The sequence below is a fragment of the Zea mays genome, chromosome 1 (assembly GCF_902167145.1).
Source record: "Zea mays cultivar B73 chromosome 1, Zm-B73-REFERENCE-NAM-5.0, whole genome shotgun sequence".
NCBI classification, from domain to species: domain Eukaryota; kingdom Viridiplantae; phylum Streptophyta; class Magnoliopsida; order Poales; family Poaceae; genus Zea; species Zea mays.
In genome coordinates this window covers 112,498,042-112,570,130 of record NC_050096.1, presented here as the reverse complement: position 1 = coordinate 112,570,130, position 72,089 = coordinate 112,498,042, and the positions used below count along the sequence as shown (strand labels likewise).

General features: G+C 44.1%; 2 protein-coding genes across 4 annotated transcripts; both read right to left on the bottom strand.

The window, feature by feature from the left end:
• Positions 1–1,930: 1,930 nt before the first annotated feature.
• On the bottom strand, positions 1,931–5,458 carry LOC100281435 (protein kinase). 2 transcript variants are annotated; one of them, XM_008676485.4, is made up of 8 exons: positions 4,684–5,458; positions 4,539–4,605; positions 4,361–4,471; positions 3,839–4,020; positions 3,369–3,579; positions 2,988–3,228; positions 2,758–2,908; positions 1,931–2,359 (listed from the first exon to the last, which is right to left on the bottom strand). In XM_008676485.4, exons 1-8 carry the CDS (start codon positions 5,359–5,361, stop codon positions 2,054–2,056), a joined length of 1,947 nt encoding a protein of 648 aa, XP_008674707.1. In that variant the 5' UTR covers positions 5,362–5,458; the 3' UTR covers positions 1,931–2,053. The 2 variants fall into 2 exon arrangements, with proteins under 2 accessions (XP_008674707.1, NP_001147825.1); NM_001154353.1 differs by having other exon boundaries at positions 1,972–2,359; positions 4,539–5,395.
• Positions 5,459–37,803: 32,345 nt separating this feature from the next.
• Positions 37,804–40,772, bottom strand: LOC103644856 (cysteine-rich receptor-like protein kinase 10). 2 transcript variants are annotated; one of them, XM_020546460.2, is made up of 7 exons: positions 39,879–40,772; positions 39,667–39,774; positions 39,348–39,532; positions 39,030–39,240; positions 38,618–38,858; positions 38,367–38,517; positions 37,804–38,273 (listed from the first exon to the last, which is right to left on the bottom strand). In XM_020546460.2, exons 1-7 carry the CDS (start codon positions 40,678–40,680, stop codon positions 37,965–37,967), a joined length of 2,007 nt encoding a protein of 668 aa, XP_020402049.1. In that variant the 5' UTR covers positions 40,681–40,772; the 3' UTR covers positions 37,804–37,964. The 2 variants fall into 2 exon arrangements, with proteins under 2 accessions (XP_020402049.1, XP_020402050.1); XM_020546461.1 differs by lacking the exon at positions 39,667–39,774.
• Between the last annotated feature and the right edge of the window lie 31,317 nt (positions 40,773–72,089).

The following is a 72,089-nucleotide window of genomic DNA, read 5'->3' as shown; positions in this document are numbered from 1 at the left end:
TCTTAATAGATCTGATCTGATAGATCTAATCTTTCGTCCTCAGTGGAGTCACCAAAAAGGTGTGTTGGCGCCGATTTGGTCACTAAACACTAGAATGAATCCTCTGGTGGTACTTGACACCTTTAGATGATGTAGGGTCAAATAAAGATGAAGATCTTTAGAGCATTGAGTCACCTCTATGATGTTCACCACCTATTGGGGGCCAAACAATAATGAAACCTAGGGCCTTCTCGTGATGAGCATTACCTTGGGTTTGGCTCTGTGATGTGGACGACGACGGGCCACCAGGTCAACTAGTGGTGCGCCTTGTGGTGGCGCGGACAGTCTGCGACACAGGGCAGAAGCGGCTTCTTCCCTGCTTCGAACCGGACGGTCCGTGCTCTGGGCCGGACGATCCACGATGGCGCATGGTCGTCTTCTTCCTCGCGGGAACCTTGATCCCGCCCCTGGAGAGAGATCTTATGGTGTTCCGGGTCGATAGGTGACCCGGGGCGTCTCTAAACGATGTAGAGTCGATCTTGCCCTTAGGAAGGGTAAGATCCTAGGGTCATCTTGGGGTCGGCAGGCCACCCAAGACGGATCTAGATGATGTAGAGTCGAATATGGGTGGAGGTGGATATGTGGAAAGCTACAACTAAAGCTACATTACATCTACTCCTAGGGCAGGAAAGATAAATAAAATAGATTTGTTCGATTGAAATGTGTTCGAGGGTTCTCAATCGACCGTACTCCTTCATATATATATAGGGGAATGTGTGGTCCCATTTCTAGGCGATAGCCAATAGATCCCACGTGATTAGATAGATAACCACGCACGAGATAAGGATAATTGCCGAGTCAATCTAATCGCGGGGTGTGGAGCCCCCGGGCTCTAGGGTCGGACCGTCCGCCACTTTTGGTGTTCAATAAAAAGGATCTCTTTTTTCATATCTAGCTACAAGTATGTAACCATGGCACCAACTCGAAAAATTGATCTCTTGTTTCATATCTACTGGAACCCGGGCAGGTGCCGAGGGTCATCGGACTCTGGGACTGCCACGCCTATATTATATCTAGGAGAGGCTCTTTGCCCTACAAAACCATGTGGTCCTATATAATTATATAAACATCACAAGGTTAAACATCAATTTGCCAATATTTGCAGTATTTCATACTCTTGCAACATTATTATTTGTAAATCACATAAGAATATATCTCTACTACTATGTGGTGTTTGAAAGTTGAGACCACTACAGGTTCCAGCTTCAGTGCGAAGCTATTGTTTATAATATAAACTTAAATACTTAAAAAAAATTTTATCTAAATAATAAATAAAACAACTTCTCTAAATGTATTTTAAAGGTTCATAAATTTAACTGCACGATTTTTTTTAGAGTATCTAATGTCTAATCCACCAACTGCACCGAATTTTCCGGAGATAGAGCAGACCTAAATAGAGCCTATAAACTACAAGTTTCCACTGTTCCACGGTTGTCGTGCGTCACGCACAAAGCATGTAGGTTGTGCGTTTACTCCCTTTCCCACACGTAATGGGCCAATATAATTGCTCCGAGCAGCCCACACATCATACCTCCCTCCCCTGATGGCCTTGCAGCCGCCGCCCATCATCTCCTCGCCGCTACTTCTCCTCGTTCGCTTCTAGTATCCCCGCCGCCGCTGGCTCCTCCCCTCCCTCGTGCTCGCCCCCTCGCCTCTCCGCCCCACCCCTACTAAAATTAGTAAGACAATATGAATTATGCAAATACTTGTGACAAAAAATAGCATCTGCATCAATGGTTATATATCCCACATGAATATCGTTTTCATGTAATCGTTATTCTCTAACATTTAATCGAATAATTTGTGTGCAGTTGCAACACACAGACATTGCACTAGTTTATCATATTACGACGGGTGACCATACTCTTTACTCAAGAAAAGAAAAGAAAGCTGCACAAAATAGAGTAATTAAATAAACATATACCCCATATAATGAAATATGTCTGCATTGCACATTATCAAAAGGATAATTATATATATAAGCTCAACAGTAACCACTTTGTACAAACAAAAATTATCTACCAGTTGTGACAGATACGGTCATCTCATTGATACTGCCTGACGCCGTAGCAGCAGTGGACTCCTCTTCGTTTCCTACCCGTACATTGAAATACGCTGGGTGGTTCGGCTGAGCCAGGGTCTTAGCCTTGTTGCTTAGCATCGCAACAACATCCAACATGGCTGGTCGATCAGCGGCATTCTCTTGTACACACAGCAATGCAATGTTCATGCACCTCATGATTTCAGATGAGTGATCCATTGGTACCAATGAGGCATCAACGAGATCCATCCATCTTGCCTCTTCATACAATTGCCATGCCTGTTTGCCATTTCATATTTTCATTACAAAATAATCAATATAGATATGACACAACATGGTTATGATAAGGTTCATTGGCTCAGACTCTGGAGATTATTGCAGAAACAAGAAGCTCACCAAGAGATTCTTGTGGTATGTCAATCCTTAGAGATGGTGGCAAAGGAGATCCTTGCAAAACATGGTTGGAGTTCTAATGCCAGATTAAAGGACGCTTGATTCGAGAACAAGTTCTTGTCAAGGATGTTATTTTTTAATGATGCATGTTTTATTAATTTTCAATATGTAATGCCGTATGTAGGAAACTACAAAAGGCTGGAACATTTTTTGTTTTCATTATAAAAAAAATATGACACAACAAAAAATGATTTTACATGATACATGTAGACGGATAAACTTACATATCCGAGAATATTGATGAAATCTCCATAATCGTGGTTGCCGGAATTCCTTTTTCCGCTAAGGATCTCAAGAATGAGAACGCCAAAGCTGAATACGTCAGATTTGATAGAGAAGATGCCCTCAGAGGCATACTCGGGAGCCATATAACCACTGAAACAATAAGTAAGTCTCAAATTATGTGATGATCATCGGTTGATTTTCAAACTAGACCAAATTATATGATACTTACTATGTACCAACCACTCTCCTTGTAGTGCTTCCTTCGATGTTATTTGAGCTAAATATTTTTGCTAACCCAAAGTCTGAAATTTTAGGATTCATTTCGCTGTCCAGGAGAATGTTACTTGGTTTAAGATCTCGATGAATGACACGCAAACGGGAGTGCTTATGCAGGTAGAGAAGTCCTTCTGCTATTCCTTCAATTATCGCTAGACGCTTTTTCCAATCCAGTAACGATTTCCTGTTTTCATCTGTAAATCAATTGAATGACATTATATTAACAGGAAATAACTCAACAAACAATAAACTAGAAACCATATATATGTAGGGAGGGGAGGAGAATATTCAGCTTGAAATCTGCGTTTTTACAAAAATATTAAAATACACATACCAAAGATAAAGAAGTCCAAGCTTTTGTTTGGCAAGTATTCATAGACCAAAATTTTCTCCTCTCCCTGAGAGCAACATCCCAAGAGCCTAACCAAATTTGTGTGTTGGAGTTTCGCTATGAGTTGTACTTCATTCTTGAACTCTACAAAACCTTGCCCTGAATGTGAAGCAAGTCTCTTAACAGCTATCTCAGTTCCATCAGGAAACTGACCCTGTGTGAAGAAAGTATTCATCAAGAGTTGTTCAGCGGCTCTTGCCACAAGCAGGATGTTTATGATTCAATTCATGTTCATTATAGACGCAGCTATCTGCATTTAGAAACAGACAACTAGCTAGCGTATCCAAACATGCAACCTTCACATAAATACGATTATGAGGCTATATCGTATGGCATGCTTAGTTTCATATATAATTAAGGACTATTTTTTATCATCACATAGTTAGAAGTATACACATGTGTTGCTTATTTACCTTATAAACGGGGCCAAACCCACCTTCCCCAAGTTTATTTTCTTCAGAGAAGTTATCTGTAGCCTCCAATATCTGATGGAAGTCAAAAACAGAAAACTCTGAGAGCTCTGTTTCCATTTCCCAATCTAGTTCGTCTCCTTTCAAGTTGTTGCGAGGATGCTTTTGTCGTAGTTTAGATCTACCTGTATAATAGTCGAGAATTTGATTACTTCGAGAACTAGTTTGAAAACTTAAATCTCCTTAGGATCCTGTCTTTTTCTAGTATAGGATAAACAATCGAACTGTAATTAGTTATTTATGGGAGATTTTCCCTTTAATTTCCCCTTTCTGTGGTTAGTTTGTAAACTCAAATTCTCCTCCAGAATTGGAGAGAATCGAAGGGAAAACTAGTTTATTTTCTCTTCAATCCTCTTTAATGATGAATGGGATTTAAGTTTCCAAATTAGGTCTAAATGTATAATATAATTGTAAAATAACCATATGAGTGAGTGAGAGAGATGTCGGTAACAAACGACAACTCACCTCTTCTGAACCTTCTCCTTTGCCTACGGTTGTAAAGGATGAAGCAGAATGCTACTACCGCCACAGGAGGTGCTACAGACACCGCAATTACCCAAGGCTTCACCCCAGATCCTAGACAAACAAGGGTGCATCAACAATTAGTTCATGATGAAAATAGCTCGAACTTGACCGCACATACCTTTATTTGTCGTCGGAGACGGTGGTGGTGGCGCCGGAGCGCCGGACGACGGCCTGATCTGCGTCATCTGTGCGCCGTCGAAGAACATGTTATTCTCGAACCTGAAGTTGCACCGCAGCAGGAGGACCCGCCCTCCAAGGCTCACCGACGTCGTGGCGTTGAGCAAGCCGAGGATCCGCTGGAGGCAGGCCAGGCAGTCGCCGGCTGACAGGTCGGGCGTGCACTGCGCCAGGGAGTAGAGCGTCGGGATGACGGCGTTGCTGGAGCCGTCCATGTAGGCCGTGACGAACCTCCTCGGGCTGGAGGCAGCCTGCTGGGCAGTCTGCGTCAGCAGGTCGTCGACGTGGGCGGCCACCAGTGTGCCGTTGCCGGCGATGGTCATGCTGTTCCAGTAGTCGAAGAGCGTGCTCGTGTCCCGGGTGGCGTTATAGGCCGGGACGAGGATGTTGGCGCTGGAGTAGCCGATGAGGCAGTTGTCGTCGTAGACGCTGGCGGCCTTGGCGTAGGGGCACGCCCTCCGCGCGTACTGCAACGAGCCGTTCACGCAGGCGCTGCACCCGGTGAGGTTGCCGGTCAGGTCGCCGCGGCAGAGCGCGAGCGCGTACACGGCGTCGGGGGCCTGGCCGGCGGTGGCGTTGGCGAAGAGCTGAGGGGACGAGGACGTGTTGGCTGGGAGGGCCGCGGCGAGGGAGTCGAGGTTGGACCGGTACCTGCCGTTGGCCGTGTAGTTGCCGGCGTTGCCGCAGACCTTGCCTATTGCCGTCGCTGACGGCAGCGCGAGGAGGAAGCTAGTGACGATGACGATGAGCGCATCGCCCGCCATGGCATGACTACGCTAAGGACAGGCAGGCTAGATTATTGTTGTTACTGCTTATTCTTGTTGTTTTGCTGAGATCTCCTCCATCACCATCACGTACATGGATTGGAGTGGAGAAGGCAAAGAAATTTCTTTTAGCGAATCAGTCAACATATTTTCAGTATTTTGAACTACTCTTATTACACCCTATTTTGAATTACTCTTCCACGGATCGGGACGGCCGGCCGGCCGGCTACGTCATACAGTCAAGAGTGTGAGTTCGGTCACATATCGTTTTCGCTGCAGCTTGATTAAAATTGTTTGTACTGTTGCGGCTGAAATTAATAAAGACAAAATACTATAGAAAAAACAGAAATCAGAGGACTAAAGCCATAGCGAAGAGGATTTATTTGAACCGAATAATACTTAAATAGACTAAACGGCTAATTAAATGGACACCGCAAAACCTATGTAGCATTTTACACTGTATACATGGACTAAATGATCGTGCACGTGCATTAGGGAAAAAACAACAAAAATCTTCATATATCTTCGTATCTTTGCTCAGGAGAAAAGAAAGAATAGGACAAACAAACTGATCAGTCTCACACTTCTATCTTTGATCTAGTCTCCAAGTTTGACAAATTCTGTCTTCATCATCTTTTCCTGCCAACCAACCCTACTTGATCAAACCCGAGATACTACTACGTACCTCCAAAATAGGAGCGGACTTCTGATGCACGCTCATGCATTGGCCGGCACGGCGCAAAAATGTTATTCAAAGCAAAAAAATATTAGTATTGCTGTTTTACTCCAAGTAATGACCGGTCATCTGCAACAACAATATATATATATATATATATATATATATATATATATATATATATATATATGATCCTCAACATGTCCCGGCCGGCAAGAATATACCAAACATGGCGTAAACGACGTTGCCTTTTCATAAATTATTGCTTCATTCAACTTGTTGGCCGTGGCACCCAAGATACACGCGATAATGTTGGATTAATATAGGTTTGGTTCAAATTAATATTCAATAATAGTCAACATAAATGGCCCACTTTAATGCTATAGTCTACTAATAATTTAGTAACATATTGTAAGTTAAAAGAACAAATCAATCAACTTAAATAGGTGGACCACTGATGCATCTATTGAGAAGTTGAGAAAAGGAAGCGCGCGCGCGCCACCGCCGAGGTCGTGGCCGTGGTTTATGGTACATCGGACCTTGGTCCGAATATTCCTTCCAAACAGTTGTGCATTTTGCCTGGAGTGATGACAATATGTTTCTTGTCTTATGGCTAGTAACAGATGTCGGTTTCTGGCTCTAATGGCACGTCGGTTTCTGGCTCCAATGGCTCGACAGATTCTGGCTCTAATGGCGCGACCGTTACTGTTTGTTGCCCTTCTCCCCTCCCTTTGTCTGTGTATGTATGGACGAGAAGGACGCTTTTCCGGTGACGCGAACAGTCTATCAGACACGTTGCAATCAACACATTCTTGTCCCACCTTCTGCGAGCATAGAGAGAGTGGGAGAGAAGACCTCCGAAATCGCCGTCTGCAGATGTACACTTGCATGAGTGTCCGGGTGATTAGGTTTTTAGGAGCTGTTAGCACCAAAATGAGTGGCCGGACGGTCCGGCCCTGGGGACGGACGGTCCGCGGTCCCGACAGTCCGCGTCTGTGGGCCGGACGGTCCACGCAAGAGCAGAACAGATTAGAGTTTCGAGTTTCTTGCTATGTTTGTTGGCGAGAATCTCGGGATATGCTCGGAAATTAGATTGTAAAGGGTTCAGCCCCCTCCTCTATAAATAGAGAGGTATATGACCGATTTGAGATAATCAATCGAACCTTCAATCAATACAATTTACATTTTATCTTAGGAATAGTTCTAGTCTAGTCTAGGTTTAGTCTTCCAATCCCCAAATCTTCCGCTTCTCTTCGACTCTACGTCGATTAGAGGAGTCTAAGTCGGTCTACCCGAGCCTAGACATCACCTAGGATCTCTACTCCCCGACGGGGTCCCTCCCGGGAGCGAGATCCAAGCGCCGCCGGCGATCCTCCGCCGCCCCTGCACACGCGCGGACCGTCCGGCCCTAGGGCGCGGACCGTCCGGCCGTCAGGCAGGGAACTCTAGCCTCGCGCCAGGTCGCGGACCGTCCGGCCCTGTGACGCGGACCGTCCGCACCTGACCAGAGAGCACCGCCGCTAGTTCTTGTTGAGTAATTGGCGCTCAATGGCCGGTTCAAGGGATAGTTCTGAAGTCTCCCCCAGCAACATTATAGAGCCGACTTTGGAAACCTTGTCGGCTGACGAACAACTCCAGTTCGAGGAGCATAAGGAGCAGCTGATCCAGGAGGCAAAAGCAAAGTACTTGGCCAACTTCAAAGTGGACAGAAACAACAAGGTCGTCCGACAACGGGCGACAGATTCGACTTCACTTCAACCCACACCAGATATCCCCAATGTAAGTAATACAAACGAGCTGCAATCTCTTAAGAATTATGTAGATGAACAGCGAGAACAAATGCAAAATATCATAGGGGGTATGCAAAATGACTATAGGAGACTAGTACGTACATTTGATAAATCTAGTATTGCAAATTTTCCTTCGCACGAGGTTGAATTAGGAGGTAACACGTGTAATGCATCGGCTATAGGTTGTCATGACCAGTCACAACCCCTTTATGGGATGCCGATGGACACATACCCTGAGCAACCGCAAATAGGTAGTAAATCAGTCGATCTGCACATGCCTGGACCGTCCGCCCGTGAGTGCGGACCGTCTGGGCTAGCAACAGTCGGACCACAACATATGGCGCATAATCTAAACTACCCAGTCGGATGGTCCGCATACAACAACGGACGATCTGCATATAATCACGGACGGTCCGGGCCAATGTCCGGACAGTCCGCGCATGACCTTTTTGAGGAGGATTGTTACCTGAATCCTCACCCGTCCCAGCAACACTTCCCAACACACTATGCTATGCATCAGCCCATTAATTCAAAATCCAGAGCCTAGGAAAGCTTTCCGGCCCCACCTAGAAGGCTAGAAAGGAACGATCAATCCTATGAGCCATATAGGGCAAATGGCAATGCACCGCATAGCTCAAACCCATGGGGGGAAAGACAACATGCTAATATCCAGCCAACCCCACTTATGTTTGACCAGAGAGCCGGTGGTCTCGCACCGGCTGCCATTGATTTAGTGAGGGAGGAAATAGCCGGGGCGTTCCGAGATAAGCTCGGAGTAAGCATGGTCCCTGGGGGGCAATCATATCGGAAACCTTATGACAGCCGATTTGATCACCACCCATACCCACAGGGAACCAGGATACCCGAATTCGCAAAATTTTCGGGTGACCAAGGAAAAACACGCGTGAACACATAGGCCAGTTTTTAGCACAATTAGGAGAATTGGCCGACACAGAAGCATTTCACGTCCGTTTATTTTCATTATCTTTAACAGGAACCGTGTTTGCATGGGGGGATTTACCTCCTAATTCTATTTTGTCAAGGGGGGATTTAGAACAAAAATTCCATGATCACTTTTTCTCCGGTGACTATGAATTAGATCTGGTAGACCTAGTGGCCCTTCGACAGGGAAAGGACGAATCGGTTAATGAATACATCCGGAGATTCCGAGATACAAGAAACCGATGCTTCCAAATTCATTTAGCAGAAAAACAGCTATCAGGATTAGCCTTTAATGGTCTGTGATATTACTTAAAAGAAAGATTAGAAAGCATCCAATTTTTTACACTAGCACAGTTACACCAGAGAGCTTTGTCCTGTGAAAGCCGAAGCAAAGAAACTGCTAAAACAATTAGTCACAACGTGCACATAGTAGAGTGCGACCAAAATAGCTTAGATGACGAATCAACAGAAGTGTATGCTGCTGAAATGGTTTGGCCAAAGCAGGCCAAATCTTTGGCTTGTTCCTCCTTACAGCCGATTCAAAAGAAACAGCAAGAGGAGGTTAAATTTACATTTAATGTTGGCAAATGTGACAAGATATTCGATGAATTACTCAAAAATGGCAACATTAAAATAAATCATATTGTTCCATCCGTCGACGAACTAAAACGTCGTGCATACTGCAAGTGGCATAACTCATTTTCTCATGCCACTAATGATTGTAATGTATTTCGTCGACAGATTCAATCGGCCATTAACGAAGGACGATTAAAATTTTAGGAAATGCAGATAGACACAGAGCCTTTTCCAATGAACATGATCGACTTCGAAGGCAAGAAAGTCCTGGTTCGGCCAAACACAGTCGATAAAGGCAAAGGCAAAGAGATAGTCATCGGCAATGCAAGAGAGGCCGATGAGAATCATAAAATTTCTTGCAGGAAAGTAGTGGCCGAGAAGACTCCCGATGGAGGGGAAACTCTTAAAGTGATCATCACGACCTCCGACACTGGGGGGCAAGTACTGGCCAAGGAACAGGAACCCGTGCTACGCATCCCGGACGGTCCGACATACAGGCGCGAACGGTCTAGGACCACGCCGGACGGTCCGGATAATTCCAGCGGACGGTCCGGCCCTACTCAAGACTCGCAACGACCACGTACCTTCAAACCACGATGACCAGAGATAGGTACATGAAAAATAAATACATTCAAGGCAGTTGGTCGGTTGGTCAAAACGGCCCAATTTTCGATCAATTATTGTCTAAATACATGAAAAAGAAGGCCGGCCCCAGTGACCGGCAAGCAAAGCGACCCCGCTCACCCATTCATGAGCAACGTCAGGTCAGGCCGATTGGACCACCCCACCAATCGGAATAAATGAAAGGTCATACTGTACAATTGAGACCTAACATACCTACATGGACACCTCCACCCCCTTATCCGCCTATGCTATATCCATACACATATTTACCTCCACCATATGTCCCAAATCAAGTGTGGGGCATGCCACCATATCCATTTGGGATGCCACAGTACCCCGCTTGGGGGGCACCCCAAACATTTGTATTCGACAGGTTGGCACCTCCAGTACAAGACCGATTGAGCGCCGCTCAATACGGTTATCAGGCACAGGCCCAACAAGAGTGCCGGAGTACTCGGCCTCAAAGGCCGACCAATCCGGCAGGGGGGCATATACCTGCAGCGACCGAAAGAACAACAAAAAAGGACATCATCAAAATAGGTATTGCAGATGTTGTCATACATGAAGATAATAAAGGGCCGATGATTTTTGGTGAATCGGCCAACACAACCAAAAGAAGATACATCTACCATCAAAACAGCTGATCCAAAATACTCCATGCCTCGATGGTGCCCAGCGGGATTGACACGGTCCCAAAAGCGGAAATTACAGCGCCTAAGAGCGAAGGAGAGCCAGGAGAAAGAGGCAGAAAAGATATTCAATGACACACATCTACAGTATCCGCCACCATAAAAGAAATGGAGACCGAAGGCCGTTGAGGAAAAAAACGGCCACAAAAATAGAAAATAAAACAGCACTAGTGCAGCACCCTGCAGGTATGGCAGATAGCCTGGCCAACAAGGCCGGACAATCTTCACCAGGCACGGACCGTCTGCCCCCGGAGTCCGGACCGTCCGCACCACACCAGGAAGCCTCCAACGACATGCCAACATCAATGGAAGAGGACGACCTACTGGGAGAAGACCTGGTCGACTACGAAGCTTCTCCAGAGCGCCCAGGTATGGATGTAAATGTTATTACATTTTCCGCCGACTGTACTATTGTCGGTGATGATGAACCTATTGTTGCCCAGTTTGATTTTGGTCCTAAAAAGCCGTCTTTACTAAACCAAAGGAATCGGTAAATCATTTAAAGCCGCTCTTTGTGCGCGGTCACATTGATGGGATGCCGATTGCTAAAATGTTGGTAGATGGAGGGGCAGCTGTAAATCTAATGCCTTATTCATTATACAGAAAATTAGTTAAACAAGATGACGAACTTGTCAAGACCAACCTGACCCTTAGCGGTGTTGGAACTGATAGTTCGATCAAAGCCAGGGGAGTCACATCCGTTGAATTAACCATCGGGACTAAGACCCTTGCTGCTGCATTCTTCGTCGCTGATGTAGAAGGAAATTACAGTCTAATCCTAGGCAGAGATTGGATTCATGCCAATCAATGTATACCTTCTACATTACATCAAATGTTAATACAATGGGTAAGCGATGATGTAGAACAAGTACATGCTGATGTATCAGCCTGTATCGCTGTGGCCGATGCCCCTGTACTCTAGACTTATGAGACTGCTACATATCTCACAGGAGTAGATTTTTCTGATTATCAGTTCATAAGTATAGATAAGAAGGGTTTCATTCCTGTAATGCTAGAGCCGATGGAGAATCGGCTAAATCCAAAATAAAGTTTAAATGATGAGTACACACAAAGTTCATGAGTCTTTGGTCACGGACAGTTCGGCTTCTAAGGCTGGATGGTCTGGTCTTTCACAAAACAGTTCGGACTTTAAGACCGAACATCTACCGCAGCGTAAAGACAGTGTTACGGATGATCCGGTCCCCAGACCGGAAAGCCCGCCATCACACAAAGATCATCTGATTCCTCTGTGGGGGATATGATAGAGGAATTCAGAGATCTTGATAAACTAGGACAGGGGTTTACATCGGCTGATCCTTTGGAGGAGATTGACATAGGAGATGGTAAAACTCCAAGGCCGACTTTTGTAAACAAGACCCTGGAGACCGATCCTAGAAATGAGATGATCGATCTATTGAAGGAATATTCAGATTGCTTTGCTTGGAATTACACTGAGATGCCTGGATTAAGCCGAGAGATCGTAGAGCATCAGCTGCCTATTAAGTCCGGTTTCAGACCTTTTCAAGCAGAAAGCTAGAACATTTCGTCTAGATCTTCTCCCACGAATCAAGGACGAAATCCACCGGCTGCTAGAAGCTAATTTTATTAGACCTTGCAGATACGCAGAATGGGTCTCCAATATTGTGCCAGTGGAGAAGGAGTCAGGTAAGCTTAGAGTATGCATTGATTTTCGCAATTTAAATAGAGCAACTCCTAAAGATGAGTATCCCATGCCCATAGCTGACACATTAATCAATAATGCATCAGGGAATAGAATTATTAGCTTTCTTGATGGTAATGCCGGATATAATCAGATTTTTATGGCCGAAGAAGATGCGTCTAAAACGGCCTTTATATGTCCAGGCTTCATTGGTTTATTTGAATGGGTTGTCATGACATTTGGTCTGAAAAATGCTGGTGCTACTTATCAGAGGGTTATGAATTTGATCTTCCATGAGTTGTTGGGAAACACTGTGGAAGTCTACATTGATGATATTGTAGTCAAATTGGCTGAATTTAGTTCTCATGTAGCTGATTTGCGCAAAGCCTTTGATAAAATGCGTCGGTATGGTTTGAAAATGAACCCACGTAAATGTGCTTTTGAAGTGTCGGCTGGTAAGTTTTTAGGATTTGTCATCCATGAACATGGTATAGAGATAGACCCTGACCGCATCAAGTCTATTCAGAATGTGGGACCTCCGACTTGTAAGGTCAAAGTGCAGAAGTTTCTCGGCAAGGTGAATTATTTACGAAGGTTTATTTCTAACCTAGCCGGGAAGATTGATGCCTTCACCCCTATCCTTCGGCTTAAGAATGATGCCGAATTCGCTTGGGGGGCAGAACAATAGGAAGCATTTGATCTCATTAAAAAATATCTGTCTTCGGCTCCCATATTAAAAGCACCACAAGCAGGAGTACCATTCCGATTATACATTGCAGCAGAAGAAATGGTCATTGGGGCTGTTCTAACACAAGAAACTGAAGGAAAGGAGCATGTGGTGACATATCTAAGTCGAAGGTTGGTGGATGCTGAAACAAGATACACTTTTATTGAGAAGTTATGATTATGCTTGTTTTATGCATGCACCAAGTGTAGATGTTATTTACTGTCTAGTCATTGCACTATTTCTTGTCAAGCCGATGTGATCAAGTACATGCTGCATAACCCAATTATGAGTGGTAGAATTGGTAAGTGGGCTTATGCACTCATAGAGTAGGACTTGGCCTATGAACCATTGAAAGCTATGAGAGGCCAGGTCATAGCAGATTTTATTGTAAAACGTCGGATTAATGATACTCAAAAACTTGACATATCATACCTCACTATTACTCCTTGGACTTTATATTTTGATGGATCGGTTTGCAATGAAGGGCAAGGAATTGGTGAAAGTCGCCTAGAGGGGGGGTGAATAGGGCGAAACTGAAATTTACAAAGTTAATCACAACTACAAGCCGGGTTAGCGTTAGAAATATAATCGAGTCCGCGAGAGGGTGCAAAACAAATCGCAAGCGAATAAAGAAGTGAGACACAAGGATTTGTTTTACCGAGGTTCGGTTCTTGCAAACCTACTCCCCGTTGAGGAGGCCACAAAGGCCGGATCTTTTTCAACCCCTTCCCTCTCTCAAACGGTCCCTCAGACCGAGTGAGCTTTCTCTTTTCAAATTAACCGGGAACAAAACTTCCCCGCAAGGACCACCACACAATTGGTGTCTCTTGCCTTGGTTACAATTGAGTATTGATCACAAGAAAGAATGAGAAAGAAGAAAGTGATCCAAGCGCAAGAGCTCAAAAGAACACAACAAATCACTCTCACTTAACACTAAAGCTTTTGTGGAATTGGAAGAGGATTTGATCACTTGGGTGTGTCTTGTATTGAATGCCTAGCTCTTGTAAGTGGTTGGAAGGTTGAAAACTTGGATGACTTGAATGTGGGGTGGTTAGGGGTATTTATAACCCCAACCACCAAACTAGCCGTTTGGTGGAGGCTGTCTGTCGCATGGTGCACCGGACAGTCCGGTGCACACCGGACAGTGTCCGGTGCGCCAGCCACGTCACCTGACAGTTGGGTTCCGACCGTTGGAGCTCTGACTGCTGGGCCCGCCTGGATGTCCGGTGGCACACCGGGCATGCACTGTAGAGTGTCCGGTGCGCCACTTCGCGCGTGCCTGACTTCTGCGCGCTCTGGCGCGCATTTAATGCTTCTGCAGGTGACCGTTGGCGCGAAGTAGTCGTTGCTGTGCTGGTTCACCGGACAGTCCGGTGTACACCGGACATGTCCGGTGAATTATAGCGGAGCGAATTCCCGAAGCTGGCGAGTTCCAGAGTCGCTCTCCTCTGGGGCACCGGACACTGTCCGGTGTACACCGGACAGTCCGGTGAATTATCGCGGAGCGCCTCTGGATTTTCCCGAAGGTGAAGAGTTCAGCGTGAAGTCCCCTAGTGCACCGGACACTGTCCGGTGCGCCAGACCAGGGCTGCCTTCGGTTATCCCTTGCTCTCTTTGTTGAACCCAATTCTTGGTCTTTTTATTGGCTAAGTGTGAACCTTTGGCACCTGTATAACTTATACACTAGAGCAAACTAGTTAGTCCAATTATTTGTGTTGGGCAATTCAACCACCAAAATCAATTAGGAACTAGGTGTAAGCCTAATTCCCTTTCAATCTCCCCCTTTTTGGTGATTGATGACAACACAAACCAAAGCAAGTATAGAAGTGCATAATTGAACTAGTTTGCATGATGTAAGTGCAAAGGTTGCTTGGAATTGAGCCAATATAAATACTTATAAGATACGCATGGATTGTTTCTTTTATTTTTAACATTTTGGACCATGCTTGCACCACTTGTTTTTGTTTTTGCAAATTCTTTTGTAAATCCTTTTCAAGGTTCTTTTGCAAATAATCAAGGGTAAATGAATAAGATTTTGCGAAGCATTTTCAAGATTTGTAATTTTCTCCCCCTGTTTCAAATGCTTTTCCTTTGACTAAACAAAACTCCCCCTAGATGAAATCCTCCTCTTAGTGTTCAAGAGGGTTTTGATATATCAATTTTGAAATACTACTTTCTCCCTCTTTTTGAATATAACAAGATACCAATTTGAAATTTCCAATTGAAAATCATTTTTTAAAATTAGGGTGGTGGTGCGGTCCTTTTGCTTTGGGCTAATACTTTCTCCCCCTTTGGCATGAATCGCCAAAAACGGATACTTGAGTGAGATATAAGCCCTCCCCTTTGGTCATAAATAAATGAGTGTAGATTATACCAAAGACGGAGTCCTTTTGCTTTGGACTCATGCTCTCTCCCTTAAAGATGGAGAGTGGCTCGGAGCGACGGCGAAGGATGAGTTACGGAGTGGAAGCCTTTGTCTTCGCCGAAGACTCCAATTTCCTTTCAATATACCTATGACTTGATTTGAAATTCACTTGAAAACACATTAGTCATAGCACATGAAAGAGATATCATCCAAGGTATATGAATGAGCTATGTGTGCAAATCAACAAAAGAAATTCCTAGAATCAAGGATATTTAGCTCATGCCTAAGTTTGTTAAAAGTTTGTTCATCAAGAGGCTTGGTAAAGATATCGGCTAATTGATCTTTAGTATTAATGTACGCAATCTCGATATCTCCCTTTTGTTGGTGATCCCTCAAAAAGTGATACCAAATGGCTATGTGTTTAGTGCGGCTATCCTCAACGGGATTATCCGCCATGCGGATTGCACTCTCATTATCACATAGAAGAGGGACTTTGGTTAATTTGTAACCGTAGTCCCTAAGGGTTTGCCTCATCCAAAGTAGTTGCACGCAACAATGTCCTGCGGCAATGTACTCGGCCTCGGCGGTAGAAAGAGCTACGGAATTTTGCTTCTTTGAAGCCCAAGACACCAAGGATCTTCCCAAGAACTGGCAAGTCCCCGATGTGCTCTTTCTATTAATTTTACACCCTGCCCAATCGGCATCCGAATAACCAATTAAATCAAAAGTGGATCCCCTAGGATACCAAAGCCCAAACTTAGGAGTATAAACTAAATATCTCAAGATTCGTTTTACGGCCGTAAGGTGAGCTTCCTTAGGGTCGGCTTGGAATCTTGCACACATGCATACGGAAAGCATAATATCCGGTCGAGATGCACATAAATATAGCAAAGAGCCTATCATCGACCGGTATACCTTTTGATCCACGGACTTACCTTCCGTGTCGAGGTCGAGATGCCCATTGGTTCCCATGGGTGTCTTGATGGGCTTGGCATCCTTCATCCCAAACTTGTTTAGAATGTCTTGAGTATACTTCGTTTGGCTAATGAAGGTGCCTTCTTGGAGTTGCTTTACTTGAAATCCTAAGAAATACTTCAACTCCCCCATCATAGACATCTCAAATTTTTGTGTCATGATCCTACTAAATTCTTCACATGTCGACTCGTTAGTAGACCCAAATATAATGTCATCAACATAAATTTGGCATACAAACAAGTCATTTTCAAGAGTTTTAGTGAAGAGTGTAGGATCGGCCTTTCCGACTTTGAATCCATTAGTGATAAGAAAATCTCTAAGGCATTCATACCATGCTCTTGGGGCTTGCTTGAGCCCATAAAGCGCTTTAGAGAGTTTATAGACATGGTTAGGATACTCACTATCTTCAAAGCCGGGAGGTTGCTCAACATAGACTTCTTCCTTGATTGGTCCATTGAGGAAGGCACTTTTCACGTCCATTTGATAAAGCTTGAAGCCATGGTAAGTAGCATAGGCTAATAATATACGAATTGTCTCAAGCCTAGCTACGGGTGCATAGGTTTCACCGAAATCCAAACCTTCGACTTGGGAGTATCCCTTGGCCACAAGTCGAGCTTTGTTCCTTGTCACCACACCATGTTCATCTTGCTTGTTGCGGAAAACCCACTTGGGTCCTACAACATTTTGATTAGGACGTGGAACCAAATGCCATACCTCGTTCCTAGTGAAGTTGTTGAGCTCCTCTTGCATCACCACCACCCAATCTGAATCTTGTAGTGCTTCCTCTACCCTGTGTGGCTCAATAGAGGAGACAAAAGAGTAATGCTCACAAAAATGTGCAACACGAGATCTAGTAGTTACCCCCTTATGAATATCGCCGAGAATGGTGTCGACGGGGTGATCTCGTTGGATTGTTTGGTGGACTCTTGGGTGTGGCGGCCTTGGTTCTTCATCCTCCTTTTCTTGATCATTTGCATCTCCCCCTTGATCATTGCCGTCATCTTGAGGTGGCTCATTTGCTTGATCTTCTTCTTCATCAACTTGAGCCTCATCCTCATTGTGAGTTGGTGGAGACGCTTGGGTGGAGGAGGATGGTTGATCTTGTGCATTTGGAGGCTATTCTAATTCCTTACGACACACATTCCCAATGGACATGTTCCTTAGCGCGATGCGTGGAGCCTCTTCATTACCTATCTCATCAAAGCTCTACTTGAGAGCCGTTAGTCTCATCAAACACAACATCACAAGAAACTTCAACTTCTCCAGAGGACTTGTTAAAGACTCTATATGCCCTTGTGTTTGAATCATATCCTAGTAAAAAGCCTTCTACAGTCTTAGGAGCAAATTTAGATTTTCTACCTCTTTTAACAAGAATAAAACATTTGCTACCAAAGACTCTAAAATATGAAATATTGGGCTTTTTACCGGTTAGAAGTTCGTATGATGTCTTCTTGAGGATTCGGTGTAGATATAAACGGTTGATGGCGTAGCGGGCGGTGTTGACCGCCTCGGCCCATAACCGATCCGAAGTCTTGTACTCATCAAGCATGGTTCTTGCCATGTCCAATAGAGTTCGATTTTTCCTCTCCACTACACCATTTTGTTGTGGCATGTAGGGAGAAGAGAACTCATGCTTGATGCCCTCCTCCTCAAGGAAGCCTTCAATTTGAGAGTTCTTGAACTCCGTCCCGTTGTCGCTTCTTATTTTCTTGATCCTTAAGCCGAACTCGTTTTGAGCCCGTCTCAAGAATCCTTTTAATGTCTCTTGGGTATGAGATTTTTCCTGCAAAAAGAATACCCAAGTGAAGCGAGAATAATCATCCAAAATAACTAGACAGTACTTACTCCCGTCGATGCTTATGTAAGCAATCGGGCCGAACAGATCCATGTGTAGGAGCTCCAGTGGCCTGTCAGTCGTCATGATATTCTTGTGTGGATGATGAGCACCAACTTGCTTCCCTGCTTGGCATGCGCTACAAATCTTGTCTTTCTCAAAATGAACATTTGTTAATCCTAAAATGTGCTCTCCCTTTAGAAGCTTGTGAAGATTCTTCATCCCAACATGGGCTAGTCGGCGGTGCCAGAGCCAACCCATGTTAGTCTTAGCAATTAAGCAAGTGTCGAGTTCAGCTCTATCAAAATTCACTAAGTATAGCTGACCCTCTAACACTCCCTTAAATGCTATTGAATCATCACTTCTTCTAAAGACAGTGACACCTACATCAGCAAACAGACAGTTGTAGCCCATTTTGCATAATTGAGATACAGAAAGCAAATTGTAATCTAATGAATCTACAAGAAAAACATTGGAAATAGAATGATCAGGTGATATAGCAATTTTACCCAAACCTTTGACCAAACCTTGATTTCCATCCCCGAATGTGATAGCTCGTTGGGGATCTTGGTTTTTCTCGTAGGAGGAGAACATCTTCTTCTCCCCTGTCATGTGGTTTGTGCACCCGCTGTCGATTACCCAACTTGAGCCCCCGGATGCATAAACCTACAAAACAAGTTTAGTTCTTGACTTTAGGTACCCAAATGGTTTTGGGTCCTTTGGCATTAGACACAAGAACTTTGGGTACCCAAACACAAGTTTTTGATCCCTTGTGTTTGCCCCCAACATACTTGGCAACTACCTTGCCGGATTTGTTAGTTAAAACATAAGATGCATCAAAAGTTTTGAAAGAAATGTCATGATCATTTGATGCACTAGGAGTTTTCTTCTTAGGCAACTTAGCATGGGTTGGTTGCCTAGAACTAGATGTCTCACCCTTATACATAAATGCATGGTTAGGGCCAGAGTGAGACTTCCTAGAGTGAATTCTCCTAATTTTGCTCTCAGGATAACCGGCAGGGTACAAAATGTAACCCTCGTTATCTTGAGGCATGGGAGCTTTGCCCTTAACAAAATTAGACAATTTCTTAGGAGGGGCATTAAGCTTGACATTGCCTTCCTGTTGGAAGCCAATGCCATCTTTAATGCCAGGGCGTCTCCCTCTATAAAGCATGCTTCTAGCAAATTTAAACTTTTCATTTTCTAAGTCATGCTCGGCAATTTTAGCATCTAATTTTGCTATATGATCATTTTGTTGTTTAATTAAAGCCATGTGATCATGAATAGCATTAATATCAACATCTCTACATCTAGTACAAATAGAAGTGTGCTCAACGGTAGATGTAGAGGGTTTGTAAGATTTTAATTCTACAACCTTAGCATGTAATATATCATTTCTACTTCTAAGGTCAGAAATAGTAGCATTGCAAACATCAAAATCTTTAGCCTTAGCAAGCAATTTTTCATTTTCATCTCTAAGGCTAGCAAGAGAAATTTTTAATTCTTCAACCTTAGCAAGCAAAACATCATTATCATTTCTAAGATTGGGAATTGAAACATTACAAGCAATAGAATCAACCTTAGCTAACAAATTAGCATTCTCATTTCTAAGGTTGTCTATAGTCTCATGACAAGTGCTTAGCTCACTAGATAATTTTTCACATTTTTCAACTTCTAGAGCATAAGCATTTTTAACTTTAACATGCTTTTTGTTTTCCTTGATTAGGAAGTCCTCTTGGGAGTCCAAGAGATCATCCTTCTCATGGATGACACTAATTAATTCATTTAATTTCTCTTTTTGTTGCATGTTTAAGTTGGCAAAAAGAGTACGCAAATTATCTTCCTCATCACTAGCATTATCATCGCTAGAGGATTCATATCTAGTGGAGGATTTAGATTTAACCTTTTTCTTTTTGCCGTCCTTTGCCATGAGGCACTTGTGGCCGATGTTGGGGAAGAGAAGTCCCTTGGTGACGACGATGTTGGCGTCGTCCTCGTCGTCGGAGGAGTCGCTAGAGCTTTCGTCGGAGTCCCACTCGCGACAAACATGGGCATCGCCGCCCTTCTTCTTGTAGTACCTCTTCTTTTCCCTTCTTCTCCCCTTCTTGTCGTCGCCCCTGTCACTGTCACTAGATAGTGGACATTTAGCTATAAAGTGACCGGGCTTACCATATTTGTAGCAAACCTTCTTGGAGCGGGGCTTGTAGTCTTTCCCCCTCCTTTGCTTGAGGATTTGGCGGAAGCTCTTGATGACGAGCGCCATTTCCTCGTTGTCGAGCTTGGAGGCGTCGATGGGTGTTCTACTCGGTGTAGACTCCTCCTTCTTTTCCTCCGTCGCTTTGAATGCGACCGGTTGAGCTTCGGACGTGGAGGGGTCGTCAAGCTCGTTGATCCTCCTTGAGCCTTTGATCATAAACTCAAAGCTCACAAAATTCTCGATTACTTCCTCGGGAGTCATTAGTGTATATCTAGGATTGCCACGAATTAATTGTACTTGAGTAGGGTTAAGGAAAATAAGTGATCTTAGAATAACCTTAACCACCTCGTGGTCATCCCATTTCTTGCTCCTGAGGTTGCGCACTTGATTCACCAAGGTTTTGAGCCGGTTGTACATGTCTTGTGGCTCCTCCCCTTGACGAAGACGGAAGCGACCGAGCTCCCCCTCGATCGTTTCCCGCTTGGTGATCTTGGTGAGTTCATCACCCTCGTGCGCGGTCTTGAGCACGTCCCAAACTTCCTTGGCGCTCTTTAATCCCTACACCTTGTTGTACTCCTCCCTACTTAGAGAGGCGAGGAGTATGGTTGTGGCTTGGGAGTTGAAGTGCTCGATTTGGACACCTCGTCCTCGTCATAATCCTCATCCCCTACGGATGATACCTGTGCTCCAAACTCAACAACATTCCATATACTTTTGTGGAGTGAGGTTAGGTGATATTTCATTAAATCACTCCACCTAGCATAATCTTCACCGTCAAAGGTTGGCGGTTTGCCTAATGGAACGGAAAGTAATGGAGTATGTCTAGAAGTACGAGGATAGTGTAAGGGGATCTTACTAAACTTCTTGCGCTCATGGCGCTTAGAAGTTACGGAGGGCGCGTCGGAGCCGGAGGTGGATGGTGATGAAGTGTCGGTCTCGTAGTAGACCACCTTCCTCATCTTTTTTATCTTGTCGCCACTCCGATGCGACTTGTGGGAAGAAGCTTTCTTCTCCTTCCCCTTCCCCTTTCCCTTTTTGCGGGACTCTTCTGATGAAGCTTTCCCGTGGCTTGTAGCGGGCTTGTCGCCGGTCTCCATCTCCTTCTTGGCGTGTTCTCCCGACATCACTTCGAGCAGTTAGGCTCTAATGAAGCACCGGGCTCTGATACCAATTGAAAGTCGCCTAGAGGGGGGGGGTGAATAGGGCGAAGCTGAAATTTACAAAGTTAATCACAACTACAAGCCGGGTTAGCGTTATAAATATAATCGAGTCCGCGAGAGGGTGCAAAACAAATCGCAAGCGAATAAAGAAGTGAGACACAAGGATTTGTTTTACCGAGGTTCGGTTCTCGCAAACCTACTCCCCGTTGAGGAGGCCACAAAGGTCGGGTCTTTTCAACTCCTTCCCTCTCTCAAACGGTCCCTCGGACCGAGTGAGCTTTCTCTTCTCAAATTAATCGGGAACAAAACTTCCCCGCAAGGACCACCACACAATTGGTGTCTCTTGCCTTGGTTACAATTGAGTATTGATCACAAGAAAGAATGAGAAAGAAGAAAGCGATCCAAGCGCAAGAGCTCAAAAGAACACAACAAATCACTCTCACTTAACACTAAAGCTTTTGTGGAATTGGAAGAGGATTTGATCAATTGGGTGTGTCTTGTATTGAATGCCTAGCTCTTGTAAGTGGTTGGAAGGTTGAAAACTTGGATGACTTGAATGTGGGGTGGTTGGGGGTATTTATAACCCCAATCACCAAACTAGCCGTTTGGTGGAGGCTGTCTATCGCATGGTGCACCGGACAGTCCGGTGCATACCAGACAGTGTCTGGTGCGCCAGCCACGTCACCAGGCCGTTGGGTTCCGACCGTTGGAGCTCTGACTGCTGGGCCCGCCTGGATGTCCGATGGCACACCGGACATGCATTGTAGAGTGTCCGGTGCGCCACTTCACGCGTGCCTGACTTCTGCGCGCTCTGGCGCGCATTTAATGCTTCTGCAGGTGACCGTTGGCGCGTAGTAGCCGTTGCTCTGCTGGTTCACCGGACAGTCCGGTGTACACCGGACATGTCCGGTGAATTATAGCGGAGCGAATTCCCAAAGCTGGCGAGTTCCAGAGTCGCTCTCCTCTAGGGCACCGGACACTGTCCGGTGTACACCGGACAGTCCGGTGAATTATAGCCGAGCGCCTCTGGATTTTCCCGAAGGTGAAGAGTTCAGCGTGAAGTCCCCTGGTGCACCGGACACTGTCTGGTGGCACACCGGACAGTCTGGTGCGCCAGACCAGGGCTGCCTTCGGTTATCCCTTGCTCTCTTTGTTGAACCCAATTCTTGGTCTTTTTATTGGCTAAGTGTGAACCTTTGGCACCTGTATAACTTATACACTAGAGCAAACTAGTTAGTCCAATTATTTGTGTTGGGCAATTCAACCACCAAAATCAATTAGGAACTAGGTGTAAGCGTAATTCCCTTTCAATTGGCATAGTACTTGTTTCACCAAGTAATGTCTCCTTCGACTTCTCTAGCCGATTGAAAACTTATTGCACTAACAATCAAGCCGAATATGAGGCACTTTTGTTCAGCTTGGAACTTTTAAATTGCATGGGGGTAAAACATGTGAAGGCATTTGGTGATTCTCAGCTGGTCATCCAACAGGTGTTAGAAGAATATCAATGTTTTGATGGTACTCCAAATAGTTACCTTGAAAAATGTTGGGGCATAATTCATTCTTTTGACGAATTCAGTATTTGGCATATCTTTAGAGTTGAGAATCATAGAGCTAACAATTTGGCACATGACGCATCAGGTTATCGGATAAAGCGAGGGAGATTTCACAACACTGAAAATCTGATAATCGGTGCAGGGCCAATTCCCCAGGTTGCGGACCGTCCGCGTGAAGATGCCAGACCGTCCGGGGTTACCAGGAAAGTTCTCTTAATCGATTCGGCTGATAATGAAGCCGATGCAAGTGATTGGAGGACGCCCATAACTAATTATTTACGAAATCCCAATGTCACGACAGATAAGAACATTTGGCGTACAACTTTCAAGTATGTTTTGATGAGTGATGAACTCTACCGCCGAACAGTCAACGACGTCCTGCTTAAGTGTTTGGGCCCAGATGATGCTATATTAGCCATGGCCAAAGTACATGAAGGAATTTTTGGTACCCATCAATCAGCTCCAAAGATGAAGTGGCTGTTGCGAAGGTCTGGTTTTTATTAGCCTAACATGATAGCTGATTGTTTCAAGTACTATAAGGGTTGCCAAGTGTGTCAAAAATTCGACGACCTACAGTTGGTCCCTGCAGCCGAATTACATCCTATCATCAAGTCGTGGCCTTTCAGAGGATGGGGATTAGACTTTATTGGATAAATTCATCCTTCATCATCAAAGGGGCATCAGTTTGTGTTAGTTGCCACTGACTATTTTACCAAATGGACTGAAGCCGTTGCTCTGAAAAACATGACACACAAGGAGGTAATTGAGTTCATAACTGAGCATATTATTCAGAGATTCGGCATTCCCCAGACCTTGACTACAGATCAAGGGACTTCTTTTATGTCAAAGGAGGTACTTGAATTTGCTGAATTATATAGAATTAAGTTGCTTAATTCATCTCCATATTATGCTCAGGCCAATGGATAGGTCGAGTCTAGTAATAGAACATTGATTAACTTGATGAAAAAGAAGATATCTGATAATCCTAAACATTGGCATAAGATCTTGTCCGAAGCCTTATGAGCTCACAGAATATCTAAACATAGTGCTACTAAAGTATCTCCTTTTGAGCTTCTCTATGGGCAGGAAGCAATGTTGCCTGTGGAAATAAGTTTGAATGCTGTCAGGTTCGCCAGACAAAATGATCTAACCATCACTGATTATTATAATTCAATGATGGATAATATTGATGAGGTGACCGACAAGAGGGTGATAGCTTTGGGAGCAATAGAAAAGGACAAGATTATGGTAGCCAGGGCCTACAACAAGAAGGTCAAAGCAAAGTCATTTCAAGTAGGGGACCTGGTGTGGAAGACCATCCTGCCTCTCAGGAATAAAGACCGGAAGTTTGGAAAATGGTCATTAAGCTGGAAGGGTCCTTATAAAGTAAAACAGGTAATGTCTGGTAACGCCTATTTACTACAAACATTACAAGGCAAGGATTTACCCAAAGCTTTGAATGGGCGTTTCCTCAAGCAGTACCATCCTAGTATGTGGCAAGATGCTTAAGAAAATCGATGTGATCACATCGAGTTAAGATGCTTTTGGTTTGCTCAGCTCCACCAAAAGGCAGGGGGCATATGTTGGGCACCAAAATGAGTGGCCGAACGGTCCGGCCCTGGGGACGGACGGTCCGCGGTCTGGACAGTCCGCGCCTGTGGGCCGGACGGTCCGCGCAAGCGCAGAACAGATTAGGTTTCGAGTTTCTTGCTATGTTTGTTGGCAAGAATCTCGGGATAAGCTCGGAAATTAGTTTGTAAAGGGTCCAGCCCCCCTCCTCTATAAATAGAGAGGTATACGGCCGATTTGAGATAATCAATCGAATCTTCAACCAATACAATTTACATTTTATCCTAGGAATAGTTCTAGTCTAGTCTAGGTTTAGTCTTCCAATCCCCAAATCTTCCGTTTCTCTTCGACTCTACGTCGATTAGAGGAGTCTAGGTCGGTCTACCCGAGCCTAGACATCACCTAGGATCTCTACTCCCCGACGGGGTCCCTCCCGGGAGCGAGATCTAGGCGCCGCCGACGATCCTCCGCCGCCCCTGCACACGCGTGGACCGTCCGACCGTCAGACAGGGAACTCTAGCCTAGCGCCAGGTCGCGGACCGTCTGGCCCTGTGCCGCGGACCGTCCGCGCCTGACCAGAGAGCACCGCCGCTGGTTCTTGTTGAGTGGTTGGCGCCCTAAAAAGGTGTCAACAGGAGCATACTCGCGACTGCTCGCTTCATCCGCTCCAGTTCTTCGTCGTCGGTGTTGTTCGAGTGACTGCACTGTGTACACCTGTCTGCATCGAGTTCGTATGACTACATCAAACATACACACGAGATGTCTCGTGTGAATGGAGCCACTGATGCCTTGAGCATCGGTTCCTCCGCAGGGTACTTCCTATTTTCCATACTTATGCATGTTTTATTTCTGTTTACTGTTTATGCGAATAGTGGTACATATATGCACATACATCATACTGGTTTTCTAGATTAAATTAAAACTGATAATGTCTAATTTTCTAACTGATAATAATCTAGATGTGGACTCTGGTCAGCTTACGTTCATAGCTCAAACGTGCCACGGACGGCGAACCAATCCTAATTTTCAGGAATATTGTGATGTACACGTGCAACAAAAAAAATTGTATCTTGTAGGCCGCTTTTTTCATCTGGGGTTTGGTTTTCTGGTGACGTCGCTGATGTCTTTTCTTTTGTACTGGTTATTTCTTGTCTCTATAAATATTACTTTTAAAAATAGAAAATACCAAGCCTCAGCATGTGGAAAAAAAACACGAATAGCCTAAAATCAAACCATCCCAACTAGGAATCCTCTTTCATACGCTGAATAGAATATATAACCTTACATTTAAATCCCCTAGACTTATCCAGTTATCCGGGTGGAACAAGACATCCGAATTCATTAATCCCATCAAATCACCCCCAATCAACTCATAACCCAACAAGCTATTAAAGAATTCAATATAGTCTGCAGTGACCAAATTTACTCCGGTGTGCTTCATCTCTAATTTTTCCTTCAACATTTTCTTCATCTTGCCTGTTCAGTGCCTTCTACATTTTATACGTTCTTTTTTTCTTTTGCCAAACTCTAGCTTCCTTGGTATGGTGCAAATTTTTAATGTGTGTTCTATTGTTTCTTTTCCCCTTTGTTGCTTACTACAGCCTTAAGTTGTTTAGTACATTTTTACTCATTTGCTATTTTCCCACTGTGTAGCATATGCTGCGGTACTAATGATGTTTTCTATTATTTTCTGTTCCTTTTGCTTCCTGTAGTACTAAATGTACTGATGCTTGTTTAAAAGAAAATTATGCACTCAGGATGGCAAATTTGAAAAGAAACCAAGCTAATGTCAACCATGTACAAAATCGATATTACCAAAAAACGCTCGGCAAATTTGATGATTTGAAAGCTGGAGTACTGGGACCTGAAACTAGACCATGCTTGGGGACCGGGGTACTGACTATATCATTTGCAATCCAAATTTAAACGTCCTGATTTTATTGATATTATGGTTATATTTGGGCATTTGGCTTGTCTGCCCGTCTGAATAAGTCTTTTGATGCATTTTGAGTGAGATAAAAATGACATTTGTCTATACTCCCGTTAGCTATTGAGATACTTCTGCATTTTAACATTCATGACTGATGAGATGAAAATGATTAGTTTATTACCCTCAATACATGTTGCAAGCGAGTTTGGTTAGTTTTGCAGATGTTGAAATAACAACTTTTATCTATTCAAGTGTCGTGTTCATTATACTTATTTCTTAGACTTTATTTTCTCTGATCACTAGTACAATTTGGCTCTATACAAGCGGTAGGATTTTTACATCACAGGCGGTTCGGTTAGAAAACCGCCTGTGATGTCCCAGGCGGTTTAGTACGCCTGTGATGTAATAGTATCACAAGCGGTTTTTGTTTAGGACCGCCTGTGATGCTCTATCCTTTTCACAAGCGGACCCTAAGACAAAACCGCCTGTGATTGTAAAAATATGAAAATACAATTTAAATATGAAAATAATTTTAATTTTTAACAGAAATATGCAAATACAATTTAAATGAATTAATATTTAATTTTTAACAATAATATGCAAATACAATTTAAATGAATTATAATAGCACACATAGATAACTAGAGAGATTTTAAATTAATTGGCAACCAAAATTCATAGTCGATCATACATGATAACAAATACAATTTGATTCATACAATTTTTCATGAACTACCATTTTTCCGCATGTATGGCTTTAAGTTCTTATCAATTTTCTTTTCCACACGCTTGATTCTCTCTGGACCGTTAAAGACGAACATCTCTTCATACTTATTGTATTCCTCATCTTGGTCTCCCACATTCTCAACTCCAACAATTTTTTGCTTTCCCGAAATAACTACATGCATCTTCTCATCTGCTGGATCGAGTACATAGAACACTTGTGCAACACATTCGGCGAGAACCCACGGGTCATCTTTATATCCTACTTTCTTTAAGTCTACCAGTGTGAGTCCGTAGTTATCCACTATCACCCCCACGGGATGTTGTACCCATTGGCACTTAAACAAGGGTATTTTCATGCTTGGGCCATAATCAAGTTCCCATATTTCCTCTATGAATCCAAAATATGTGGTCTTCTGTCCATGTAGGTCAAAAGCATCGATACGAACACCGCTATTTTGTGCAACACTTTTCATGTCTTTTGATTTAGTGTAGAATGTGTACCCATTGATGTCATATGCTTGCCATGATGTCACAAAACACGATGGCCCAGAAGCCAAATTCTTCATTGTTTTCTCATCCGAAGAGTCTCCGAATGGGATGTTTTTGTCCATTAACCATTCGCTGAAACGATGTTTGTGCTCCCTCATGATCCAGTCCTCTGTGCGGTTCTGATTTTCTTTACGAAGCTCATTCAGGTGTTCCTCTATGTAAGGCTCGGCTATCGTGAGATGTTGTAGTACACTACCATGAGCACAATGTACTAGCTTGTAATCCTCAACGCGAAAAGTTTTCTTGCCCATTCTCCCTCTCCCACATAGTTTACCCTCATGTTTAGGTACAGGCACACCTATCATTGTTCCGTCACTGATGTAATCTATACAGCTCTCAATCACTTCTTCTGTAGTGTATCCCTCCATGATTGAACCCTCTGGGTGAGCGCGATTTCGCACATAACCTTTTAATACTCCCAGGTATCGCTCCAACTGAAACATATGATGTAAATATAGTGGCCCTAATATTTTTATCTGATCCACGAGATGTATGATTAGGTGTACTTGCATATCAAAAAATGATGGAGGAAAACACATTTCAAGCTTGCACATAGTCTCGATGATGTATGCCTTTAGATAGTCCAAGTCTTCTAAAGCTATTACTTTTTGTGAAACCGCATTGAAAAAGTAACACAAACGTGTGATGACAACTTTGACATGCTCTGTTTTGAGGGCTCTTACCGCAATTGGGAGGAACACCGTCATCATCACATGGCAGTCATGAGAGTTGTAGCCAAATAGAGACAAGTCCTTCATCCTGACTAGTCTGCTGATATTGGATGAGAAACCTGTGGGCACTTTGACCCCACGCAAACATTTGCAAATCTTTGTTCTCTCCTCAACTGACAAGTTGTAGCTAGCTGGGGGGAGGTAAGGCTTCCCTTTGCCACTATCCACTGGATGAAGTTCTGGTCTGATTTGAAGATCTACTAGATCATTGCGTGATTTAAGTCCGTCTTTTGTCTTACTCGGCATGCCCAACAAGGTTCCAATGATGCTGTCAAAAACATTTTTTGTTACATGCATCAAATCAATGCTGTGGCAAATTTCCATATCCTTCCAGTATGGGAGGTACTTGAAAAATATTGATTGCTTCTTGAAAGTTGTGTAAGTTGAAGGGTCAGTTCTCTTTCTCTTTTCTCCTTTGTTTTTTCCCTTTCCGAATACAACATGAATGTTCTTTACAATTTCAAAAACAAGTTTCCCACTATAAGGCTTTGGTGCACCTTCACTTTCCAGTTGATTGTTAAATTCCTCTTTCATCTTTCGGTACTTATGCTGCTTCATCAAGAACCGTCTATGTCCCATGAACACCAACTTCTTGGATGATTTAAGGTACATGGAAGCAGTTCTATCGACGCACACTACACAACCATTCTTTCCTTTAGTCTTTTGCCCTGATAGTGTGGCGCCACCGGGAGAATCATGAATGGTAACAAATATAATTGCTCTTAAGTTGAAATACTCACGGCAATACTCATCCCATATTCTAACTCCTTCATTCCAGAGCTTTGTCATATCTTCCATAAGAGGTTCTAGGAACACATCAATATCAACACCAGCTGATTTCGGACCTTGAATAAGAATAGTCAACATAATATACTTTCTTTTGTGACACAGCCATGATGGAAGGTTGTACATCGTTAAAGTCACGGGCCAGGTGCTATGTACACTTCTTTTTTCACCAAATGGATTCATTCCGTCTGTACCCAAAGCAAATCTTACATTTCTGGTTTCTTTGGCAAACTCAGGATACATAAGATCGAAATTTTTCCATTGTGATGCATCAGCAGGGTGTCGAATCTGTTTGTTATTCTGCTTGCGATTTTCATCATGCCAACGCATAAGCTCAGCCTCCCTAGGGTTTGAGAACAAACGTTTTAAGCGATCAATTACTGGAAGATACCACATCACCAAAGCTGGGTTCTTTGACTTCTTTTTCCCATCCATGTCATCAAAAGTGTCATCGTCACTTTCAGGTCCAATAGTGGATTTCTTGTTTTTATTTTTCTTCGGGAATTTTTTTACACAGTCTTGATTGTAGCTCTTCTTGTATTGACTGACATTGCAAACTGGGCATCTTGATGCGTTCTCAAAATCGCCACGATACAGAATACAATGGTTCGGACATGCATGAATTTTTTGCACACCCAGAGCTATGGGAGATATAAGCTTCTTCGCTTTATAAGTGCTTGTTGGTAGTTTGTTGGGTTTTGGTAGTAATTGAGACAGAAAATTCAAAAGATCTGTGAAGCTAGTATCAGACCATCCGGCGCTAGCCTTCAACTTCAGAAGTTCTAGAACTGTACGCAGTGTAGTAAACTCTTTGTCACAACCCTTTGATTCATCATATAAAGGTTCTTTTGAGGCACTTTCCAGTCCCTCCATTTTAGATAGCCCTTTCTGCGATCCCACAGAACTTAACATTTCTGGTTCCATATGGCGCAACATCTCTTCACAATCAAATTCTTCAAATTCTTGATTAGCATCCACATTATCCACTTTACCATCAACTTTAAGATCTAAAATTCTGACAACTCTCTCGTCATTACCAGGCACTTCACACGGATCCAACTCACCATGTTCTGACCATATCGTGTAATTGTTTTTAAACCCTCTTTTTAGTAGATGTGATTGGATTACTCCTATATCTCTCCAAGCTATCTTATTATCACAATCGATGCACGGACATAATATCTCCTTGCTCTTTCGCAAATTCGCGTGCTTGTTGGCCGCTTCAATAAAGCTTCTCAAATTTCGAATGTACGACGGATGTGGTCTTGGCACATTGTACATCCAACCTCGGTCCATTACCTATCCCTATATTGATTAACGTCAATATCGAGATGTAACATGAAAAAATAAATGTTCATGAAAGTGAAACAAGATCATATCGAGATGTACCTAGTACATGAGACAAATTTTTTTAAAATATCCCTAATTAATTGAATTTAATCCCTAAATCATGAACGAATTAATGTGCATGAAAATGAAACAAGATTGCAGCAATATAGGTACCTTGAGGTGAGACAACTCTTCAAAAAAAATCTTTAAATTAGATCAACTACAAGTCTAAATCTTGGAATTCCTGAGTTTTTCTTCAATTCCGGTCTATATTACAAAATTGAGGCAAAAAATCGTATCAAAATGAGAAATAAAACAAACGGAGATCATATATATGCATAAACTCTTGAAATCAAGCCCGAAAATCAAAAACAAAACCTTCTCCCCGTAGATCAAAAAAATCCGCCGCCGCTACAGTAGTGTGCAGCCTAGCGGCGTCGGGCTCCGGAAGTTAGGGTTCCTGCGCTGGAACCGAGCCTTTTATACTACATACACATCACAGGCGGATTTTAAGAAAAACCGCTTGTGATGTATAACATCACAAGCGGTTTTCTATGTCGACCGCCTGTGATGTTTACATATCACAGGCGGTCGACATAGAAAACCGCTTGTGATGTTATACATCACAAGAGGTTTTTCTTAAAATCCGCCTGTGATGTGTTTACTATATAAAAGCGTCGGTACGGTGGCTTAGGGTTTAGTTTTCGCCCGGAGCTGATACTACGCCGCCAGGCTGCTGCGCCGCCGTTCCCGTCCCCGTCTCCGAGCCGTGAGCGCCCGCCACGCCGTCGCCGAGCCCGAGCCCAACCGCCACCGTCTCCGAGCTGGGCGCCCGTCCCCGTCCCCGAGCGCCACCGTCTCCGAGGCCAAGCGCCGCCGTCCCCGTCCCCGAGCCCGAGCGCCGCCGAGCCCGAGCGCCGAGCGCGCCGCCGTGCCCATCTTCGAGTGCGCCACCGTCCCCTTCCCCGTCCCCGAGCCCAAGCGCCACCGTCTCCGAGGCCAAGCGCCGCCGTCCCCGTCCTCGAGCCCGAGCGCCGCCGAGCCCGAGCGCCGAGTGCGCCGCCGTGCCCATCTCCGAGCCCTCGGTGCACTCCTTGATCATGCCTTAATTACTTGTTAAAAATTCATGCCTTGATTACTTGTTTTTGCTAGTCCTGCCTTAATTATTGTTAATCTTATATTGTTAATGTTGGTCATTATGCTTATTTTGTTAAGGTCACCATTTTTGCTTTAGTAGCTTGTATCCCTTGTGATTAAATGTTGGTAATTATGCTTATGAAGAATTTTGTCATGGATAGTTGATGCAACTACTAGGACCCCTGCCTTAATTATTGTTAATCTTATATTGTTAATGTTGGTCATTATGCTTATATTGTTGGTGTTTTCACTTACATATTTTGTTAAGGTCACCATTTTTAGTGTTTATGGCCACATACATCATGGAAGTACATAGCCATGGCAATGTTATTATCTCCCTATGTTATAAGACTTGTTCTTATCTCCCTCCTTAGTTTTTTGACTACCTATCTTTGCTTCCCAACCCTATGTTATAAGACTTGTTCTTATCTCCCTTCTTTGACTTGTTCATAGCCATGACAATGTTATTTGGACCCCTCTTTTTGCCCTATAAGCCACATCCTTGTTTTCCCTCTGATCCCTGCCTTTGTTGCGATCTCAATGTTGATTGTGAGGCTTGGCCATTTTCAGTTTTAGAGATGGAAAAAGAGCCACTTGACATGGTTGAGAGCTCAGTTCGAGTCATCGAGACACATGTTGACATCATTCGCAGTCTAGTGACTGATGGGGTTGTGGATACTAGTGAACCGGAATCAGTGTACACACTTAAGACCACTTTGTTTCAAATTGGAGATGTATGCGACATGCTTGAGAAGTGTGCTCTATCCATCAAAAAGTATGCTGACTCCAAGAGGGCTAAAATTATTCAAGATGAAGCCCTGCAATATGCTGAAGATGATGAAGCTGCAGATGATTTGGAGGAACTCCCAAGCCCAGATCTCCTTACTCAAGCCGACATATTGGAAAAATATTTTGGAATTGAGTATGATAGCGACCAGTCAAGGGGTTGTTGATGTTTAGTCCTAAACAACACGATATGAGTATCGTAGGTTTCACTCTTAGAGATAATGTATTTTGTATGAACCTCTTAGAGAGTGTCAAGTCAATGAACTATCTTCGAGTACTATTGGGAAGTGTATCTCTTTGATGTATTTTTTTTTCTAGTGATATCGATGGTGCCGAGTAGCACCAAATTTGGACTTGTGTCCATATCTATAGATGCTAGTAGTTGAGCACTAGCTCCTACAATCTTGACTACCTCATCCCTATTCTCTGTTTGGGACTTATATGGAGAATGGCATCGGCGGAATGCCTGAATCGGCAAACCCCAAGAAGAGATTAAGTCCTGTAGTCTACCACCTCCCGTTATTTGTGGGCTTCACCGATGGCTGGAAACATTTGGTGATAGCAAACGACCTTCGGGTTGAAGACGTCTGCGAGCTTGTTAAGGGGCCAGACGATGGTGAGCCGGTGTACTATGTCCGGATGTGTGGTCACAAAATTTAAAGCTGCCCCGGCTGCATGTGTGTGCTTCTCTTCTCTTAGGTGGGGTGCTAAGTGATCTTAGTAGCCGACATAAGAGAAGAGAAGCGCACAGATGAAGCCGGGGCGGCTTTAAATTTTGTGACCACACATCCGGACAGAGTACACCGGCTCACCATCGTCTGGCCCCTTAACAAGCTCGCAGACGTCCCCAGCCCGAAGGTCGTTTGATGTCACCAAATGTTTCCCGCCCTCGGTGAAGCTCACAAATAACGGGAGGTGGTAGACCACAGGGCTTAATCTCTTCTTGGGGTCCTATAGGGCTTAATCTCTTCTTGGGGTCCTTCAGCATGGCTGTGATGTTATAATGCTGAAGGACCCCAAGAAGAGATTAAGCCCTGTAGTCTACCACCTCCCGTTATTTGTGGGCTTCACCGATGGCTGGAAACATTTGGTGATAGCAAACGACCTTCGGGCTGAAGACGTCTGCGAGCTTGTTAAGAGGCCAGACGATGTTGAGCCGGTGTACTATGTTCGGATGTGTGGTCACAAAATTAAAAGCTGCCCCGGCTGCATGTGTGTGCTTCTCTTCTCTTAGGTGGGGTGCTAAGTGATCTTAGTAGGCCGAGATGAATAGGGACTTTGTTAAGAAGAATAAGGTTCCTCCGCCCAAGAAAATGGGGAAAATCACTCAAGCTCAGTGGGAGGAATTTGTTCGTCAGAAGACCGAACTGAAGGCCAAAGAACTGGGCGAAACTAATTCTCAGAGAGCGAAGATGAACAAACACCCCCATCGCGTGGGGTCAAGCGGATATCACCATAAAGTTGTGCAATGGAACAAGATTATCGAGGAAGCTATAACTAACGGCACTTTGGACCCAATATTAAAAGATATCGATGAGAGAGCTATTCGTTGGATCTTAGGTCGAGCAGGTTTGAGTGAGGACGGCAAACTTGTGCATCCAGAATTGGTAGGCGAAGTTTCGTCAAAAATTCAAGAATATGCAGATAAGAGAAAAAAGGAGAATTTAAGCCTCGGAGGGAGAATGACATACTAACTGCAGCCCTAGGCAATCCTGAACACACTGGACGGGCTCGGGGAATCTCTTCTAAGATTTCCTGGAGAGAGGCGTTTCCAGAGTATGCGTCGTCATATAGGAAACACGAGAAGTCGAAAAGGACCCTTGAAGAGACTATTGATGAAAGGGTACAAAAGGCTATTAATGACGTGATGAACAAAATGAAGAAAACAGAATGCATATCATTTGAACTCAAGCCAAGCCACATGAGTCCACCTATAGTCCCTAGCAGCGTTGGATCTGTGCAAGACTTGACCAAGTACCCTGTAGACGATATTGTTGAGGACAAGCCTTGCTTTCTTCATATTCCAATCAATCGATCTGGGACAAAAACAAAGCAAGCTGCTACTGGTTTGGTAAAACCAGGACTTGTTAACTACAAGGACAATCCTGTCCCGCCACACTATGCTGTGGTCCAAGTTCTAGAAATCACAGACAATGGTTGTGAAGATTGGGAGATAGATTTTCCAGTTGAGGGGATCATAACTTTGCATGAGGCAACTAACGAGTTGGTCCTTTGGCATCGACGCGACATCAAGTTTGGTGATGAGCCGAATTCAACACCAATGCAACAAAAAGCTAGTTCGATCATTCCACACCCCATGGTGCAGGAAGATATGACACCGACCTCCAAAAAAATCGTTGAAACAATCATATCGCCTCTTGCGAAGGAACTCGACGAGGGGGACGTAGACAAAATTGTTCCTCAGAATGTCGACGTCAACATCAAAAAGGAACCAAAGGTTGGCACCAATGTTGAAGGGCCATCTATTTCAAAGAAGATTCATAAGCGAATCGCCACAGACGATGTCAAGAAACCGTCAGAATCAGTGGCACGCTACCTGCATAAATTGCAGAGAGTTATGACTAATCAATCAAAAGCAGTATCAGCATCTCATGGAGTAGGCACACGGCCGGCCCAAATAGACAATTTCGAAGTATGGGAAGAAGATGGAATGATTCATACTCGAGAATCATTACGTCTTAAAACCAATATCTCGGTATACAAGAAGGAGGATGTTCCTCCTAAATTTGTGAATGGGAGGCCGTTCTTAACGACGGTGCAACTTTCTAAGTTGTCGACTCCGGAGATTAGAATGCATGAGTGGTACATGATGGCTAGCAACAAATACAAACTCGAGGAATTCACATTTGTTGTGCCAGAAGATGCATTTTGGAGCAATGATCATATAAATCCTGTGCGACATTTATTCTTTGACGATCTCTGGTCGTTGTACCACCGACAAAGGATGGAAACGAACTACTTAACCCTCTTCTGCTTGTAAGTACCTCTAAACTTTCATATTTGTTAGTTTTGTACACGCACAAATGAAACGAGAGTCTAACGATTAACACTATTACACGTAGGATGCAATACATGGATGATAAGAAGAAACAACTAAAGACAGGGTTTCTTGACCCGTTGATGATATCCCAAGCTCGCTACAAAGTAGTTGCTCGAAGGCAAGGAGAAGAATACAAAGACTTGGACGATGCTGAATTTGAGAAAGCCGTCAAACAGAATCAGAGAAAGAAAATGAAGGTAATGGCGGCATACATTGGACGAGCCATGTATAATCATGTACAACATGGCAAGGACTTAATAATAGCTCCGCACCACTTTAAGTAAGTTATCGACATGGTTTAATTTTGAACTATAAATTATGGCAATCGTGATATTAACATGTGTTTTCGTCTATGTCTATATAGTGACCACTACATTTGTATCATGATCTGGCCAAAGGATGGTAAAGTCGTGGTCTTCGACTCACTGAGAATGGAAAAGGCTACGCATAATGACTTCTTGAAGATTTTAGAGAAGTATGATTATTATTGCACACTTGTACTTATTACAACTTAACAAATGTATTCTTAATCTCACAATGCTATTCTTATATGCAGTGCATACCGTTTTTATTGGAAAGATCTTGGCGGCGAACATCCAGAGGACAAGCCTAATTTGTCAATATCATTATTTCCATATGGTGACAAACAACCTCCGGGTACTGTCCTGTGCGGTTATTATGTATGCGAATGGTGTCGTGTCACCTTCCATTACATGGTCAATCGTGAGGATGTAAGTTCGCTATCATTGTCTATATTGCAATTTTTATGTTATATTGTTGCTCATCACATTACTCTTAGCACCGATTGCTTTTTGCTTTCATTGCAGGTTCCTAAATCTAAGATCAATGCTGAATGGTTAGAAAGAGATATGGTTTCCACCGGCGTGACTAAGGTTGTAAGAGACTTGCTTTACTTTATGCGCCGTGAAGTTCTTCATCAACAAGGGCTATTCTACAATGTAAATGGAAATTTGCAAAAATTCCCAGAACTAAGTTTGTACACAATATCACACAGTGTTTAGGTCTTTAGTTAGGAACTTTAGATGTTTAGTTGTCTATGGAACTTTGAGATGTTGAGTTGTTATGCAACTTGATGTGTATAAATCTGTGTATGATGGAACTTGATATATATGTGGATGAATCTGTGTATGGAACCTGCTATATATGGGGATGTTTGAATCTTTGTATGATGAATATGTGTTTGAATCTGTGTTTGAATCACAGGCTGTTATTAATTCTGTTTCTGTATATGAATCTGGAAAATATATATGAATCTGCTTCTGTATATGAATCTGGGAAATACAGGCGGCTTATAATTAAAACCGCCTGTGATGTGTGTCTATCACAGGCGGTTCTTTTAAACCGGACCGCCTGTGATGTGTGACTATCACAGGCGGTTCTTTTAAACTGGACCGCCTGTGATGTGTGTCTATCACAGGCGGTTTTTGATTGACCGCCTGTGATGTTGTTTTACATCACAGGCGGTGCACCACAAGCGGTTCCTGGAACCGCCTGTGTAGAGGCTATTTCGACCGCCTGTATAGAGGATACCTGTAGTAGTGGATGTTAACATTGTAGTTAATTTGATTTGTATTAGTTTAGTTCTATATTGGTTGTTGTGAAATAATTTATGAGATATCGAGATCGATAATATATGTGGTGCTCGTTTTTATGTAATCTTTGTGTACTAATATTCTATTGAGTATTTTGTATGCCATTGCAACACACGGGCACCTAACTAGTTAGAATATATAACCTTACATTTAAATTATCCCTTAGATTTATCCGGGTGGAACTAGACATCTGAATTCTTATAGAAAATTTGATATTTTAAAATAGATATGCTTGGAATTTTATGCTATTTTTTCTTATATTATCAAGCATATTATTCCACCTAAGAATAAAATTTTGTATATGTTTATTATGCACTATTTGCTCTCTACACGAAAAAGATGAAAAAACATTCGAATCACGTTCGATCCTTATTCGAATTTCTATATCTATCATTTGAGAACATATATATTTAAATTTGAGGTTTAGTTTTTACGAATCTTTACAAAGTTAATGTTAAAAATAATGTTACAAATTCACATAGTAAATTCCATATCTTATTTGTCCGCGATAAAAAAATGATAAAAAATCTAACATTCAAATACACATCCATTTCCACCCCTACAGTTAGGGACATGGCTAATACTACATTGGGAAAATACAAAAAACAAGTGAGATTATCTAGGAGTTGTGACCGATATGGTCATATCGTTTACACTACATGACTCAGTAGCAGTAGTGGGCGCCTCCTCATCCCCAACCCTCACATTGAAATATGCTGGCTTCTTAGGTTCAGCCAGGACTGTGGTCGTCTCAGTGCTTAGCATGGCGACCACATCTGCCATGGTTGGTCGATCAGCTGCGTTCTCTTGCACACACAGTAGTGCAATGTTGACGCACCGCATCATTTCTGAGGACTGGCTCTTGTTTACCAGTGATGCATCCACGATGTCAATCCACCTCTCCTCATCCCACAGTTGCCATGCCTGTTTGTAGTTTCATTTGAAATTTATGTTGATAGAAAATTAAATAAATAAAACCAAATACAGTATGGTTAAGTTTGTGTGTCTATGACTCACATATCCAATGAGATTGATAAAATCCCCACACTGGTCGCTGCCAGAGTTCCGTTTCCCGCTGAGGATCTCAAGAACAAGAACACCAAAGCTGAAGACGTCTGATTTGATCGAGAAGATGCCCTCGGAAGCATACTCCGGAGCCATATATCCACTAAAAATGGATTTAACATACATGTTAAAACCATCATATGTTGTTGACTTGTGATATAATAAATGCTCTCATAAATGATTTTTTTTTCTTTGAAACTTACTATGTGCCGACCACTCTTTGTGTAGTGTTCCGTTCGGTGTTATTTGAACTGAATATTTTTGCAAGCCCAAAATCAGAGATTTTTGGTTTCATCTCACTGTCCAAGAGGATGTTACTTGGCTTAAGATCTCGGTGTATGACGCGCAACCGGGAGTGCTTATGTAGGTAAAGAAGTCCATGTGCTATTCCTTCGATTATCACTAGAAGTTTGGACCAATCTAGCATAGCTCTTCTACTTTCATCTGCACATCAAATTCCAGACTTCAGTATATATTGCTTAGCCATCTGGAAAAAGATAATAGAAATGTGTACTCGATAATTGTCTGACGAGAACAAGATCTTAAGTGACTGTTTGTTAGTAGTCAAATACATTAGACAATAGGTAGATTGAACTAGATTTTTTTTGTACCTACCAAATATAAAGAAGTCTAAGCTTTTGTTTGGCAAGTATTCGTAGACCAATATCTTCTCTTCTTCTTGAGAGCAGCATCCCAAGAGCCTAACCAGATTCCTGTGTTGGAGTTTGGCTATGAGTTGGACTTCATTCTTGAACTCTGTGAAACCTTGCCCTGAATGTGAAGCAAGTCTTTTGACTGCTATCTGCAATCCATCAGCAAACTGGCCCTGGGAAGAGAACACAACATTAAATGTATCTAAATGAATAATAATGGGTCTAATCCAAACAATTATCATACAATAATGACTGAACTCGATTGCTTTAACTAGTGTACCTTGTAGACAGCACCAAATCCACCATGCCCAAGTTTGTTTTCTTCTGAAAAACTATCTGTGGCCTCCAGTACCTGTTCAAAGTGGAACACGGAGAAGTCTGAATTCTTCCCATCCCAGACTAGTTCTTCGTCTCCGTGCAAGCCCTGAGTACGCCTTGATCCTGCTTGTAACCTCATTGCTTTGCCTGAATATATACAGATGAGAATCCCTCTTTAATGCATGTTTACTGTATCAAAGTATGAATATATACCATTAACTGGAACTCATTCAAACAACATGGTTTTGACCATAATGCATGTCTACACCTAAGTCGCATACCTCTCCTGTACCTTCTGAAGCAAGGGGAGTAGAAGATGAAGCAGAGAAATGCTACTGCCGCTAGAGGAACCACAACTACCGGAATTACCCACAGCTTGCTGCTACGCCCTGATCTCGACATGATAATTAACAAATGATCCATGAGTACGTAAATTTCTTTATGAGTTTAGGATGGAATTAAATCACGTCCACGGAAACTTTAATTAACTTACTCTTGTGTTCCACCGGGTTCGGAGATGGCGCCGGCGCCGGCGCCGACGGCCCAACTTGCAGCATGGGCTTGCTGTCGTAGAACGCATACGCCTCGTACCTGAAATAACACCGGATGACATGGATCTGTGCTCCCATGCGCAGGGCCATGGTGGAGTTGACCATGCCCAGGAGACGCTGGAGGCACGCCAGGCAGCCGGCGGCGGACAGGTCCGGCGTGCACTGCGCCAGCGAGTACACCTTGGGAAACATCGCGCCGCTGTCCATGACGCCCGTGGCGAACCGCCTTGGCGCCGTGCTGGCCGCGAGCTGTACCGTCTCCACCACCAGCTCGTGGACGAGGCGGACGATGAGGCGCACGTCGTCGGCGTCGGCGGCAGTGATATTCTTGATGTTCCATAGCGGGTACGGCGTGTCATCGCCGTTCGCTGCCGTGGTATTGGGGGGCGCGAGGATGTTGTCGCCGGAGTAGACGAGCCTGCAGGCCCCGCCGTAGTAGTAGGCGGCCGGGTAGCAGACCTGCGGCGGCGGCGGTTTCACCTTGTCGAACGTGTTAGCGACGCAGTCGCCGCAGGTGGTGTCGTCGAGGACGTCGCCGCGGCAGAGCGCTAGCGCGTACACGACGTCGGGCGCTTGGCCGAAGGTGGCGGTGGCGAAGTGCAAGGGGGAAGTGGAGGTGTTCTTTGGGAGAGTGGCGGCGACCTGTTTAAGATTGTCGCAGAAATCGGCGGCCACCGAGGGTGGGTTGTTGAGGCCGCCGAGCACGAGGAGCAGGACGCCGGCAACGACGACGTTCATCGTCATGGCTCGATCGACGCGCGAACCTCACGTGTAGTGACTGTTGTCTTTCACTCATTCGCCTTCCAGGACAGATAAATACATGAAACCAGACAGCTAGCCCATCCGAGTCCTTATCATCACTGACTACCTTATATAAAAGTACAAGAAAAAAGTGGAAATCATTTAGTACATTTTTCTCATGTGGTCGTGGTTATTTTCTGTAGTCATTAATATACTCGATTAGCTTACCTTTGAATCCGTCAAACACGCAACCGAAATTTCAATTTCTTCTATCATGCACTTGGTCGATCTTCCACTCTTCCAGGTCCGGCCACCAAGGGATGAAGTAGTCCACTAGCTTGATATTCTTTTAACATCTACTCCGTACAACACTACAGTACATATAGGACGTGTTTGCTCTTGAGTTTAGTTTGCTTTCTCATAACCAGTGTCAGCGGTGGGTAAATAACTCCAAACTACGTGTCTATATTTTTGAAAATTTTATGGAGCTAACAATTTTGGAGCTAGGGTGTTTGACAGACTTTGACCAGCTTCTTATTAGAGTTTTGTTCTAAAGTCATACCAAACATGTCCATAATAACCAATTTTAACGAAACATGAAAATTTACAACGGCCAAACCTAGAGTCTGTTTGAAAACATCCAATTTTTAAGAAATTAGTTTATATAAACTAAAGTGGTTCCAAATATTCTCTATCTCTACTAATATATCTTTACTAATATAATGCAGCAGTTTCGTGCATTCTCTTTCTTCTTGCATCCACCATTCTTGTATGTGTCGCCAATCGAACGACCCGCCCATGACCTCCGCGCCAACCGCCTGCGCTAGCTGCAACATCCACCCACTTCTCACACAACGATTGGACCTGTGCGATAGTCACCTGCACCATCCGCAACTGTCGTGCGTCTTATCCCTTCTCTACCACGCATTCCGTGCAAAACAACCTCCGAAGAAGAAGCCTCCTCCCTTCCCCACCAGGTCACCATGTGCTTCAGGGACGACGAGCTCCGGGCATGGAAAGAGATGAGGGAGCGGCCACCGGCGAAGCAGTAATCGTCGCCTCTGGATGGGGCAGGCGACGACGCAGGCAGGGCGTAGGAGGAAGCAGGGCAGATGCTTCTGCTGCTGGTCTCCTCCTTTCTTGTAGCATCCCGAAAATTCAATTCCAGAAAATTTCTTGAACTCGTTCTAAATTTAAAAATGAATTTTAAAATTTTGTTTGAAAATGTTTATTTGCGAGTTGATCTTAACAAATAAAATATATTGGTCTATATTCTCTCTAAAATCCTCCTCAAATTATCATACAAATATTTCACCAGTGACCCCCTTAAATTCATTCTAGAAATACTACCTAAATGTCTCACCGATATCTCTCCAAATATTTTTCTCCTCAGAAATACCCTCGGAATCATTTTTAAAATCCTTACAAATATTTTCTTAATAATTTTTCTTATGCTCATACATATACATACTCCTCCGGTGTCATGAAGTAAGCTCTACAAGCTAATTTCACTTATCCATGGCTAATACATGATTATCTCCCACTAATCCTCGCCTCCTCCCCTAATCCCCCACCTTGCCTATAAATAGAGGTGCAAGGACCTCCCCTCATATATACCAAGCCATTTCATGGCAACTCACTTCCACTCCCACTCCCACACAAGCAAAAAGATCGTTCGGTCGTTCATTCAATCGTTTGTCCAACTGTTCATAGTTTGTTCGTTCGTTCGTTCAATCATTCGTCCGATCGTTCGCCCGTTCATTTGTCCAAATAATCTTTGTTCAGCCGTTATGCTACCAAAATTCCGATCGTTTATTCGTCCGATCATTCGATCGTTTGTTCGTTTGTTCATCGTTCGTTCATAATCCCTATTCATCGTTCATCGTTCGTTCATACGAATTATTCATCGTTCGTTCATACCAACTATTCATCGTTCTCGTGAAGGCCAGTTCCGCGAGTCTACGCAAGAGGGCGAAGCTAGAAGCCAGTTCCGCGAGCTCTCACCCTTTCACCGGTTAAAGCACCGACAAGCTCACTTGAACCCTTAGATGTAAAAATTACCTATGTTTTTCAAACACATCCCTCAACCTGTTATTTTACGCATTATATGATTTTGCTGCTAAGAGACATGTTAATATGGCCACCCAGCCTTAGAACTTTGCCGCACTTCATCTTTATACTCCTTGTCATTTTTGTTACAAAATGATTTTAGAAAAGATGTGAGTTTTTCAAAAGAAAATATTTTTAAAAATATGTATGATGAAGGGTTATCACTCTTATGACCTTTCAGTGGGATGATCGGGGACTCCCCGGTTTGGGGAGGACCTTAAGCTGATGGCTCAGCCGGGTTAGGTGCGAGCATGAAGGATTGTCCCTCTCGCATAAGGACTGGTTTGTTATCACTCCTTACCTATACTCTTATCAAGTACAACCACTCGATACTGTACGGGCAGTCGTTTGATCCGAACTTGCATGGTCTGCACTCTAGGGTTATGGTGGCTGGGGAGCACCTGAAGGACAAGGAGGAGGAATAATTCTGTCCTAGTTTTGGCGAGGAGTGGCCTTGTTCCTTTCGGTATAACCGCTAAGGTAAAGTCATGCAATGGAGGAGAGAGTTTCGGTTTCGGGTCTCATTGTCCATGAGATCGCAGAGCCAGACTAGTGGGTAAAGTGTACTCCTCTACGCTCGAATTTTTTGTATTAGAGTCTTTTTTTCGAAATAAATTGACGTTTAGACCCTTGACCAAATTATTTCCTATTTTAGACCCTTTGCTCAGCGCCATAGGCTATGACGCCGAGGTGTGATGTGGCAGCGTTGACGAGGTCTGCGATGGCACCGAAGTGGCCCCCTAGCTCGGTGCCACAGATCTTGGCGCAGGGCTAGGATTTAGGTGCGACTGCCCTTTCCTTTCTCCATTCTTTCCTTTCTCCTCTCTCACCGCCTGCCCGCCCCTTCCGACGGCGTTGCCCTCCCTGCCCCCATGCGTTGCCCGCCCCTGCCCCCACGCGCCGGCCGCGACAGCGCTGCCCACGTGCCCCACGCGTCGACCCACGCCTACCGCACCGGCGTCGCCTGGCCGCTCACCTCACTGCCTCGATTCTTCCACGCTGGGGCGCCCGCCTCACACGTCGGTTGCCTGCCTCACCAGCGCCACCCGACGCCCGCGTGACCGGCCTGGCGTGTCGCCCTGTCCCGACTGCCGCACCACTCAGTGAGTTAGTAGATAATGGTTAGTTAGTCGTTAGTTAGTAGCTAGTGGTTAGTTAGTAACTAGTGGTGTATTGTCTTAGTGTTTAGTTAGTGGTTTGTTAGTAGCTAGTGGTTAGTTATTTAATATTAATTTAGTTTAGTACTTAGTATTGTATTGTCTTAGTGTTTTTATGTTTAGTTAGTAGTTTAGTATTATTTTATTACTTAGCTAGCACATGTTTTGTAGTATATAGTTTGGTAGCTATTTAGTTGTTAGTGTTTATAGTTAGCTAGCTATTTAGTTGTTAGTATATGTACATGGAATGTGTATGTCAGCCATCGTGCTGTTGTTTCTTTGCAGGTTTTAGAAACCTCACCGTATAGGGAAGGTGCTACCAAATTTTTTACTAACAGTACTAATATTTTTTTACATAGGTGTCTGTCCGGCTCGACCTTCGCCACCGTGAGCTTGACTCATCCGCGATCTCAGGTATACCTTGTTTTTGTACATTATTCATAGATTATGTATTTCTGTTTGTTGCGGTTATTTATATAATTATTACTTATTTATTACTTAGTAAGTATTTAAGCATTAGTATATAGGCATTAGTAATTAGCTATGCATTATTGAGTTATGAATCCATGTTTGCAATAGATGGACACCCTAGTGAAACTATACCAAGGAGGAAGATGTTTATGGGAATGCTAGTTTTGATGGGATGAAGAAGGTCGACATAGCTACTCGGCTAGGGTCGCAAATCGAGGCCGCTCCAATCCTAGACATAGTGGTACCAAGTTGTTTACTCAATTTAGTTTTGTTAGTTCGATGTCTTATGTTTTGTTTTGTGCATCATCATATTTTAACTTGTGCATAGGGAAACTCTATGCTGGTATCTGTGGGTGAACTTGAGCGTATCTCACGGAGGACTTCAGACACCACAACACTTTCTTTACTATGAGTGAGTATGAATGTTTAGAAGCAAAGCAAATTCTTATTTGTCGGTTATAAACTATGTGTCTAACTAACCTTTTAATTACAGAGGGTGTCACGTCGCCTTCGTCGTGCTATGACTCATTGTGGATGTAGGCCCCTCGCAGGCGTGGACGTGCAGCTTCCTGTGCCTCCTTTGCAGCCACATGTTGAAAATCCCGCTCCCGCAGTTGGACCTTCTGCAGCTAGATAGACCTCCTCATGTTCAACGTGGGATACGTGTTGGTCATTTGTTCTCAAATGTTGTGGATCAAGAACAAGGCAACACAATTGTTAAATATTAAGGACCTTCATCCTTCGAAGCATTATCTCCTCTTGGATATAATGATCTTCAGATGAAGGTCATGAAGGACATGCTTTTATGATTCATAATCATAAGAGTACATAGAGATAGTAAATGTAATCCATCAGCTCATTCACATATGTATTTCCTAATGTACACATGAACATTAACAAAATTTACATTACGTTGATACCTTCGGCTTGTTCGAAGGTGCTGACGTGAGAGTGATTACAATCCAACGTGAACAGTTCGGTGGTACTGTTCACCTATTTATAGGCATGAGACGCAGCCCGGGTAAAAGTACATTTATAACCTTAACATTTACTCATTACTGTAACATAAATCATTAGGGATTAGCTAGTATTTTCCTCTTTGGCTCGGCTCCATGTTTGATCTTCGGCATTGCTTTAAGCTGAAGTTGTTTCCCTTTGGCTATAGCTTCGGACGTTCATTATCGTCGCTTTTGGGCTATGCCTTTGTCTTGAAATCCTTCGGTGAAGGAGAACACTCCCTTCATGAATCAAAGCTCCCTGTGATGATCATCATTATACTGAAAGTGCATTGTCAGTCATGTTTTTGAGGACCTTCGGAAGAGGAAGGCCCCCCAACAATACGTTTGTAGACGTGGACGATGACGACGAAGATGATGATGATGATGATGATGGTGACAACGATGATGAGGATGAGGGGGAGGAGAACATCGTGGTCGCACGTCACGATGTCATTGGACCGTCCTAGCTGCAGGACGCTCCCACGACTCAGACATCATAGCTCACCCCACGTAGACAGTACCCACGTGACCCCTACACTCTAAGAACCAACACTCTTGGGGCCAAGGATAAGGGTAAGACTAGGAGGAAGTGAGTATGAGTATGTGGACAATCAGTCGTGCTCTCTATGTTATGGACTATGTAATGTTTTGATGTGGACTATGAGGTGGACGATCTAAACTATATAATGATTGTGATGTGAACTATGTGGACTTTGTGATATTCTGTGTTATTGTGATGTATTATGTGCTCAAATGTGGTGATATCTTATCATATGTGATTATTGCAAATGTGGTTGTTAATAAAACAAGGGAAGCTCTTGCGAAATTTTTTTGTGAATTGGAAAAAAACATGACAATGCAATAGAAACATTATGAATCTGAAACATTATGGTTCTGAAACATTTTGGATATAAAAGTACTACATAACACACTACTAGCTTAATCAATCAGAATCACAATTTATAAGTAACTCATCATTAGAGTCATCTGTCGCGTAATCCTCAACGACAATCTCGTTCCACTTGCTGCATTGTCCTACATCACACTCTTCCGCCTTTCTCTTGTAATATCTGGCTTCAGCTTCATCTGCAGCTTGAGAGAATAGCTAGTCCTCAGCCTCCGCTTCATCACACTTCTGCTTGTAATAAGCGGCCTCTACTTCTTGGAGGCCTGAGACATAAACTCGTCCTCCTCCTCTTTGCGCTAGTAATCCTACCTCAGCTAGCACGATGAGCTCAGTCAACCATGATGTGTCGTCCTCCTCTTCCCATGTAATCCTACCTCAGCGAGTGCGATAAGCTCACTCAACCTTGATGTGTTCTACTCCTCCTCCAACAGCTCCACCTTCGCCATTTTTTCCTAAACGTATCTTGCACGAGATTCATATGCGAGATAGTTCACGGCACATCCAATATATGCAAATATAATAGGACAAATAAGTTTGAAAAGACAAGATAAATAAAATGTACAAGCAAAACCAACATGTCCTTTTTCTCACTCACTTGCACTTAGACGACCAGTAAGATTCCCCAACATCTGTTTCTCGGCTCTAGCTGCCTCCCATTCCCTTGCATCCTATGCTCTCTTCACATTTGCTGCCTTCAATCTCCTCCACTCAACACACATCAGGTTGTCATAACACATTGATTCCACGAACCTACGCATCTCCTATGTGTGATCTTTAATGTAGGAATCGACGAGCTGAGATCCACAATGCATCTTCTGTCTCATTAGTCTCTTGGACTTTATTGTATGCATCACCTCTTCTTTCTTGGCGTATCTCTCCCAACTGCATTTCCTCGTCTCCTACACAAAAGATAGTAAGTATGGGTGCAACATTACAGCTGATGCAATCAAAAAGAAATACCAACCTCATCGTAATCTACCATATGTCCACAAAAATAGCCAACACCAAGCTCGGAAGGAACTAATCCATACTTAGCTTCAATACCACATTTGCAGAGTACTGGATCAGACTTCAACTCTTCCGCCCACTCATTTTTTTCTTTTCCTTTTGCCTCTAGCTCAGGCCAATGGGACCTAGGAACATACAACCACTCTTTGAAATGACACTTACGCCCACCGTATGGCTGTAGGAGAATAAATTAGTAAATTTGTGCAAAAAATAACATAATTTTGGACATTTGTTATGCACTCACATAATCACTGTTAGGACACACGAAGTACTTCGCAGTGTCCTCATATAAGACAACACGATCTCCGCAATCACAATGAGGCGGAGACTCTAGTCATCTTTCTATGGCTAAGTCCTTCTCCTCATCCGTCATTGGTGGCAGATTCGAGGGAGGAGGCACCCAACGCTTAAAACGCTCATGACTATTCCTTCCGCACAACCAATTAGCGAAAAGGAGATATCAAGGGTCAAATTTATTCGGACTGTCGATCCAATGGAAAAGAAACACCTCAAGTGCTCCTACAGAAATAGAACGAAGCATTAGTACACATCTAATAAACAATAATAACACACAAGTCGTAAGCTACGTACGTTAAAACCGCCACAAAGGTAGAAGCAACGAGTAGTTGTGTCTCAATGTTTGGATTGACATAACCAAGCCGGTCTGCACAGTCACAATTAGGCACAGGAAGATCAGGAGGAACAAGAGCATCCTTACTAGATACATCCAGATATAACTCTCGAGGACGACCTCTCTTCTGACACAACGACTCCCGTTACATGTCTTTCATCTAAGAAACGATTATATATTAACACAACTACATGAAAATAGCAGAAATGATTTTAACTTATAAATGCACGTATGTCACAAACTATCTAATAAACTATAGTCATCTTATGAATCATAGATCCTAGGAATCATAACTAATAGCAATATGAGTAGTGTCACAACCCAACCAAGTTATCGGGCCCACGTACACCAATCCTTGCCCTCAAGGCCTTGGATGGATATGTAAGTGAATCAGATAACTTACTCGGGGTGCCGAGTTTCGATGAACTCGTTCATTCCCAAGGACCATTCACCATAGTTGCAAGTATTACAATAACCCGACAAGAACATAAACTGTAAATACAGGAGTTGAGCGGAAGACTTTACAATAAGATAACATACATCAACAAACTTTTAAAGTATACAAACCAAGTAGTAGGTATTATTATTACATGTCCGGGTAGATTCAAGTGCTAACTTATTACAACACCTGGGAAGAAGCCATCTTCCCACAGTACACACATAATAAACATAAACAAAAGTAAAGGCCTCTAGTGTGAGTTTAGCAAAACTCAAAGATGTTAATAGTCTCTTCTGCAGCAACAATGCGAATAAAACCCTGAGTACGCAATTACTCAGCAAGACTTACCCGACTAAAGAAAAGACTCTCAAGGGTATGCTGTTTTGTTGGGAATCAAGGTAAATCTTACAAATTTCAAAGACTCATTTTTGCAGAAAAGCTTACTAGTAGTGGATCCTTATGCCAAACTTTTACTTCATAAATTAAGTACTTTTCCTGAACCTAGATTTACCTGATCTAGAGCATTCGCTTGTCCTACACTAGCTTCATTTTAGCATATTTAGTTGCACTTGTTATCTACGATGAGGGTCGAAGTTCCAGTCTTCATATCCGAGAAGTTCGGTGATCCGAATCGATTAATACCCATCTAGAGATCTCCAACCAGATGACATATGTAGCACATAACCCTTGCATATATCAACTCGCCACTGGGTTTCTCAAGACCAGAACGGGTTCACGCGACCCGAGAGCACAGTACCCCCACCATCCAGCCACTTGCCAGGTGAGCACACGTTATTCCTGCCATCTCTCCACTCCTAGTGCGTGCGAGCTGTTCTGGTATTGGTCCGGCCGAGGCTTAGCTTACCCATGATGAGGCATGTGGCCACTTAAAGGGTCCTAGATCAGCAGACCAACAATCATGTGGTCCTTAAGCAATATAGACGGGCAACCTTTCATGATTAACATCTGGTCTCACATTAAACTATTTCTGAAAACCTGGTACCTGTCAGAGGTACCCTACTGAAATGATGAAGTCATCAAGGTCTTTGATACCTTCATCACTCCAGGCTCTTTTCTTTGTAAAAACATGATTCATATATCAAAACATTTTGTTCCTTGTCTATAAGCATACTAAGCACATATCAAGGATGATAATCAATAGCTCAAGGAAGTTATGCAGCAGAGGTTTAATCATTCAACTCCTACCACCTATTGCAGCATATAAGTAATAAAAGCTTTAAAACAACAAGGAGGTGGCAAATGCTCCAAGGCTTGCCTTGATGAGGAGGAGAGTCAGGCTCTTCTACTAGGATGTTGCAGTTAGCAGCAAACCCTACTGGGGCACCTTCTGGAAGACACTCAGAGACAACTTCAGTTGGAGAAGTTTCAGATGTAGGAACAGGATCCCCTTCCACTTCCACTTCAACTTCTTCTTCTAGGTGCTCTACGAGTCCATTAGAAGTATTAGAAGTATATGAATGCTCATGTAATGATATGTTATGCAAACTCTCATTTAGAGAGAGGTGGAAAGCCCACATATTCTTAACTAAGGATATGACAATTACACTCATGTTTCTAGGTAATATAGTCTTTGCCTAAAGGGATCAAATTAAGCTTACTTTAGAAAACCAGAGAGCTATATATATTCTAGCTAGTAAATTTATTGTTTAACACTATGCATGAATCAAGTTTGAGCTAACCCTAATTTAGTATCAACGTTTAGGGTTTTAACTACTTATACTTAGCTAGGTTCTAGTTCTCTAGGTAATTCAATTCCAAACGGGCTAAGATTTTTACCCGAAGCAAAAATCTTACAACTAATTTTATCAGAAATTTCACAATTTTGTGGACTCTACAAAATTGGTTTCACTATTTTTATCATTTTCCTAAATTTTCTAGTGTAAATTACTAGTTGTCAGATAAAAGAAAAGGAAAAAAGATTCAACAAAAACGGGGCGAAACTAACGGGCTCGGCCCACCAATGCAGAGGAAACGTCCCCCGCACAGGCCGCCTGCGCTCGCGCTGCGCATTTTGCGCGGAGACCCCTACCGATTTGGGTAACTGGATAATAGGTCTAAGCACTATCTTCCCACTCACTGACAGTTGCACATAGGCCCTCGGCTTTCCTTCTATTCACAAACTCAGGTCCACGGTCAAATCCCGACGAGCGTCGTCCATCCTCAGCTTAGACCCGTCGACGGCGACCATCTCCGATGAAACCGAGCCTACCAATGTGATCCCCCAGACTTACCTCATATTCCCCTAAGTTAATCGACCTCAAACCACCTAGAGTCTCACTAGCCACGTTGACGATGGATCGACAAGCTCCGGTGAGGTGTACCAAGTTCTCGAGCATGGTAGGGTTCAATACAAGGTCACGATGAGTATGAGTAATACATCAAACATACGATGCTCACCCAAGTTCGCCCGAAGAAGCTACGATTTTGCTAGTCAACGTGGACACTGCCCTCAGCGGCGTTCACCGAATGACACAATGGTGTTCCAGTTAACCCTACACGGTAGAGTTCAAACGGGCAAGCGCATAAGCTTCACCATGACCTATAGACTGCATAACATGAGTTAAACAATTATGACCAACCTTAGGAAAGGCTGACCACGCGGGTGCACCACTCGACGGTGCTGGTGACCACCGATGGGAAGAACATGGTGTTCTAGGCTATCAACGGTTGAACGAGGGAAACAAAGGGTGGCTTGGGTGCGTAACGGAGAGGCGGGACTCAGGGCAAGCTCAATTTGAAGGGAGTCACCACGACGGTGGTCAATTTGACCGCTGAATCACGGCGGCGGCGATAGCCCAAGGAGCTCCACGTTAGCTTTAACGGTGTCCTTAGACCAATAATGTGGTGGACTTACTGCAGACCCCATACGACGGTTCAACACGAGGCCCTCAACCAGCTGCGTGGATGGCCGGAGCGCCCGGTGGCTTGCTATGGCGGCGGTGAATGAAGCACGGTGAGGACACGTGGTGTCCGTGGCTAGAGCGGTAATTCGGTCACTGAATCCGACCCAGAGATCTTTTACCACTTTATCGATCCACGTCTCAACAGCACCAATCATGGCGCGACCTCGAATCACGGTGAAGGAACGTCGGCGGTGGACGCACTGAACTTGATCTTGTTCAGTTTACTGTTCATGTCATACTGAGTTCAGAGTGCCTGACAGAGCGATTTGAGGAGTTCCTTTCTCAAATTTTTATGTGACAACTTTTTTATCTGACCACATCAGAGTTGATGTCCATCATGCCAGCTTCAATATTTTTATAAGGTTCTTGCTCATACCTCCACTCGATCAAGCACAATTTGGTTCTAAAGTTGATCTAATGCCACTGTCAGTCTAACTTTCATACCAACACACGACTGACAGCCTAACTTCCAGGCCATTTTGCTCCAAATTCTGTACAGCTCTAGGGCTCAATCCCTTAATCAAAGTTGGATACTTTAATAGCTCTACAAATTTGTTGCAGTGACCCATGGCAAAATCTCCAAAGATCAAGAGATACAGGGATCAAAAGTCAGCACAATATCACTGTTTTTCAGAGTTAAGCATTTGGGTGCCTTTGGGACCTTTTGCAATTTACTCCAATTTGTTCCATAAAACTTGGAAATCTCCAAATATAAAAGTTGCCTAGTTTTTGTTACTCTACCACTTTGATATATGCACCTTGGTCCAAAAGTGCATAGAAATTGGAGTTACCTCATAAAGCACTAATTAGGGTTTCTAGGGTCCTTATTTGGGTTTGAGTGTTCTAGGGTTTATGTGCCACTCAAACACTCTAAGTTTAATGTCTTTTGAACCTCTCCACTAACTTTTAAGTTCATACTCAAATTTCTATCTTACACACCCACATGCTTCTAGTCCTTTGGTAAGTACCCTATACTAGGGTTAAGGATCAGTTCAAGTCATCACATCACAACTTGTTTTGAAATTTTTACCTAGTGGATGCACTATAGATGTATCATACATAATGAAATGCTAGTGCAAATGATATCATGCCCATATTATAGTTCTGGTAACACCAAGGGTGTTATAAAGCAGCAATCAAAACTAATTAATCAAAATCTTACAACGCAATATACGCAACAAACGAATCAGTGAGACACCATACCTTGGCCTACAAAGTTTTCCAACTTGAATACGAAGATTGGAGCACCTCTAGGCGGTATGGAAGAAGATTGAAATGGCTAGGCACAACTCTCGGCCAGGAAACGACTGTTTTATAGGCCTTCCTAGCTTGGCTCCAAGGTCTGTGGCACTGAGCTAGGACACGTCCGTGGCCACAGCAGCCCTGGCCGTTGCTGTCGCGTCATACCTCGGTGCCATAGGCCATGGCATTGAGATGTGTTGCCTCGGCGCCATAGGCGCTGTGGCGCAGAGCAAAGGGTCCAAAACAGGTAATAAGTCGTTCAGGGGTCTAAACTTCAATTTATTTCGACAAAAGGACTAAAATACAAAAAAAATTTGGCCTCTGCGCAGTGTTCAAAAACCTATTCAAATACTCTGTGTCCACGGATATGGATGAGTTGTGGCATGGATTTGACAATTAGTGTTTTGATTTCCAAAATATTTTTGAAAAGTGGTTTTAAAAGGTCTGGTGGTTGAGCCATGAGCTATGGTGGACGGGAAGTCCAGTAGCTATTTTTGAAAATGAAAATCGGTGGGAAACTACCGAGATTCCTGGATGGTTCAGTCCAGGGGATTTTATTCTATATTGAAAAACTTCTAGCTCCTTTTGGAGAGGACGCGCTTAGAATTTTTTTTACAAAATAGCCCTACATCAAAAATTGCTTCACTGCGTATATCGGGCTGCTTCGGCCCCACTCTGATGATATGTTCCGAGTTGTGGACTAACTCTTAAAGTTGATCGCCACCTTTATAGGTTTGTCTCGTTTAAGTAGATATGATGTATAAATGTGTATACTAGCCTCCTGGGACTAGTATTTGAATCACATTTGTGTCCTAGAGGATTGGGACGTTTCAGGTGGTATCAGAGCTGTAGGTTGGCCGCACGATGTAACCCTTAGGCTTGGACCAAACGTTTTTGAGTCAAAACTATTTTCTTAAAAAATCTTTCTCTCATCCCTCCATTTCAAAAATGTTTCCTCCCTTTCTTTCTCTCAGAAGACATATGGAGGTCCACTGCCAAACCAGCTTTTGCCGAAATGAAGATGGTTTCCCCAAGTTGTTGATAGCATGCACAGTTCGCCTCGGAATCAGGAATCAACTAGAGTACACCGGTCGTGAGTTCATCGAGCATGGCACAAAGAAGTGTGTCGTGACTGTATACATTGGATCCAAACTGCATCATGTGGAATGGAGTGTCACTGCTGCGGGGCGCATATTTAGAGGCACCTGCCAAGTCGTAGCTCGGAAGGCATTGAGGGTCCTATGTCAAATTTATGAAGAGGAAGTGGCTGACACCACGCTCAGATTCTTTCCACCCTTTGAAAGAGACCGTCCTATTTGGATGGCCAGGATGCGTGCCTTGGAAGGGCAACATCTGCTTGAGGATGACCCTATAGTCGTGTACCTCACTGCATACCTAGTTACCCTGGATGCACAATATGATCTCTTGGCTCGGCACCTCATCAGATGATTGCCCCGAGCAGAAGATGTAGAGCGGCGCAACCATCAGCTCCATGTGGATCTCACCACAACTCAAGCCTGTGGAGCTGCCTTGGAAAGTCGTGAAGGCATTATTGTTCAAGCCCTAAAGCAAGCCAAGGACGAGCACATACAAAAGTTGATTGAGGCCTACTTGGTCACCCATAACCAACGTAGAGCCATGCGGATCCAAGAGCCCCCTTCATCCAACCCAATTCAACTCATAAGAGCTGAAGATCCCCAGATTTTAGAAGGCCTCTCGGTCTCTATAAAAGGAGAGAAGAAGGCTTGGGAACTCCTAGATGGAGCCATAGTCTTAGAAGGAATGCCAGTCTCCCCTCAAGATATGGATAAGCAAGAGCATCCTGAGTTGTTTGATCCCCTCACCATGAAGAAGATTCCAGCACCCTCCCCTGAAGTCAAGGAAGAAGCTACAAGCACCCCACTAGCATCGCCACCCTTTGAGTCCTTGGAGCTACAAGAGCCAGTCTTGCTTGGAGAAGAGTTCGACCCCATCCTGCCATCTCAGTCACCGCTAGAAGGAGTCATCAACACCAGCTCCCTCTTGACCCATCCAGTAGATGTCTTAGAATGAAGTTGTGCACCAGCCTTACCAGAAGAGAAGCTGCTAGATCTGAAGTTAGTTATGCCTAGTCCTCTGCATGTATTGGGCAGTGAAGTTTTTTCTTCACTTTGGCTAGAGCCCTTCGTGTATGAAATGTAATCATGTAGCCCCGTGTTTTGAAAAACTCTAATTGTGTGGCCCCTAGGGCATTTCAAAATAATTTGTGCTTGATGTTTGCTCCCCTTTTGTGTGCATGCGTGATGCTTTAATGTTAGTGCTCGTAAATCACGTTCAATGTGGTTCTTAGTTCAAAAGCAGAGCAGTAGTAGTTGCTTAGCCCTAGAATCCTAGTATTCCGTGCTTTGAAAAACTGTATTCTTCCTCTATTCAAAACATTTGATTTGTTTGTGCTTATCATTGCTGAGCTTATTTGTTTCCATTCTTTTAAAGAAAAGTTTCTCTAAAAACATAGATCACAATTTACAGCTAATCCTCACCTTATGCTTCCATTCTCCTCTTAACCCATCTCAAGAGAAAATCACCTTACCCAAGAAGATACTAGGAACCTTACCATTGAAGCATGGAATAAGTTACAGAAGGAACATGTCCAGTAGCTCAGTCAAAAGGACCAACCATGAGAATCAAAGCACTGCCCCTGAGTCAAAGTAAACAGAAAAAGAGCATAGAAGAAGTTATGACCATATAGAGAGGCAAAGATTCTTGGAACCAGATACCACAAACATCAGGGTCATTGACCCCACCACTCACTCGTGCCTCCCTGCACACGTGCCCCGCCTCCATGCGCACTACCGCAGTCACACCCGGTTTTGGAAGGCAAACCGAATGCGAACCATGTATGTGCCAGGATTAGAAACTCACGTACACAACAATTACATAAATGGACATCATCACACATTGCTTAAAGTAAATAGTGGAAAGGTACTCTTATTACATCAAGATGTCCAAGACATCCACAGAGTCTATAACATAACATTTAATATTATCAAAGTACGGAATACGAAACATAGTAGATATGGCCTTCACAGGCAGCTGACTGGGGGTTTGCCACTAAGATAACTACAACTCGTCGTAGTCCTGGAACTCCTTAAAGGCCTCCATGTTGCATGCATCTCCTCCTGAGCACTGAATACAGTGGGGACAACCTGGGGTGGGGTGGTTTTTAAAGCAAGGGTGAGTACACATCAACGTACTCAGCAAATGTCCTGTTTGGCTAAAGTGGACTAGCTTTATCTGGAGTTAAGGTTAAGCAGTTGCTTTTTGTTGGTCAAGTATTTATTACAAATGGTAGAGTCAAATTTTATTAATAAACCCAGTTATTACCCAAATGTACTCCCTCCAAGAGGAAATACCAGAGATCATAATTATAACCATCATCCTTAAACATCATCATAAAGTATCCAAAGTTCTTCTAATCAAAGAGGATTCCAAGGCCGCTCTTAACCGTGAGCTCGGCTAATATACCAGTTTCTAACACTCTATAGAGGTTCCACACTTTACCCACGAGTCGTAATTTCCATTCTGCCCGGAGATCATGACTCCCCATTGATCACTACCAAGGTGACCTAGGAGGGTCTCACTACGTAGCCTTTACAAAGACTCCCCTAGTGCGTAGCTGCTTGTTAGGTTTCGCCAGTTGTACAAACGTAGTACACCTCCCTAAGGTGGGTGACTAACAAAAACAAATCGAATGAACCTCTATACCCCCTTTGCAGAGCGAGCACTATGCATCAGCCCCCATTGACGGCCATCCAGCAAAGCCAACTACATCCCCAGGTTCATCTAATTATTCCGCTAAGGGCGTCCCATTCCACCCTCATGGTTGCACTGTTATCCCAGGTGGTCACTCAACGAATAGGTTTTTACGGAGAGGTACTCAGAAAAAATAGCCCGAGTCCCCTAAAATATCACAAGATCATCATCAGGATAACATCATCGTATAATTAATATTCACATCATGTTCGTTGATTAAGTTAAAGCAATAGCATAAAGCTAACTATGATAACCCAAAAGTAAACAAGGATAAGGTAAATACAGACTAGTCAATCCTTAGGTTTCCATAAAGTAATGTGGGACGGTGAATTATAAAGTATGTAGGACATAATAGGTCAGAGGACACTTGCCTTCACCAGGTTGTTGCTCAGGAAGATCTTCGGCAACACACGCAGGAACCACGGGCTGCTCGTCGTCTAAATAAAGTGATCATACATTCAATACATTTAGAAAATAACAAATGAACAGCACACCAAACATGTACAAACAATGGAACATATCTCAAAAGGAAGAGTATAAACTCAAAAGGGAGTTTAAGTTATAGGGTGAACTAATCACATTTAGTAGTTTGTTATTCTCTAAATATTGTCTATTTCCATGATTACATAATCTGATTACACTTTTTAATGAGACATAAAAGTTAAACCAGGGATAAATTCATATGCTACATATTATTAATCTCACAAGATTAAGCATCTATTTACCACTAGGGTTTCCTTTTTTACTTATCTTATTAAATAAATAAATTCTTACATAAACTAACATATAGCCTAGGCATAAAATTAGAATGCACAAACAGTGAATGGTCCTAATTTATTTGAATAGAGAATAATTCTATGAACATTTTGCAATCTGAATCACTCAATTTGGAGTTCATATGAAAAAGATATGAAATAAACAATTTTTGAAGTTTAAAATACAAAAGTAGGTCTAATTTTGTGATTAAACAAAATCCTAGGGGTCTGCTTATAAGAATGCAGGGGTCTGCGCTCAAAACCTAAAGGACGGCGGGTTGATTACTTGAAAGCTGGGGGTTTCTTTAACAAAATTACACGTGAAGGGGTATCGAGCTCTCTCGGCCATCGGATCTGCGATCAACGGCCGAGAACATATCCGCGGGCGAGTGCGCGTACGCGGGCGCGCACTGACCAGCGGGCTAGGGCGGTCAATGGCCGAGGGCGGGGAAGTGGACTAACCGGTCGGGCCCAGTGCCAGGGGCATAGACGGGCGACAGGTGGGCCCCGGCGCAAGGTGCGCGTGCGCGAAGCGGTGTCCCGAGATTTGGGCCATGCGATCGAGAACAGACAGTTGAGATCAACGCCGTGGGGTTTGCGGCTACAGCGGTGCCGCTCCTGCTCCTCAGCGGTGAAGTTGCTGGAGCTGGGGCGGGTGTGGGCTACAACGGTTTTGAGGTCGCTGGGGTTGGCTAGGATCGACGAGGAGAACCAGGCGAACCAGGCAAACACACTAGTGGGGTTCTAGCCACGAGACGGGGGCCACAGATGGGAGAACGGCGGAGGAGAGCTCCGGGTGAGTCGGGGGTAACTCCGGCGAGGAATCCCGGCCGCGGGGAGAGGCAATCGAGTGCGATAGGGCTCGATCTAGTTCCGATGGAGGTAGGGGAGTGCTATGGGCCATCCTCGAGACGTGGGGCAAGGCTGGGTTGGCCGGACACCGCGCGGGGCGCGGCAAGCAGGCGCGGCCGAACTCTGACAGGGCCAAATTGGATATGGTTAGGCGCGAATAAGGAAAATCAAGCATGGGAACTGATGTCTCACCTCGGTATGGAGCTCGGGGTGGCTTGGCGTAGCTTCTGATGGGCTGGATTGCCGGCACGGCGGGCGCGGGACTCCGGCGTGCGCGAGCGGCGAGAGCAGAGCGCGAGAGAGGGTGAGCTTGCGCGAATTGAGGCAGGGGAGAGAGAGAGCGGGTGTGGGCAATGCTCAAAAGGGAGCTGGGGTGCGTGGGCAGGTGACGTGGTCGGGGTTCTCGGCGTGCATGCGCGCTGGTGCACGACGATTCACGGGGAAGGAGGACTGATAGGGTGGCCCCACGGTGCAGCGAGGGTAAACGGGCACATGGAGAAACGGTTCATCGCACTGACGAGACAGGCCCACGAGGCAGAGACGGAAAGGGGCGCGCGGGCGAGGGTGACTGGCGCCGACAACCCGGCCCCATTGGGCAGAGGGAGGGGGAGGAGAGCGTGCAGGGGAAGGAAACCACTGCTGACAGGTGGAGCCCACCTATTAGGCGGCAAGGGCACGCGCGCGCGTGCGGCTTCACTGGGCTGGGTTGGGCCGGTTTGGGCTGAAATGGGTTTTCGCTTTTTCCAGGGAATTTCTATTGCCTTTTCTTTTTATTTTGTCTAGGGTTTTCAATTCAAATTCAAACCAAGTTTCAAATTCAAAACAAATCAAACATGTGCATCAATTGGAAGAATAATTTAGGATCAGCATGATGCAACAATTCATGACTCACATAGTTTTGACAAAAATAAATAATTAATCCCTCACTAAATTAAGCTAATTCTACTCAAAAGAAAAAGGGAGAGAGACTAGAGAGAGAGACAAAGGGTAACACCTGAGTTTGGTAGGCATTTAGAGAAGAGATTTTATACCCCCAAATTCAGGGTGTTACAACCGCCACTCACGCCCCCTTTGCAGCGCACCCACTGCCGCCATCACCGCTGGCAACAACAGGCCTCCTCCCCTCTATCGCACCTGCTGTCGCGTGGCACCTGCTCCATCACCACAACTCCGCACCCGAGAACCACCATCAGTGTTGCTCGCCTATAAAACCCCCACCAGTTCCCTCAGTTCCTATTCCGCTCAAAGAAAAACACTCCTAATAAAATCCCCCTCTACCAAATCGCAAGCAACTCCATTTTACACTCCCTCACTCCAAAGATCACAATGCTTGGTGATTCTTGGGTTGAAGACTGTTGTACATGGTTCATAGTCTTTGGTTTTCCCCTCATTGTGATGGTAATACTCTTTGATAGAATCCTCTAGTGTGAAGAACAAAGAGAAATAAAGGGGCAGTGAAAAGAGAAAAAACGAACAGAAGATGAGAAGAAGGTTGCCCCAATAGTCAGCCCGATGTTAGTCATCTCTCCCAAGCCTGCTCAAGCAACAACAACATAAGGCCCCATAACACTGATGTTATGAGGTACTTCAAGGAGTTCAAATCCCCAAGATTCAAGAGTTCTACCCACATTCATTTTAAGTGGGGTAGTGCTCCAGTAAGGGTGTTGCTGACAAAAAAGAAGACCTATACATGTAGCAAGCTTATGGAGGACCAGACCATCTGAGCATATAAGTTTCTAGATCAGAAGTGATCACCCAAGTTTTGTTGATGAAGCACCAGAAGACCAACCAAGGAAGGGATCCATGGATAAGTTTTGATAAGATTTGCGTGTTGGCAACGATGCTTCTTCAATAAGCTAGCTACCAAGCAAAAGCTAGAAGCCTGAGGATGATCTTTGAGTAGCTAGAATCAGCGTTTGCAATTGGCAACCGAATGCTCCTCAAAGACTAGATTTTGTTGAAGTTCCATCACCCCGAAGAGTCTACAAAGTGAAGATATGTAGCTGAAGTAAAGCTATACCCATAACCCTTTTAAGCCAAATCTTGAGGACGTGATTCATTTTAAGTGGGGTGGATCAGTATCACCCCAAAAATTCAATTCCAGAAAATTTCTTGAACTTGTCCTAAATTCAAATTGAATTTTAAAATTTTGTTTAAAAATGTTTGTTTGCGAGTTGATCTCAACAAATAAAATATAGTGGTCTATATTCTCTCCATAATCCTCCTCAAAATATGTTACAAATATTTCCCTAGTGACCCCCTCAAATTATTTCCATAAATACTGCCTAAATGTCCCACCCATATTTCTCCAAATATTTTTCTCCTGAGAAATACCCTCGGAATCATTTTTAAATTCCCTACAAATATTTTCTTAATAGTTTTCTTTATGCTCATATATATACATACGCCACCCGTGTCATACAGTGAGCTCTACAAGCTAATTTCACTTATCCATGCCTAATACATGTTTATCTTCCACTAATCCTCACCTCCTTGCCCTAATCCTTACCTCCTTCCACTAATCCTCGCCTCCTCCCCCTAATCCCCCACCTTGCCTATAAATAAAGGGGCAAGGGCCTCCCCTCATATATCCCAAGCCATTTCATGGCAACTCACTTCCACTCCCACTCCTACACAAGCACAACACAAGCACAATGATCGTTTGGTCGTTCATTCGATCGTTCGTCCAACTGTTCATAGTTTGTTCGTTCGATCCTTCGTTCGTGGTTCGTTCGTTCATTCATCCGATCGTTCGATTGTTCGTCCATTCGTTCGTCCAAATAATCTTTGTTCAACTGTTATGCTACCAAAATTCCAATCGTTCATTTGTCTGATCATTCGATCGTTCGTCCGTTCGTTCATAATCCCATATTCATCGTTCATCATTCGTTCATACGACTATTCATTGTTCATCGTTCGTTCATACGGACTATTCATCGTTCATCGTTCGTTCATACGGACTATTCATCGTTCATTGGATTGTTCATTGTCACTATTCATCGTTCATCGGATTGTTCATCCTACTATTCATCGTTCATCCAATCACCCAAATATTAAACTGCTCATCCATCATGCTGTTCATCTCACCTAAGACCTGCCAGACCAATATTTTAGTCATATGGACTCCGGTGACTATGATTGTGGCAGAACCACCCGAATTATTCCAGCTTAAGTGCCCATGTCACGCCTCAGGGGCCGTAACACACTTAAATCGGAATAACCCGTCAGTCCTTCAGATCTAGTCTGATAGAGCCACTTAACCAGGATCAAATTCCACAATCTCACTCGAAGGTGAGTCACAGAAGAAATACAATAAAACAGGAAACCTCAAATTAAGTACGGAGTTATTACATAAATCAGAGTTTTTGAGTAGCAAATAGAGTTCATAAAATAAGGTGCAGCGGATAATCGATGTCGTTGGTATCGAGGAATTGGGCAAGGCCTAGCCCACTACTCCTCGTGCTCCTCTCCTGTCGGAGCAACATCCCACTCGACCGTCCAACCCGGTGGCAGGGTGGTAGGCCAAGTCACACCATCAACCATTTCCTGAATGGTACCTGCAAAAATTGTGCCACAAGCAAGGCTGAGTATACTAATACTCGGCTAGACTTAACCGGTGTGAGGAGTCTACTCCTCTACCTCTAGACTATGCAGCTGTTTGGCTGAGGGGTTTGGTTTGCCAAAAGCAATAGCTGTTTCTAAAAGCAAATTTTAGCTTTTCAAATTCTATCATCATTAACTTAGCTAGATTTGCTCCTTCTAAGCATACATGGTAACAATCAATTAGTTCAATCAACAAGTTATCTCATGTAACCACATTTCACTTCTTACTCGATGCAGTACAAGGAATCAAGCAGTCTCATTAGCTACGAGAAGTAGACGATTCGAATCGAGTTTTAACCTTGCAAGGCAAACCTAAACACACGGCATGTCAGGGTAGTCCGACCCCACACATGACAACCGTCCCCATCGATTCCCCGTTCGCGTCCAGGCCTCACCGCCTTGGCATACAATGCTCCACTGACCCCGGCTGCCGCCGTGCAGTGACCGCACTTGTACCCACCATAGCTAGCATGGGAGACCCAGTCTCAGGTCGCATGAGGGATAAAGTCCGCGCCCGGCTTCACTCAGGTACTAGGTTTACCGGTTACCATTTTTCCCGGCATGTGCTTAGTACGTTCAAAAGCTTGACTCAGGTATCCACACATTAATCCTTAATTCATTTTTCCCGTCTCATGGACAAGGCATCCTCCCTGGATCCAAGTCCATAGACCAACATAGATCCCATTATCAAGATGAATACAATCAATTCCTGACCTCGCGCGAGTGTTAGAAAATCACTCGACTTCTACCGAGATCCTGATTAGCAAGCAGCTACTCGACCTAGCATACTAGTATTCATCTCAAAAGGAATCCTAAGTTCATGCAACTAGAGGTTTCAAGCAACTCGTACACTTAAGTGCACATTGCAATCCTACAAGCATTAAGTGTAGTAAAATAGCATATAATACGGTTATGCATAAAACTGGGGCTTGCCTTCAATTGCTGGGGCTGCGGGGAGATCCTCAATAGCAGCCTCTGAAGCCTGCTCCTGGTCCTCCTCTTGGACAGGTCCTTGCTCGGGGATGAGCACGTACTCTCCGTCGGCAAGATTACAATCTAATGAATGCAATGCGTAAGATATATGCATGATATGATATGTGCTTTTAGAAATCACAACTTTAAAGGTGCATGATCTTTCTTGAGTTAAACAAGGTTAACTTTACTTATGTAAGACCCTTTAGTGGTATACTTGGTAATTTGGTTTAAACATAGCTAAGGTAAGTGGTAGGTTTAATTTTTGGGGTTCCACTGAATTCTTTTTAAGTCTTAGGGATAAATGATAAGTTCTCAAGTTAGACTTATTGGGGTGAGGTTTATTTCTTCTTTCCTTTTCTTTTATTCTTTTAAGGTTTTGGGAGTAGATTTGAACTACAAGTTGCTTTTATAAAATTCCAAAAATTCTGCAAAACTTACAGTGGCTGGGTACTGGTGTATGATTCTCTGTCTCATAATTTCGGGAGCACAAAGTGAATAGTTTTCTCTGGACAAAATTACCAAATTTTAGGGCAGAAGTGGTGCTTTGAACTACAACTATTATTTAACAGTGGGTAATTATCTAAAACTCATTTTTGCTGGCTTTTAGGTGTTATAACATGACTTGATACAAATTTCTAGTCATTAATACCTTTTAATTATTTTTCTATGGTTTTCCCAAGTTTCTAGCCAAATGGGTGCTTTCTACTACCACTATATTTGAAAAATATCAAACAACAGAGTTCTTATTTTTCTTGGTTATTATTTTGTGCAAGAGCAATCATTCTGAAGTTTGGCATCTTTTTGCTTAAGGGAAGGGGTGGTATGCATTATTTGAATTAAGTGGCCTTTCTCATAAATCACTAGCAATAGGTGTGAATTTGCTTCTTTTTCATGGGTTTGCATTTTTCTCTGGTAGTTTATCTCATCATGGACTTAGCTAATTTTTGGTTGCCCATTATCACATTAATAGGGGTTGTTCATGATTTATCTGGAAAATGCCTTATTATCACTTTGTATTTATTTTCCTTACTTAAAAAGTTGGGCTGAGGTGCTCTTTATTTTTGTAGTGGGGCTCTGGGGGTTGTAAGTCCACTGGATTTTTATTATTCCTTTTTGGTTATAGTTTTGCTACTCTAATAATTGATTTTCAGTCCCAATAAGGCTGAATAAAACATTTTAATTTAAAACTGGTCCAAATTAATGGTCTCTGTATTTTTCCTAGGTTCTCTGTTACATAAGTAAACTAGGAAAAATAATCTTAATCACTGTTCAATAATTTCCAATGCCTTTCTGATTTTTTCTAAGTTTTGGGCAAAATAGCTTTAAATAAATAACTACATCATAATTTCTAATGCTGGGGTTCCTACTATTTTTAAACAGTGTCTAAATGAGGTTTGATCATCTACAAATTTTCTTAAGTTCAACACAGAAGAAAAACTAATTTTCCTTAATTAAACTAGGTTTGGTGGGTTTATGTTTTTAATTGTAAACTTTAAAATTTAGAACAGAAAGCATAGGGTTTACCATTTTTAAATGATAGTTCATAATATTCAGGAGCTAGCAAAATTAGTTTGACAACTTTTTATGAAGAATTCATCAAGTTATGGGTTTTCTAAGTTCTCTGGTCATTTTAAAAAGAATAACAGAATTGGTTTAATGGAAATCCACTTTGCACTGGGGTCCCTGGTGGGTTTTAAAGTTTTCCTCGCGAATCAGTCCTTAATCTACTATTCACATGAGTCACTGACGTTACAGAAAACCCCTCGGGTTCTACAAATCCTAACCCGAGGTCCTTCTTCTACCTCAAACAGTAACCGCGGCGGAAGAAAGGGCGGAGGGGCTTACCGGTGGCGAGATTGCTCCGGTGAAGTGGTCGAGGACGTAGGGGAGGTCTCGGGGATCACAACGGTGTGCGGGTCGCCGTCAGAGATGGCCGGAGACGGTCGGTCCACGCGCGCAGGCGGGGATGCTCGTCGGCGGCGAGGAGTCTGGCCTGGTCACGGCGAGATAGAGCAATTGGATGGGTCAGATAGGTTCACGGGATGCCAGAGAAGATATGGGTGCAAGGAATTGGTCGGAGACTCACTGGATAGCTCGGTCCACGCGCGGCGGCGGAAGACCGAAGTCCGGTGAGGTCGATCTCGGGCCTCCGGTGAAGTCCGGCCGGGTCCGAGGGCTTGGCAAGCTTCACGGGCCACTGGCAGAGCTAGCCGAAGCACTGGCTCGACTTGAGGATGGCTGCAGTGGGCTGGCCACGGTGGCCGAAGCTCTGGCGGCAATGGCGGGCGGAATTGAGCTCGCCGGAGCTATGGGAAAGTGACTGGCCGGTGAGGGTGAGTGCGGGGTGAAGTGCGGCGCGCCTGGGAAGGCTTTATAGGCACGGTGCGGTGCACGGGCGGTCGTGGACCGGCGAGCGCGCGCGGGCGTGCACTGGGAGGCGTGATGCGCGAACGGGCGTGAACCGGGGGTGTCAGCCACGGTCGAACACGTGTTCCCGTTGCCTCTGCCCATGTTCAAGTGCCGATTGGGTGCAAATCTTCGCGAATTTGGGCAAGATCGCTGTGAAGGATTTGTTCACCTGACCAAGCTTTGTCTTTTGTGTATGGACGTCGCGCGGTTTTAGGCTAGGGACATGGAGTTGTAGCGTCACCAAGGTGCCAGTGTCAGAATGCCTGGTCCCGAGGTCAAACTGCGCCAAAACCGTGTCAAATGAATTTGGTTTGAGTTCAAACTTTTCCAGGATGTGTTCAAGGGAATTTGGCACAACTTTGATATTTGGATCTCCTGGCTTTGAGTTTCGAAAAACAGAGAACGCATATGATCTTTGGGAAGAGGTCTGAAATTCAGAAATTCAGAAATCTGAATTTCTCCAAGGGTTCATAGTTCAAGGGCTGATTTGGGGATTTATTTGAGTTATTTTGGCTAAGCTTTCTCAACATTTCTTGTTGCTTATTAAATATACTTCAATTTTTATAATTGGCTCAAGTCATAATTTTAAATTTTTCTTACGCTTTTCCTTATTTTCTGGAATTTTGCTCATAGGGCTCACTTAGGGTTTTTATTAGGGTTGCACATTCTTACCCTTTTTAAAAGACTCAATTGTTTGATCATGATACTTTTGAGTATATACTTGGTGTATTCTTTATTACTTAAGTTAATTTGATGCTCATGCTTACTTTGGTTCACATGAAATAATGGTTCTTGGGTTGGTATTTGAGAGAAACCCTAGGTGACACTGGGGTGTCACAGCCTTGCCCCCTTAAAGGAATCTCGTCCCGAGATTCGGGCCAGAGTCCTCCCAGGGTGAAGCAAAGAGTGAGACTTATAGGAAATGGGTGAGTGTTGCTATTATTAGGGTAAAACTGCTCTTCGAATGTCATTCTCTTTGCAACTTTAGAAGGAAGTCCTTTTAAGTTTTACTTCACAGTTACTTCATTCTGAATTAAGATCATATTTTTGGAAATTAGATTCGAAGGGCAGGAGGAGGGGTTGGGGGTGATTACGTACCAGCTTCCTTAGGTAGGCAATCAGGGAAGTTGGATCTCAAGAATTCCTCGGTTTCCCAAGTAGCTTCCTCCTCTGAGTGATTACTCCACTGGACCTTGTACATCTTGATCGATTTAGCCCGAGTTGATCTTTCTTTGCAATCTAGAATCTTGGAGGGGTACTCTTGGTACGATAGATCTGGCTCTATCTCCAATTCTGGCTCTGCTATGATCTCGGTCGGCAATCGAACACACTTCTTCAGCTGAGATACATGGAATACACTGTGAATGGAAGACATCTTTGAAGGTAACTTCAGCTTGTATGCCACGGGTCCACATGCTTCTATGATCTCATAAGGTCCGATGTAACGAGGGGCTAGCTTGCCTTTGATCCCAAACCTCTGCACTCCCTTGGTGGGTGATACCTTGAGGTATACAAAACTTCCCACCTCGAACTGGAGAGGTTTCCTTCTTTTATCATGATAGCTCTTCTGCCTGGCCTGAGCAGCTTCTAGATTCTTCCTGATTAGTTTGACCTTCCTTTCGGCTTCAGTCACTAAGGTCCAAAAACTTCTCACTCACCAGGTTGAGACCAATTGAGTGGTGTCCTGCACCTTCTTCCATAGAGAGCTTCAAAAGGTGCCATCTTTAGGCTGGATTGATAACTATTGTTATAAGCAAACTCTGCAAGGAGAGGTGCTTATCCCAGTTCTTGCCACAATCGATCACACAAGCTCTCAGCATATCCTCCAGAATTTGGTTTACCCTTTCCGTCTGACCATCAGTCTGTGGGTGGTAAGCTGAACTCCTGATTAGCTTGGTTCCCAAAGACTCTTGCAATTGTTCCCAAAATCTGGCAACAAATTGGGCTCCTCGGTCAGAAACAATGGTCCAAGGTAATCCGTGCAAACACACGATCCGGTCAATATACAATTGTGCATATTTCTGAGCCTTATCAGTGGTGTGCACAGGAAGAAAATGTGCCACTTTCGTCAATCGGTCCACAATAACCCAAATTGAATCATGATGACGAGAGGTGCTGGGCAGACCCACAATGAAATCCATGCTGATGTCATCCCACTTCCACGAAGGTACGGGCAGTGGTTGCAAAGCTCCAGCTGACTTCAAGTGGCTTGCCTTTATCCTCTGACAGGTGTCACATTCTGATACATAGTGGGCTATCTCCCTCTTCATTCTGGTCCACCAATATAAAGGCTTCAGGTCATGGTACATCTTGGTGCTTCCCGGATGCATAGAGAATTTGGAGAGATGAGCCTCATCCAAAATTTTCCTCTTGAGGTCCTGATCCTTAGGAATCACCTATCTGCTTTTGAACCATAGCACACCTTTCTCATCCTGGCGGAAACAATTATACTTCTCAACCTTCTGATGGAGATTCTTCTTGATAATCTACACTCCCTTGTCACTGAGCTGGGCCATGATAATCTGGTCTTGCAAAGCTAGCTCAACAGAAATGTGAGACAAAGAACCAGAAGGAATCACTTCAATTTGCATCTTGCTCAACTCATCACACAAGGTGTTAATGCGAGAATCCATCAGAATACAATTGCATTGCAACTTCCGACTCAAGGCATCTGCTACCACATTAGCTTTTCCTGGGTGATAATGTACCTCCAGGTCATAATCCTTGATCAGCTCTAGCCATCTTCTCTGCCTCATGTTGAGATCAGCCTGAGTAAAAATGTACTTAAGGCTCTTATGATCAGTGAAGATGTTGCAGTGGATTCCCATTAGATAGTGCCTCCACATCTTCAATGCATGAACCACTGCTGCCAACTCGAGGTCATGAGTGGGATAGTTTTGCTCATGAGGCCTGAGTGCTCTTGAGGCATAAGCAATGACTCGGTTGTCTTGCATCAAGACACAACCTAGCCCGGTGCCAGAGGCATCGCAATACACATCAAAAGGCTTGCTGTTGTCGGGTTGCGCCAATACTGGTGCTGTGGTCAGATGCTGCCTTAATGCATGGAAGGCATCTTCGCACTTCTGACTCCAAACAAACTTGACTTCTTTCTTTAGCAACTCAGTTATAGGCTTCGCAATTCGAGAGAAGTCCGGAATAAATCTTCGGTAATAACCAGCTAAACCCAGAAAACTCCGAATCTGACGAACAGTTGTTGGTGGCCTCCAGTTCATCACCTCTTGCACCTTATCAGGATCAACAGCTATTCCAGCCTGAGAGATAGTGTGACCCAAGAATTTGATTTCCTTTAGCCAAAAATCACACTTGGATAACTTGGCATAAAGGTGGTGCTCTCGCAGACGTTGAAGCACTACATGCAAATGCCCGACATGTTCTTCTTCGTTCTTTGAGTACACCAAAATATCATCGATGAAAACCACCACGAACTTGTCCAATTCCGGCATGAAAACAGAATTCATCAGATACATGAAGTATGCTGGTGCATTTGTCAGCCCAAATGACATCACCAAGAATTCATATAGCCCATATCTGGTTGAGAATGCCGTCTTTGGAATATCACTTGCTCGTATCTTGATCTGATGGTAGCCAGAGCGAAGGTCTATCTTGGAAAATACCTTGGCCCCGACCAACTGGTCAAAAAGAACATCAATACGAGGCAAAGGATACTTGTTCTTGATAGTTACCGCATTAAGAGGGCGGTAATCTATACACAGCCTCAAGCTTTCATCCTTCTTTTTCACAAATAGTGCTGGACACCCCCAAGGCGAAGTGCTTGGGCGAATAAAACCCTTATCCAGCAACTCTTGCAACTGCTTCTTCAACTCTGCCAACTCAGCGGGTGGCATTCGGTAGGGCCTCTTGGAAATTGGGGCCGTTCCCGGTTGCAACTCGATGGCGAATTCAATATCCCGGTCTGGTGGCATTCCTGGCAATTCATCAGGAAAGACATCTGCATACTCACAGACCACTGAGATCTTCTTCAGAGGTAGCTCCGTCATAGAGAAAGCACATGACTGAGAAGAACACTGACTAGGCAGAATTAAAGTGAAATTCCCGCAGAATGGAGAATTAACTTCCATGGTATGGCTGGCTACATCAAGCACAACTTGGTGCAAGGTCATCCAATTTGCTCCTAGAATAATGTCCACATTTTCCAATCCCAACACAAGAAGAGTGGTTTTGACAATGTGGCTTCCCAGTTGAATAGGCACACTTTGGTTTAATTGATTAGTTGAAATTTTACCCCCAGGTGTGACTATCATGAATGACCCTTTTGAGTGAGAGAATGGCAGTTTGCATTTAGCACTGAACTTTTGGCTAATGAAACTATGAGATGCACCAGAATCAAACAGAATTAAAGCAGGTTGATTATAAACTGAAAAGGTACCGGTCATGATAGGAGCTCCTTCAGGTACTTCCTCCAGAGTAGTGAAGTTGAGCTTCCCTTGCCTGACTTGCACCTTCTGCTTTCTTCCCTTGTCTTGATTTGGTGCTGGCATCTGCCTCTGCTGGTTCCTGGGACAATTCTTGGCATAGTGGCCCACATTGCCACATGTGAAACACTTGTTCCCATTGCCCTGGCGGAACTGCGGCTGCTGCAAAGGCTGATTGTTCCTTGGGGCGGGAGCTGGGTAGCGGTTGGGTGCCTGCTGCTGCTGCTGCTGAGGTGGCCTGATCACCCATCTGCCTGCCTACTGCTGAAAACCCCTGCTCTGATTGTGAGAAACAATCCGGAACCTCTGAGCCTGAGCGGATGGTGCTGCCATTGGTGCCTTCCTCTTCTTCTCTGCCCGGTGAGCAACAATGCAATCCTCCTGGGAGATGGCCATATTGACCAACTCATTGAAGCTATCAGCCCGGACAGTGTTGAGTCGTTCACGCAGCTTGGTATTGAGACCCCTGCGGAAGCGATCCCTCTTCTTTTCATCAGAATCAGCATGATACCCTGCATACTGGCATAAGTCATTGAAGGCTTGCACATACTGCAGTACCGTGCGGGTTCCTTGATTAAGGGCCAAAAATTCATTCAACTTCCGATCAAGAATGCCAGCTGGGATGTGGTGTCCTCTGAAGGCAGTCTTGAATTCCTCCCAAGATACCTCATGATCAGCGGGGAGCATAGCACGGAAGTGGTCCCACCAAGTCCGAGCAGGGCCGCGAAGCTGCTGTGCGGCGAAGCGAGCCTTGGCTTCATCAGGGCAGTCTCCCGTGAGGAGGGGAAACTTGGACTCGACGACGCGAAGCCATACGTCGGCGTCCAACGGATCCTCTGCCTTGGTCAACAAGGGCGGCTGCGTGCTCAGAAACTCCTGGTAAGTTGCCATAGCCGGAGGTCGCTGGTGCTGGCCTCCACCATGCTGCTGAGGGTGGGGCTGGCGCTGGAAGAGCTGTCGCAGAATCTCATTCTGCTGGGCCATCAGCTCCTGCACTGTGGGAGCTGGAGGAGGAGGCAGGGGAACCTGCTCGTTCTGCCCGCGACGCTGCCTAGCTGCCATCTGAAAACAGAGATTGCCGCTATTGTTATCCCAACTCACAGTTTCGAACAACAGGATATCATCTCATATGGAAAGAAAAATGCCATAATCATAATATTAGGTTTGAAATGAAGATAACATGGTGACAAATACCCCACAGATTTCAAAAGTTTACAGGGTTACATAAATTAGGGGAAAGTACCCATAAGCCTAGTCCAAAATGTGATATTTCTAAGCTCGCATAGGTTTCTATCCGCCTAAAAGTGTCAAAGTGACTGCTTAACCCTGAGCTGTGGAAGCGACACTGGATACGGGTGAAGGAGGCATCGCGGAGGTAGTCCCATTGGCACCAGGGGCTGGTCCTAGCTCCTCGGGAGCCTCTTCTCCCTCGCTTCCTGCTTCATTGGCCTCCATCTCCAGGTGGTGCATGTCCAAGTGGTCATTTGCTTCTTCGAGTTCCCTCTGCACATCGTGAAGCTGATTCTCCAAGACATCAATAGTGTTGTCTCGGATCTCCACTTGCTGCTCCAGGGTGGCAATGCGCTGGCTCAGCCTCTCCACCTGCAGATCCTCCTCCACCAACTCCGTGGATAGGTCGACCACAAAATCTTCCCGACTGTCGAGAGTGAGCTTGGCAGTTTGAGCGGTGTTAGCAAGAAGTGCCATAGCATCGCTCTGAAGGGCCTGAAGGCGGTACAACGCACTCATGCACTGAACAGTGACCCTCCCAACGAAGTCAGGATACATCGCCCACACATCCTTTACATGGCTCACTCGGTTACACCACATGGGATCAACCTTCTTCTCAGCAGGGAAGAGTCCCAAGGGGTGCATCACCATCTCCAGGGGATGGTAGCCACAGAAAGTCGTCAGAGTCTTCATGGCTGCTGCCTCAACGGTGTCGTCCGTCCTGAGTCCAATCGTCTCAGAATCAAGAGAACGCCAACCCGGCTGAAGGGGATGAGCCTCCAAAGTCAGCCAGACCCGACAACGAGGTACCCGATGCTCCTCATACAACTGCACCATGTACAAAGGGGGCTTAGGGTAACCGGCGGAGTTAAGCACTTCCCATAAGATGGAAGGAAAGCCATCGCGAGAAAGGAAGTCAGAACTGAAACGAGAGTCTCCTCCACTGGCGGGGGTGGGTGAATTCATCCGCGGAAGGGAATCAAAGATAAAGATTATGGTGGAAGGAAAAAGAAAAAGAGAGCCCGGATGGTTTTAAAGAAAGGGGGTTAGCTCAAAATTTTAATTCCTCTTTATGTTTTATAATGCATGCATGCTTGGAAGAAACGTTGCCTCTCAAAAGAAAATAGGGTGCTTTTTAGGGCATCCTTAAAATATAAGTATTGGCCCACGGGGCCTAATTAACTAGCCACCTATTTCTCCCTCTATGCCTAAGGCCTTTCGTCCTAGGTCTAGCGGTCTAGTCCTGACGATCCATGGCAGTTTCTAGGCAAGTTTTAGATTTTGAAAATTGGTGTTCATGGTTTATTGTCCTTCTCTGTGGTGGAATTTGCTCCGATACCAGCTGTGGCAGAACCACCCGAATTATTCCAGCTTAAGTGCCCATGTCACGCCTCAGCGGCCGTAACACACTTAAATCGGAATAACCCGTCAGTCCTTCAGATCTAGTCTGATAGAG

Bases quoted from the DNA above. Each gene is read 5' to 3' on its own strand.
- LOC100281435 (NM_001154353.1), bottom strand. From the start codon at position 5,361: ATGGCGGGCGATGCGCTCATCGTCATCGTCACTAGCTTCCTCCTCGCG. The intron at 3,580-3,838 runs GTAAATAAGCAA...TTCTTCACACAG, and splicing joins GGTTTGGCCCCGTTTATAAG to GGTCAGTTTCCTGATGGAAC. The intron at 2,360-2,757 runs GTAAGTTTATCC...AATGGCAAACAG, and splicing joins TCATCAATATTCTCGGATAT to GCATGGCAATTGTATGAAGA.
- LOC103644856 (XM_020546460.2), bottom strand. From the start codon at position 40,680: ATGACGATGAACGTCGTCGTTGCCGGCGTCCTGCTCCTCGTGCTCGGC. The intron at 38,518-38,617 runs GTAAGTTTCAAA...ATCCATTTTTAG, and splicing joins CAAAGAGTGGTCGGCACATA to TGGATATATGGCTCCGGAGT. The intron at 38,274-38,366 runs GTGAGTCATAGA...AACTACAAACAG, and splicing joins TTATCAATCTCATTGGATAT to GCATGGCAACTGTGGGATGA.